Genomic DNA, 70,338 nt, shown 5'->3' with positions numbered 1-70,338 from the left:
TCGAGCACCGCGAGAGGAAACTCTCCAGGTCGTCGCCGTAGCAGTGTGTTCCTGCAGCAACTTATGGGACTCAGCAGTATTTGGGGTTTCACCATAAAAACACTCCAGCCTAAGGCTGGAATTTGGTAAATAAGATGAATTGGGTTATTTCGTTGCTGCTGATGATGCGGGATCGTGATGATACGTGTGTTTTAAAACACGGAGCAGCCTCAGCTGCCCAGATGAATGGGGGATAGTGCTGCTTTGTAGGCTGAGCTGTAGCATACACAACTGGTTAAATAATCGCTGGTCTTTTAGCAGAATATTCATGAATCGCAGTTATTTATAGATTTCAAGAGTTTTTGCAGATGCTTGCTCTGCAGCATGCATGCATTTCTGTTGGAAACAAAACCCAAGCTAGCAAATTCTGAGCAAAAGGTCAGCGAGGACCCGCGGCTGGGAGCCCGCAGTGCTGTGAATGGGACAGCCTCCCCTGATGCAGTTTAGTAGATGATTTAGTGGAGGAGAAAAGGAAAAAAAAAAAGAAGTTTCACAATGTTTTACTATTGCATTTCTTTTTTTGTGTGTTTAATGTGCGGGGAAGCCAGAGAGGCAATGGGGAAATGGGGAGGGGGAACATGTGAAAAGATGACAGCAGAAACCTCAACTTTTTCTGGTCATTATTTTTGAGATCCCTGCCCAGCTCCTGCACTCGCCTCTGCTTTCTGGTTTCCCTGCTGCCACCCAGTAAGGACGTTAAAGTTGTCGTGCTGGAGGGAGATGCCAGTAACGCAGGAATAACTAAATGGTTTTGGCTGGAACCAAGAGGGAAAGGTAACAAAACCCTGTTCCCTGCTTTAAACTACGCAGGAATTGAACCTCATAATCAGTGTTTCATTAGTCCTGATAGTTAAAAATCACAGGCAGACAGATGTGGCAACGCTTCGTGGCTTGGCAAGAAGTTCCTGACCTTGCAGGTTTAAATCTGAGTGGCTCTTCGTGTCCCTTCATCTACTTTCCCTTCCAGGATGTTTTTTGGGCTGTTTGATACAGAACCTCTGGGAGACCTGTGAGTTATGGGATAATAATTCCTTGTCAGGTACCGTGAGAATGGAGCTTATTTTACAAGAATTCCCTTTGATGGAAGTAGGGCCCCTAATTCAAACTTGAGTGTGTTTTAAGAGACATAGGCATGCGTACAATAAAATCCAGGGAGAACAATTTGCATAGAAAAGCCAGGAAACAGCTGGGCTTACAGACAGCTGAGATTTTAGGGTTGGTTTTCTGGGGGAGCAGGGGTAGAGGTGAGCAGCAGAATTTTGAAGCCAGACCGCTTTGGAGGATTTTGTTTAATATTATGTGGGAATAATTTTAAAAAATACAGCTGTGTGGCTGTTCCTGAGACCAGGTAAATGTTAATATCGAGGTGGTTGTTCCCTGTAATTAGCAGCTGGCTGTAATGCTGGGAGCCATTTACTTTCCTGGTCATACACGGACGTATTCGTTCTTACTTTCAATTCTTTCCCATAGATGAAATTCAGCACAATCAATGCCAACAAGATTATTTTGAAAGCAGATTGGATTAAAAATCTGATCCCTTATTGAGCTTCCCATTGGCAGATGAGGCTATCCTTACAGAATTAAGATTCGTGTCAGCAACAGATACGCTCGCGTGAGCCTGCTCAGCCTCTCACTGGCCTTTTCGTCCTTAAATACCCAACAGAAGTGCCTGGGCAGGCTGCACTTCATGCACTAACCTTGTTGGTGTTGGTAACTAACACCAGGGCAGGAGAAAAATGTATCTGAGAAGCCAGTGATGTGGTCCAAGAGGATGTGGTCCTGGGTCTCAGCCACAAGACTTGTGCCCTGTGCTGCTCCCCAAAAACAGAGGCAAAAACAGCCTCATCCCCTCATTCCACCCCCATCACGTGGACACGTGGAAGTATCAAACCCCATTTTTAGAGGAACAACTGCGTGTGTGCCTGCAGGCAGGTTTGGTTCCCTGCGTGTGGCAATGAGTCCTTCCTTCCCCCAGTTTTGGCTACGCTCACGTGGATGCTGCACGTAGGACTGTGGCTTGCAGAGCACACAGCTCACCCCAAAGACCTAAAACCGCTCAGCGCCTGGGACACTGCAGTTCCAGAAGCTTTGGGGTGATAATGTCGAAAAGGTGTATTAGGCTCGTTTGGCATCCTTGCCATTTCACATATCTGTTTCATCAAATAATTCAACGGGAAGTATCTGGAGAAAATAAGGGAGGACAAGACTCTGGAAATAAGTTGCTGTGCCTCCCATTTTGCCCCTTTTGTTGTTTTTATTTAACAGAGGAATCGCTCTTTTTATAGATTTATTGCCCCAGCCTAGCTTAAAAAGGAAGGGGACAGGACAATCAGCAGTGATTTATTTCTTTAATGCATTTTAAATAAGTAGACCCCCAAGAATGAAGCAGTGGTGCATAATTACATTGCACTGGTCACAAAACTCAGGCTGTGCCTGCTGCCAGCTCTTTATTTAACACCTGGTGAGCATAAGTGAACACGCTGCTGGGGCTGGGAGCTGCAGCTTGCTCCGAGTTGTACGAAATCTGTTCTCTGACGACAGCTTCTCTCCCAGCAAGGACAGTCAGCTCTTCTCTGTGCCTTCATGTCTGCCTTGGCACTGCGGTTTTGTAGCCTTTTCCACCTGAGCATCGCTGTAAGCAGCTCCTAGAGCTCGGCTCCAGCATCCATCCTGCCCCTGCCCTGCCCTGTGTCCTCCCTCACTGGTACCTGGTGTGCTCAGCCTGCAGAGGAGCCGCTGCCTGGAGGGGCCCGGAGCTCCTTCCCGGACTGAGGTCTCCTCAATTACAGCAAGCAAAATGGATTTGAATATTCCATTTCCCCTACAAGGACCCCCCACTAATTTCTGTGTTTTTCACAATTGCGTTTTCCTGTTTTTGTTTAGTTTCTTCATCTTTCTCACCTCCCTGCTGCTGACTAAAGGAGCTGCACAACGGGGGAAAGTGTGACTAACTCGCTGCCTGCACGGGGGAAAGAGTGAGACTGGCTCTGCACATGCTGGTGATAAATGCACAGAGTAAACAGAATGGAAAAGTGGAGAAAAACAGCTTTTTTTCCAACAATCTCTTTTTTTTTAGAGCGATGTTAGTCATTTCTTCCAGCAAACATAGGTTAAAACAACTTCCATCATAATAAGATATACTGCAGAAGCAGCAGTACCAGCTTCAGATTTGGGCTTCCATCTGGGATGGTTTTTACCGTTTCTCGTTGTAAGCTATGAGAAGGGGTGAAAAAGGTTTTCCCTCTTTCTATTCAGTCTCTGCTTTTGTTTGGCAGCGAGTGCTGTAGATGCCATTGTGCTGCTCATCCCCGGTGCCCAGGTCGCGGGACCACGTTTTCCCTTCACGAAGTGCTTCAGCGGAGCTGCTTTCATATTTTTTCCTCCGAGTATCCCAGCGTGGCTTTGGAGAGCAAAGGGAAATCTGTTTTGTGTGTAAACACAGTCCTGCGATGTTTATTCAATGTCTTTGTTTACTTTGAAAGTTAGTCCCATGCTAATGAATTTATAAAACCTACATTATCCATAAAGCTGTCATTGCAACAAAATTTAGTAATAACTCAGGTAATGTATTTAAGCCACTAGTGAGTTTGCTCTATCCTGGAGTTGATAAATTCTACGGCTTCATTTGGTAGGAATCAGCAATTTTATGTGGCAATTAATTTTAACAGCAATAGGGAGCCAAAGGACTACATTTTTTTACCCTTTCTTTTCTGCGCTTTTATGGGAATATTCTCGTGTTTAACATTCAGGTGGCGGAACTGGGAAGCAATCTGTGCGCGGGTGAAGCGCCGCTCTCCAGGCTGCCCAAACGAGCTGTGCAGTCTGCTGGCTAAACCACGCTGCGGGTTTCGGGTCTACAAGACATGTCAGAACAAGGTGGGGTGGCCCAGAACGTCTGTCCCGAGGATGCGCCTGCATGAACTTGCTGGTTCTTGTTTTCAGCTGGGTGCATCACCACCATCAGGGGTGCCAAAAGCATGAGCTCAGAGCAGGGGTTGGGAGGTGAGAGTTGCTGAAGCATTTCGGTGCTTGTTTTCCCCTTCTGGTCTCTGATACAAAGACTGGAAAGGTCTCAGTTGTACGATGGGCTGCAAGCCTCTAGTTGTGTAGGATCCAATCTGGGCACCAAAAATGCCTCCTTCTATGTTAGCTCCTGCTACCAGATTTGCGTGGTGTTAGCAGGTCACCGTAGCTCATCGTTCACGCGTGTAACCCCGACGGCGTTCCCAGCAGTGTGCAGAAACCAGCGTAGTTCCTCTAAAGCTGAAATTCATCTTGTAGCAATAAAAAATATCAAGGGAGGTAATTTTAAGGAGATTTATTTATGATGTGGTTAAGTAACATCCACTTTCTGGTTTTTGCCCTTCATGAAAAGCGAGCTCAGCCATGGGGAGGATTTTGGCATAAGTGACCTTAGAGACACCGTGGCCCGTGGCCGTTGGTGTGCTTTGGCAATCATCTGTGTTACGACTTTGTCAGTCCCCAAATGAGAGCGATGGCCCCGAAATGAGGTTCGTGGAAGTTATGAGCAAGGTCGTGAGCCTGACGGAAATTTCATTTTGTCCGATATTTATTCTGCTGTTTGGGGTTGCGCAGAGTTACCGGTCTGTAAAATGAGGTCGCAGCCAGGAAAGAAAGTTTGGGAGCTGCTGCTTCAGAGCCGGGGTTGAAATTAATTATTTGTATACCTTGGAGGGTTGCACTGGTTTTTAAACAAGACAGCTGGGTTAGAAAAACAGTCTGAATTCATTGTGAAATACGTTGTGTGATGGCCAGCTTTTGAACCTTGCACTCCCTTGGTGCGCTACCAACCAGAAATTTCAAATTGGCTGCTTAAAATTGGCCGTGTAGCCACCCAGATATTTCATCATGTTATTTCAGAAATCCCAGCGGCTCGATGCCGCAGGGCTGGGGAGAAGCTCATTGTAGTAGCAACATTTGGAAAAGTTGGTCTGGTTTAGCTGTGTAGCTCGCGTTATGGCCACAGATACTCAGGCAGCAGAAACGCTGATGCAGAAAGGAAGGCTGGCCTGGCGAAAATGAGCTCGAGTGCATTTACAAGAAGAAAAAGCCCAGCTGGTGTGGATTTGGATGTGAAAAAAGCAATATCAAAGTGTCAGCTTTGTGGCATCAAAAGAAAATATTCTCTTAATTTTTCTAAGAACAGAATGCCTACAAAATAACACCATTGAAAACTAAAAAGCAGTATACTCCTCAAACACCAACTTGAAATGCCAACGATTCTTAATTTAAAGAAAAAAATCTACAGCAAAATTACTATGTTTTTGTGCACAAAACCTACGGGTTGTCTGGAAAACAAACCCCGATAAAAGACTGGTGCCAGGCATTTGCCTGTGCTTTTCACAGGGATTTCTCCATAGGGCCTCCTTCCCTGATAGCTCTCTCACCACCCGTTGCCTCTTCTCTCTGCTGATAAACTCTCTGATCTCCTCGCCATCCTCTTGGCTGCTCTGGTTTGGTATGTATGGAGGGTTGTTTTTGAAGTGCATGTTTATGTGCAAGCCATGTTCATAACACTGGGTATGTATTCTTTCGAGTTGTGAAGTGCTGACTCTGGACATTTATTTGTTTTTCTACTTGTTGCTTCCTTTTGAGAAAGCCCCGGACAAATATTTAAAGGTGTTCTGCTTAGGCTTGAGTTGCTAATTAATTTCCAAGTCTCTGCATTTCGGGAATATTGAATCGGGAGAGCAGGCGGGGAGCTGCATGGTGGCCCTGTGGGAGGGCGCAGCAGGAGCATCCCTCCCGATGCCTACGCCTGAAGGGTGCCGCGTGGGCAGCCTCCAGTGGCTAATGCTGCTCGAGCTGCAAACTCAGCGTTTGGTGGAGAAAGCTCCCTTCACCTCATTCTTAATGTTTGACTTGTGACTTTGTTGTTGTGTGTTCTGGTTCCGAGGAGAAAAAGAAAAACCAAGAGAGGAAAGTGGGGTTTGGGTCCACTTCCTGCGCCGTGAGCAACCGTGTTCTGTGTTAGCTGCTGATAAGGAGGTCTTTAAACCCACAGGTTTTTAAACCCAGCACATGGTTGAACACCAGGGAAGATAGATGCTTTTTTCTGTCCCAGAAACAGCCGTTCCCTGACAAAGCCTGTGCCGTTTTGGAGCAGTCCCTGCCAATGCTGTTTGGCTGCAGGGAGAGATGCCCTCCGCTTAGGTGTGTGCGAATGTCGGGACGTTCATAGATAACCTGCTACGTTTTGTGTCCCCCATGGAGCAGAACGGGTTCTGGTGGTAGTTTGCATGCTGCTTCAACCACAGTTGTGCCTGCATCTTTTAAAAACACATTCTGCTGTAAATGTACCCAGAGCCCTGTGATACTGCCTTGCCAGAAGCAAATCTCTTCAGCGGTCGCCAAAGCTGGCTGTGGTGCTGACGGCTGGCAGCTCCAGAGACAGCTTACTCCATGGCACGCTCAGCCTGCCACACATGATGGCACTCGTGGTTGCCATCTCTGCACTTGGTTTGAAATGCTGAAGCTTCCTTACTGCCCCCTCCTTCCCTCTCTCCCCTTAATTCCCCAGTTTTGCATAAAAGCTTCGCATTTTTAGGGAACCGAAGCAACGGTTCCTTGGGTGGCACTGTGCGAAGACGCGGGGTGCATGTGTTTATATTCACAAGTCACAGAGCTGCTGCATTCCTGCCGTAGGTCCATGTTCACAGCAATATTTTAAAGCCCACAGCCCGTGAGACCGTTCCTCCCTGCTAGCACTTAAGATGGTGTCTATGAGTGTTGGCAGACACGGCACCGGCCCTACTGCAGGCTGCCCCAGAGCAGTGATTGTATTTGCATGCTTCCTAGCAACTTTGTGTGTTGGTTCAATTACAAAGGCCTCAAAAAACGCACTCCATCTGGTTTTCCAACCCCAGATGCGACCACCCCAAAGAGTGATCTAATTCTTCTCTATTTAGACTTGAAAACTTCTCACCAGTTGGTGGTGCGGGAAATCAAATAAGAGTCCTTAGGAGCAATAAGATCCACATGCTGGCCTAATTGCACATGGAGCTAGACTGCTGCTCTTGCTCTAGCGTATCTGCAGTGCCGCTGTCAAAGGCGTATTGTTAGGCGAGGGGAAAACCCACAAATCTTAATCTGAGTAATAATGTAATGTGGCCCGATAATTAGCCGCTCATGATAGGGGCCCCTTGGTGTCTGGTGTGGTGCGTTGTGTGGCGTGGTGCCTTCTGCAGGAGCAGGCGGCTAGGTCGGCCTGGTCTGGAGACCACGCTTTGTGGAGGGGGACGGTTTCTCCATTTGCTTTTCAATATCATCATTTTTTGTCTGCATTAGCTGATTTGAGAGTGTAGTTTTACAGCGTTTTTTAAATTCGGGGGGGAAAAAAGCTACAACTTCCCACCTCTGCATGGTGGGGCCTGGGTGTCCGCGAGGGGCAGAGCAGAAATGAGTGGGGTTATCGTGCGGTAGGACAACGCCACTCAACCTGTGCATATCACCTCCCTCACGTGCCCCACGGTCACTTGGCTGTGACAGTTTGTCCAAGCAGGGCCAGGGCTCAAAGCCGCATTATTTTGAGCTTCCCATTAGCCGCCAGTAATCCATCCTGCCTGGCTTTCTTCACCACGGGGAGCCTGATAGAGAGCGGCAAGGGAGGGTTTGAAACCACCTCCCTCCACCCTCAAAACTTCAGACCGAGCTTTGAGCACAAGCGAGAGGCGACCAGCCTTAAATATCCCCTCTGTTGACTAGCGCACGCCCTGAATCACACCAGGGCTTGTTTCGGAGCAGGGTTTCCTGTGGGATCCCCCGCGTGCCTCTCAGGAAGCGCGGCCGGGCCGGCAGCCATGGACCTTCTCCTGCAGCCCCTCCATCGAGGCGGTGCCTCACGGCCATGCCCGCGTGCCGCCACATGGCTGCCACGGGGAGGCCGCCCGGCCCCCGGCCAGAGCACAGGAGACGAGGCAGGGCCCCGGGAGACCCGAGCTGTGTCAACAAATTAAGCCGGCGCTATTTTAAGCCGCTCTGTACCTAACGCTTCCTGTTTTTCGGGAGAAACTTCTTGTTTTCTTTGCTTTTATGTTGACGGATTTATTTTAACGGCTTGTTCCTGAAGAAAGGAGTTGCAGGGTTGTTTTTTTTTGTGTTGTTGTTGTTGTTTTGTTTTGTTTTGTTTTGTTGTGTTTTTTTCCTGGTTCTCTTGAAGCATGCAGGTTGGTGGCCCATGAGAAAGGAAGAGGGTGGCAGGAGGACGTCGGGGCTTGGCAACATGGCCAGGTCGCCAGGGTTATTTTGGGGGTTTTTGGGTGCAGCGAGGGGTCCCACTGGAGGTAGGCAGCCAGTCAGAAGACCACGGCGATGTTTTCGTACTTTCATTAACACTAAGTTAAGCCATGTGTGGTTCTCTTTCGAGGAGCGTTGGCCTAACCAGTAAGGACAAAGTAAATAGCGTTCATTTCCTGCTGACCTTTTAACACGAACAGATGTTTTCTCTTACAAGTACCATAGGCCACTTCAGTCACTGACCTCATCAAGTGGGCTCCTGCCATTTTCATACTCTGCAGTCTCTAAAACTGCCTCTTTAACCCATTTTGCTGAGCCCTGCCTGCAGAAATGGGTCTCCCTCCTTGGTCACAACCTATGTGCCTTTAACATTTTTAACTTTCTTCTCTCTGGATGAACCAATGACTTCCTCCTCGTTTTTGTCCTCCACGGAGGATGGCAGATGTTTCCTCTGATGGGCCCTATCAGGCTGCCCGGGGGAAATGAGTTTCCCTTTAAACTGTTTTCCCTAGCCGTCCTCTCGTGGGTTGGACTTGCAGCCCCACAGCTGGAGCAGTAAGTCCGTCACCCTTATCCTTGTTTATGTTTTTGATGAGAACGAAAAGGTCTTGGAGTCACCTCAAGGATCAAAAAATGATCAGGTCGCAGTGCCAAAGCTGAGGCTTTCATCGGTGGGATATCCCTTCAGCACTTATTGCACCGTTGTGACCTCCCTGGCATCTGCTGGAGCCTTCTCTGCAACCTCCTCTGCAGCCCCATGGGTCTTGGTCCTGCCCAAGGAGTCAAAAAGTTCTTCGTCCTGTCATCCTGGCTTGGAGATCTCCTGGCCTTGCTTTTTTGCCATGCGGTCTTCCCTACTGCATCCCTAGATCTGCTGCTGCAGATGGTGCTGGGTGGAAATCTGTGCAGGACTTGAAGCTGTTTGTGAAGCAGACATGGTAGGAATGAGCGGTGAAGCTTGCTCATTCCTGCCACCTTTTAATTTGCTTTTGGCCAAGGAATGTTCAAGTCTGAGCATGACTTCTCTGTTTCAGAATACTAGAGATAGCAAGTTCATCCAGGAGACACCTAAAGGAAGTTTCTCTGCTGGCTGTCCTGGCAAGAGCCTGCTTTCATCAGCCAGTCCTTCATGGAGGGTGTGGGGACAATCTCTGGAGTGAGGTAATGCAGGAGAGAGATATGGTGGCAGGCTGATGGACCTGGAATGCATTTGGTTCAGATGTTCATGTGTTGGTGAAGAGCCGCTTTCCAGAGTTGATGTTGCAGTAGTGTCTTGTCTGGTGGCATGAAGCAGGGTGAGGTATCTGGGATGAAAAAAAGCCCAACTTCAGTACCTGGAGACCCATTTATTATGCATGGCGCACTGCTTGTGTTCCTGAGTAAGTGGCATTCAGTTCGGAGAGCAAAGCCTTCAGTCTTCTTTTGGCTTCAGGTGGGGAGCACTGGAGATAGGAAAAAATATTAGTGTGATTTTCAGTTATTGAGTTATTCCATCTGGAAAGGGGTGTGTATAAATTTAAAGGTCATGAAATTAGCTTTATAGACTGTTTTTTTTTTTTAAAAAAAAAAAAAACATGTTGAATGTAGGTTGATAGAGATTCCCAGAGATAGAGATTTGTTTTTTGTTATGTATTTAATCTTTATTTTAGTAGTTTCCGTATGTATTTATTTCAGAAGTTTTACTCCATGAGTTGTCATTTCTATCCAGAGCAGTGGGTCTATGCGGGACAAATAAGAAGAAAAGAAAAACTTTTCTGTGGCTCAGGTTCCACTGCTTTTCCTGTTCAATTAAAAAGAGAAGTATTCAGAGCCTTAAAAATTCCCTAGCATTACCCAAACATGACCATCTTTATAGTTTCAAGTTTAGAGAAAATGACTCACAGGCATTTTTAGTAAAGGATTGCTCAAAATAGAGTCAAGTATGATTCATATTAGCAAATCAAGACACAACAGAAGCAAGAAAAAAAGCCTTCAACTTGACACTTGCCCTTCCGGATGGGTGCATTGTTAAGGAGATGGCTGAGATTTCCCCTCTGCCTCTGACGTCTGGCAGCGAGGGGAGCAGCGTGCGGGGCATGTGGCAGCTGTGGATGCTCCTGAGCTGTCACCTGGCTGTTTTTGGGGCAGCTGGGGCATGAGCTGTGCATGGTGAGACCTCCTCCTGCGATGGAGCACATCCTCTGTCAGTCCCAGTTCGGTCTGTCTTGCAGGTTATCTGCTGAAGGTTTCCTGGGTAGATTGGACAAAACGATCCTGTGATTACATCCCTGCCTTAATGGTAGGAATCCTGCCACCTTTATGTATTGATTTTTATCAGTCAGTGTAATTAGGCAATGCCTAATTATTGTAGACACTTATGAAGATCAACCCTTTGAGTCTGAAGTTGAAGATTGTGAAGTCTGTAGTTGGGTGCCTCTCACAAAGACGCCAGGCTTTCACCCACCGATGTTCACACCTTGTGACCAGCACCATGCTGGGCTGCTCTAAATTTTGATGTCAGCATGGCAAGAGAGATGTCCCATCTACAGCAGTGTGCTGCTTGTAGGGGCTTCAAAAGAGGAGCCAGCCTTTTTGTCTCTACCTGAACACAAGGGGCATTCACAAAGCACGCTTGTAATACAACCCCTGTGAGAAGAATTGTTTAACAAATAGCCAGATAATCTAGTTTGCCTTTTCTGCGGTGTTTTACTTTGCCCTGCGCTGGCAGTCGGCCTTTCCCAGGTTTAACCTTGCACAGAAGATTTTATCTCGCAATCCTGCGGAGACGGCTGCCGATGGTGGAAAACATCACGAACCTAGCGAGTGGATTACTGAGCAAAATCGATTTTATTTGGTACATTCAGAGGCTGAAAGGCAACATAATAGTGTCTGCCTTGCTTCCACACCAGTGAGGGGGAAGCGCCCCAACACGTGCTGGAGACCCTGTGCGAGTCCGAGAGGCACCAGCATATTTTGGAGCACGTTCATCACCGACTTAATTCTGATGGCATCATTTTGGCCGACTGAGCAGGACCTGCCGAAATGCCTTAGGTGCACGTGCTGGTGTGCATGTTGTGGCTGTTTTTACCTACGTGTTGAACATTCCCCGTGAGCGATGAGAGCCGAGACCTTGCCCGTGCTCCTTGCAGCTCCTTTGGTTGATGTATGGTGTTTTCCCTCCTTTTTGTCAAAGTGTCCTCTGCTCCAGAGATAATGCAATTGCTATGCAGTGCCGTGCAAATACTCTTCTGTATTTGTATCTCTTTTCTATTTAATTATACTGTATAAATGTCCTCGGTAAATTTGATAAGTTGGGTGAAGGATATTGATTTTCGAGTCTCTCCCGTGCAGGGCTCCTTGCAGCAGCCGTTCGCCAGGCCTGTTTCCCGAGGAAGTTTTGAAGGTTCAGCAGTTAAGGAGTTGCAGGATAACAAAGGAATTTCTCTCCTCTCCTGGCTGAGCTGCTGATTGCAGGGAAGAGAAAACATTCGTGTTGGGTGGTGGTTTTTTAAGCCTTCAACTCTTGTCATCTGCAAAAGCAGGTGGGAAGGGAGATGGAGGTGCGGAACACGCCTATTGCCTGCATCAATTTGCCTTTTGCAAATAATTCCTGCTGCCAGCTCTGGGAAGGAACGAGAGGGATGCTCTGGTGCGGGACGAGGTGTGGGGGCAGCATTGGGGGTCCCTGGGGTCCCCCCTTTCCCCCGTATCGCCCCTGATGGCAGCAGGAGCAGGCGGCAGAGCCGGCGGGCGTGCAGGGAGGCGGGAGGAGGGAATTTGGAGGGTTAAAGCAGGAGGACCAACAGCCTATTTTTAACAGCAGTTTTGAATGTGAAGTGTCACTGGTGTTAAAAAAAGCTCCTGGTAAATAGTGGGGAAGATGCACACGATAGTGGAAAGCCAGCTGCAGCTTTTTGAGCCGGTCGCTGCTGTTTGGGAAGAGGCTGTGAGCACTTGGTTAAGTGTTAATGTTTTAATTTTTCTTTTCTTGGCCTGAGGTCTCCCTACACAAGGGAATTCCTTTAAACCATGCTTAGCTTTCAGCCTTTTAAGATTATTTTTGCTCTTCAAGAGGAAAAGAAGGGAGAAATGTAGATATTTGTGCACGTTCCCATTGCGCTCGCTCTCTTTTCATTCTCTTGGAACATAAAATGTTTTCCTTTCCTTTTTTTATTTTTTTTAATTTTTTTCTTGAAAATTAGACCCTGATCTTTTCTGGCTAATTCCCATGTATTTCTCACACAGGTTTTTAGCCTTGATCTGTAATGCAGGCCCGTGGCTGTTCTTGATAAAACTTTGCTCCCGCCGGGGCTTGCATTTCCAAACCCCGATTTTCGGTAGCAAATCGCTTTCTGCAAACGGAGCTGCTGTGGTCTCTCTTGGTGGTGATCCGTGGAGCCGTGCATCCCCTGGCAGTGGCCGCTGCTGTCTGTCCTGTCACCGATCCGCCCATGAAAGGGGCCCCGAGTAGGTGTTGCGACAATAAACCCTAACAGCTCTATAGGAGCTGTCACAGTTCATTGCATCAATAATCTGTGTATTAAGGAGTCCCGAGCAGGCCTTGGCACACAATGGACCGTTACGGCTCCAGATGAGCCTGTGTAAATTTAGGTCAATAACCTGAGTGTTGTTAAATCCCAAAATAGCTTGGGTACAGCAAACTGGCGAGGCTTACAAGAAAGATGTGCAGGTTATGCAAACCTGTGGTGGCCGCAGAGGATGCTCTGACTTACGGCTAAAGGTTAGTGGTGGGAGAATTATTTCATTTTATTTATGGCTGTTATCTAAACCTCTCTCTGCTCACTTTGTTCCCTCCTTCCCTCTTCCTTCATCCCTCTGGAAATTAAACTCCCTGAGCGATGCTGCAAGAGCAGCGAAGGTGAGGTGCAGAGGGATGGCTGGGGAGCCCAAACCCCCCCAAAAATGCTTTTTGCCTTCCCCAAAAGCCACCCTCTGGCCTCATCCCTGAGCTGTTCCCAATCCAAACACAGGTCCCCAATGCCCCAGCACCCAGCTGGGCTCTCCTCCTCTGTGCCATCCTGCTCCTTCCTCCGTCCATCCCTTCCCTTAGACATTTTTGTACGTGGGTGGTGGGGAGAGGAATGCCTCCAGCACAGGAAGGAGACGGCTTTGCCTCACAGGAGCATGCCTGAATGGGGACGTGGCCTTGAACTCTTGAACTCTTTTTTTTTTTTTGTGTCTGTGGAGTAAAACTACTACGTACCTGAAAACAGGACTTAGTCCGATGGAAAGAGGTAGTAAAGAGGGAGCAGATCTCGGACTGCAAGGAGCAGGGTTTTCCACGTTTCCATCCTGAGATTTTCCATTTGAGATTTCACCAGCAGTTGGGCAGCCAAAGATGAATTAGCCGAGCTGTTAGAGGTATTACATCTGCTCCCCCCTCCAGAGACTTGCTAGGACATATTTTCTTCGGTGGTAGTAGTAAGTGTTACAAACAAAACACAGTTTTCCCCTTTGAATATTTCTTTACACAGAGCATCATCTACATAAAAAAAAAAAAAAAAAAGTATGTTAAGCAACACGAATAGCTTCAGGCTATTTTATTTCATGTTGCTAACTAAGTCAATGCAGATGAGGGCTTTTTATGTAAGAGTGCCTTGTAAATATAAGTGCTCAGATAAGAGCAAATTACAGCTCCGAAGATCTGGAGACAGGAGGGTGTTACTGCTCCTTCCTGCTGCTCCCAGCCCAGGGCAAGCTCTGATGGAAAAGAGCTCGAGATAACCTGTGAGACACTGAGGAACATGGGGAGTTTGTGCAGTGCGGGGCAGTCTGACACCAACCCACAGCAGCTTTCACCCAGCAGTTCAAAACCTAAAAACCCAGGGCAGGAGGTGGGAGCTGCGGTGGGACAGGCTGAGAAGCAGGGGTTATTATTTTATCATTTCTTTCATTTAGGAGCGATGCGGAACCAAGGTCTTGAAGGAGTTGCAAAGACAGATGATCCGGGTTTCAGGATCTTCAAGGATGTAAATTAGACAGGTGGGACATCACGGGCACCCAGAGTGCTAGAAGTCTTAATATCCCATCTCCTTTGGGTTGTTTTGCCATTGATGCACTCGCTATTACAAACTTGAGAGTATATTGGAAGAATATACTACAAACAGATATTTAACCAAGTTCTCCACCCCAGGGCTCAGCAAACCATGCAGGACAGGAGTGATGGTGCCATGGGGAGCCCCAAAATACCCGGCCAGCACCCGGCCAGCCCTGGCCGTGCCTCCAGCTGGAGGGCAGCGATGTCGTGGGCTTGGAGCACGCTGGTGGGAGAGACTGGCAGCTTGACGGGGGTGGGAGGATGTGGCTCCCGGCCACGTGGAGGTTTTGGTATGCAGCTCGCACTCAGGAAGTTTGGCCACCCTGATTACAAACATGCGTGTGTTTGGAGATGGATGGCGAGATATTTGCCTCTTTCCTAATTTGATTTGTATTTAGATGGAAGGAGGAAAAACACCCGGGCAGGGAAGTGGGCGGCTTTGTGTGGTTTCCTAGCCAGCAGAAGCTGAAAACGGATTACAGCTCACATTCAGGGGCAGGGTAGTAACTCGAAGGAGCCATCAGAAGGTAAGTGGCCGTGCCCGACCTCCTGGCAGGGAGGAAGTTGAATTTGCCTTTGTTCCGCTCTGCAGACAGATGGGCTCTCCCCTCTAGCTCCAGAGATGGATAGCTGCGTTGAGACACAACTTGATATTTTTTTTCTCAGTTAATCGTTTGCAAACTTAAAACATACACTGCTGCTTGAGAGGGCAAAAAGGATGAAATCTGCTGTGCCGGAGTTAGGGAGGGGGAAGAAGTGAACTGAACAAAACCAAACCTTGGAAGCAACAATAGCTGCGCGCCCAAGTGTTTATATAACCAGGACTTTTTATCATAGCTATTTCATCTTATTTTCCTCTTGTCCTTGCTCGTGCTTGCTCATCTATATACAGCATATGGAAAGGTTGAAAAGTGGCAATTACTAAATGAGAGCAGACAGAAACGGTTCTCCAGCAGCTCCAGATGGGGGTTAGCGATGCTGTTCTCAAGCTGTTTGCCTGCTCTTCACTCCGCAGTATGAAATGCCCTCTAACGGCCAAATAACCACATAACTCACCCAACAGACCCACAAACACTCATTTTTTTTCTAGGGGCTTCTAATCTGGCTGTGCAGATTTTGGCGTGGTGCTGGATTTCTGCTTGAGGAGGAGAGAGCTTTTGGTTATCCGGATGTAAAACCAGCGAAGGTTTGCCTCGGTCCAGCGTTAGCCTTTGTGATTAGTGGAAATAAATACAAATAATTGAGGAATGCTGGTAGAATGTGGAATGAGGTTTTATTTTTCAGTGTGGCAGAGGCCTTAGGAGACTGTAAGATTATTCCTGTATCGTTTCCTCTTGTTTATTTGAAAAGTTAAAGGTAGTTTCCCAGCCAGTTAACGTGCTGTAGGGCGCGTTATCAGTGTCAGATACTTAGAAAAACAAGATAAGAGAGGTTAAAGGAGGCTCGTGATTAATTAGCAGATGGATTAGGTGCTCTTGAAGCTAAGTGGGTGATTTGGGTCCAGCTCCTGGTTATTTTTTTGCCCACCATCAGGTTCTTGCAAACCATCGGTGCAGGATGAGCAGAGCATCGACCTACCTCACTCCCGATGGCAGAAAGAGAGATAACATTTATTTTCTTTAAAGCAATTTTCTCGTTGCCTGTTCGGGCTGCCTGTTTGTGTTTCGCCGTAGGAGTGAAAGGAGTGCCACTTCTGGTATTTCCTAGCTGAACTTGAGAAGCCACCAAGGAGCTCCAGAGGGCTGCCACTGCCTGCCAGGGGAGCAAACCTGGATCTCCCGGGGAGACTTCTTTTCTCAAAGCCAGTCACTAATGCTGGAAATAAAATAGGAGCTAAAATCCAGGGATCTCAATCCCTTTTCACACTGTGGCTGCTGTGGCAACTCGAATATTGCCATTTCAGCAGGTCTTCCTAGCATCTGCCTTGCCAGCGAGAACCCAACCTGGAACACAGTTCATAACCTGCAACACAGTCCTTAAAGAAACTTAAAAAAAAAGTCCAGATCCAACCAAAAACCTCTCCCATGCTTTATGCGTTGTCAGGATGGAAAGGAGAGAGGCTGTTACAACCCATGCGTGCATTTTTTCCCTTGAAGGACATGGAGAACCGTGATACATCTAGTGAGTCAAGTAGCTGTGATGGAGTAGAACTGACAAGGGGTACTCGCCGTGACTTCAGGGCTGAAAGGAATGCAGGATCAGCCCCTCTGTGTTGCCTTTGAAGCCTCATTATTTTAGCACAGTCTGTATCTTGTTGCATAATGTTTTAAGATGTGGTCTAAATCGTTATGTAGCGTGTTTAATTTAGCAACAGATGTGCAGGCTCATATGCCGTTATGGTACATTTTGTTCACTCATATAATAGCGAGTTGCTCAAAATTGTTACCAGTTCTTCAGCACAAGACTCCTACAGCCTGTTATTCTCCTTCCCTGCATGGCGAAGAGCAGAAGAGCTCTTTATTTTTCCATCAGCAGGTGCTAACGTGGGAGTGTCTTCGTGCAGCATGCCCAACCTGCCGCACTACCGCTCTCTGCGCCGGGCTGCAGGATCCCCACGAGCGTGTTTTTTACCCAGAGGTTTTTGGGGAAAGGCTCCAGGCAGGCAGCAGAGGACAAGACTTCATCTTTTAGTTTTTTTGGGCAGAAAAACAAGCGAGTCACCTAGACGGAAAGCTCTTACTGCCACCCACGGAGCCATCCAGTCATTCCCACGGAGGGGCCTTAATGCAAAACATCACCGAACGCTCCGCGGCAGCAAAATCATCCTAATAACTAATAAAGGCATCCTAATAACTAATAAAGGCACTGAAGCCAATTAGCAGTCATTTCGTAGCAAGGGACCTGCCGTGGCTATTCTGAGGGTGTTGAGGGTCCACCGGGGGGTGCAGGCTGCTGGGATCCTGGCCGAGATTTGCAGTTCCCGGCCGAGGCTGCTTTCCCATGAGCCAGGAAAACCCTTTTTCCTGGTGTCCTGTTTCCCACGCGGTGTCTGCGGGCGGTTAATGGAGCGGGAGAAGTCTGAACCCTGGCCACACAGAAACTGTGTGATCCCTCCTCCCAAGCGCGAGGGGTTTACATCCCTTGGGCACTAAAATAAAAATGAAAAATGAAAAATTTTTTCGTCTCCCACCTAAGGAAAATCTGTGCTTGTTCTCCTCGCCCGTATAAATCTTCAATCCCTTTTTGCTTCCCGCTGAGCTATTGTGCACATGTTGTTTTGTTGTTGTTTGCTAAAGGAAAGCATCCCAACGGGGGAATTTTGGCACGGGGCGAGTGGCCAGCCCCTGCCCTCCCGTTCGGCTCCCTCCTCCCCGCAGCCCTGGGCTTCGGAGAGAGCCAGCGACGGGGCTGAGCTGGGCAGCATCCCGCTGAAGGCTGTGCAGGGAAGGAAGGATGACTCAAAGTGTTCCTCCTGCATTGTACCGTCTCCTTTGTCCGCCTCCCTCCCCTGCCATTATCTCTGCATGTCTCCTGCTCGCTTTGCTCCGCGCTTCCTTTCCTGCACCAAACTCGGCTGCTCAGCCCCCGCTGCCCTCCCCGCACTGGCTGCCGACATCCAACACGAGGACACCCGACCCCGTAGGGCTCATGACAGCACAAATAAATAGGATTGAGCTTCCGAAAACTGGACCTTAACATGAGGGAGGTGGGGAGAGCTAGCGGTGGCACCGGCAGATGCTAACTTCACTGCTACGGACTGTTGGCAACCCTGGTGTGCTTCCAGCTGCGGCTCCGGGGTCCTCTCCTTCCCCAAGAGCACAGGAAACGTGCTGTGGTGCCATCAGAGCGTTTGGACTGGATTTTCCATGCCCCTCGTTTTAAGTAAGGCTTCAGAAACCCCGCGTGGATGTGTGGAAGGACGATGGGACTCGGCGGGTCGTGGGGCCAAGTGTGTGCCAGGGCAGGGAATCCCCATCTTGTTGGTGCCGTGTGTCATAGAGGGTGAAAAAAAACACCAAAAAAACACAGATGGAAATTGTGCGTGACAGGTTTCTGACTCCAGCAAGGGCCTGGGAGCAGTGGGAGCTTGGGGGGTGCTCATCATGAAGGGTGGTGGGGCTGGGGGAGCTTCGGTCACCTGCTGGATGCCAGGATGGTTGGATGGCGATGCTGGTGGTGGGCATGTAGAAATAGATGTTGCTCGTGTTTGTGCTGTGGGAAGATGACAACACAGCGCTCCATGAGCTTAGAAGAGAGTCCATAATGTGTAAAGTCACCTTTCTGGTGCTTTTGTCCAACAGTGCCTTTCATTTTGGAAAATCACCTCTTCTTTCTTTTCGTTTTCCATTGAAATCCGGAAAAATAAGCCCTGCACAGCTCTCTCTTCTCCCACTTTCTGGCTCACGGGCTGTGCTGTTGAACAGGCGGTGTTAAGAAGCTATTTAAATTGTTACTTTGGGATGTTATTTTTTTTTTTTTTTGCCTAAAACATCGCGTTTCAGCACATTCCTTCTTTAAATAAATAAATAACTGACGGGCTATCATCATGTCCAAGGGTTTTCAGGAAAAATTTACATTTTGAAAGACACTGTTGGAGGCTAACACGGACATGCAATTACTGTATGTAAATCGCTTCACTTGTTTCCTAATCTTGCTGAAGATGAAGTGCAGTTTTTGTGCGTGCGCCTCTCTCTCTCAAATTCCCTTATACAATGAGGTTTTCTTGTATTTTAATTGCTGGCCACGATTTTTGTTCTGCCTCGCCTGATTGTGTTTGCTTTATTTTGGGGGACATTTAGCCTCGCGATTGTTTCCAGGCTGGGCTGGATGGAGAAATCACCGAGGGAAGATTGGAGTTGGGTGTGCCGCTAATTGCGTCCTCCCTGCCACGAATGGAGGAGCCGTTCTCTTAATTACAGCTTCGTACCGAGGCTGGGGAGCACCCTCTCGTTTCTGTGCCCTGTGCAGCTGCTTTTCTCCATGTCATCCCTCCCTGCCAAGTCCTGCTCACGAGCTCCTGCCACGTTTTTAGTTAAGTCTTCAGAGTTGTGCTTTTCTTGCTGGTTGGCACTGTCAAAGGCACCTGTCACACCAGGATGGAGCGGGTAAAATCACGAGGAAGGAGCTGTTTCGTGGGCATTATGTTAAGCCGTGCGGGATGCTGCTAATACGAGCGGTAATTTCTGTGATTGTTATGAGTTTCGTTTGTAGAAAGTTTTCCTCCAGGGAGTAATACAGCGAATTGAGATGGCAGGAGGAAAGGACTTTAATGGAAGCATTTGTCCATCAGAAAATGCACTCTGTCAAAATTAAATACACTTTGCATATTGATTTTGTTGGGGGAAAAAGGAGTTGCAGTCACAGCATCATGAACCATGTGAGCATTTTCAGAACAAAGTGCTAACTTTTTTCTCCTGAAGTGACTTTTCATAACCCGGTATTTCTCCCTGAATGTGGGCTGGGATTTAATAGAGCTGAAAAGTCATGTGTCTGCTGTTGAATGCTGCCCATGGAAATGCTGTTAGCTGCTCCTGGGTTAGCTCCACTAACAGCATAATTTTTGTTGCAAGAAATATTTTGACTGCAGCCAGCTTCTGTCTCTGGAATGGAGGTTTTCTGCTTCTTTTAAAATGTTGCATTAATTATTAATGGGAGTGGGAATCATGCTCTTTAGCATCCCTGTGTTTAAAAAAAAAAAAAAAAATCAATTAATTATTGCTATAAATCTCGGAGATTATGCTGCAGTTGTGCTGCTGGGAAATTGGCCATTAACTACCAGGAAATCGCCCATCTTCCCTGAGTCAGAATTCAGTTGTATCAACACAGCCCTCTCCCTTTTATAAATTAACTATCAATGCGATGCATAATTGATAACCATTTGTAATAATAACAATAATCTCCATGAAATTGTCATCTTGGTGCGCGGCGGCTTTGTTACAGCCTTTACCCCTCGCGTGCTCAGCCCGGCCCCTCGCATTTGTTAAGTGAGAGGCTGGAGCTTGCTGGGAAGCTGCTTTTAGGAGCTGTAAGCTGCTGGGGAGGAATAAAATCCTCGGGCAGGACTATGTGAAATGAAGACCCCGATGTATGGTGAGGATGAGCTGTGCGGTGCCGGTGCTGCCCGACCCCAGGGGGAGCAGCAGCCGAGGTCACCGACGTCGCCCAGCGTCAGCTTGTGGACATCAGCCCGGATTTTTCCCATTCCTGGTGGCTTGTTCTTCTGTTTCCTACGTTATGTTACATCAACCTGGCTTTTTTTTATATTGAAGTGAAAAATTTTGGGGCAATGCAGTGTGAAAATTCACCTGCTGTGGATGCTTTTGTGGTTTGGGCATGATAGGAGTGGTTTGAGCGAGTGATGCTGGGTTTGTGGCAGCTCCTGGCTCTTCAGAATTATTTTTTTTCACCTCTTTGAGGACTTCTACTTAACTGTAGGCAGAGGGGCCGAGACTTTTCCACTTGGTGCAGATGGCCACCTTGGAGAGGACACCTTGCTCGTGCCTATTGTCCTTCCCTACTGTCCCATGGAGAGCCTGCAGGGCATTTCTCACAAACGCCACGCACGCCACTGTATGGATTGCTTTATTTTATCAGCATTTAAAAGATGTGCACATTAGAAAGTATCAAGGGACAGGCTCTGGTGGCAGCTGGGATGTGTATCGAGGTCTTGCTGCAAATTCAAGTCCAGTGATGACTTTTACAGGGCAAGGTTTAACTAAGACATGGAAGTGGTTTTGTGTGCGTGCGTGCGTGTGAAAGCACTGGAGGAGCAAAAGCTGCTTTCCCGTTTTTATATACTCATAATGTTTCAGTATCTGCGAGCCTACAAAATCGCTTAATGGATTTTGTCTGCTAGGAATAGATTTTTAAGGCAGAAATAAAACTCGGAAGGCCAGACAGCGCTTCGGCAGTTCTCTTGTAGGATGCTGGTGGTTGGTTTTTTTTTCTGATCGCAGGGAAGATGAAGGGGCTGTGTGCTTGGTTTGCGGTGTGAGAGCTGGTGGGATGCTGAGGCTGGAAGTGCTAAAGTCCCAGCCGTGGATTCAGCAAGGGTGCTGGGCTTTTTGGGGTGGGCGGGTGTCACCTCCCGTGGTGGAAGTCCCACTCACCAGCTCCTCTCATCTCAACAGGACCGACAGTGGCGTTATGCATGCCGACTCCCGTGAGTTTTCCTGAGTTCCTGGGGGACTGCCTTGCTTTTTGAATCAGAAAGTTGCAAAATACCATCAAGAATGGCACTTGTGGATAAACACAAAGTCAAGCGACAGCGACTGGACAGAATTTGTGAAGGTAAGAGGATGCTCCGCTGTTCTGTGAAAGCTGACGGACTATTAAGGTAGAATACCTCATTTTTCCTTGTTTTGTACAGCACTTGGAGATAATGAGATCCAGACCCATGACCAGGTTCTCCATCTTCTGTGTTGACATGAAATACGGTCATATCGGTGTTGAAATGTTAGCAAGGGATACACTGGTTCCTCCTCGCAGTCCTACGGGCAGGACTGCTTCATTACCAGCTCTCCTTTCATCCTGGTTTCTAATGAAATGCTGCAGTCACTCCCAGTTTGAGGCACAGCTTAAATCTGTGCTGCCTTGAGAAAAAGGTCGTGCTCTGTTCAATGTGCTGCTTCCTGGAGATCTCCTCGGGCCAGGACGCGGATGGCCGAGGCTGCTGCCACTCTCCCTCGCAGTGCTCCAGCATCCCAGGCTGTGGGCAGGAGCCCCTGCTGCTGCTTCAGGCTGCTTGTGGGGCTGGGGAGAATGATGCAGGACATTTGGGTAAAGCTCAGCATCCTCCACCTCAATGCAGCCACCCAGGGCTGTGGCCAGGGAAGGGCAGAGATTCGGCTGTCTGAGAGCTGCTGCTTCACTCAGTGGACACAAAATTTGACCATTTCCATTAATATTGACTATCACAGTAGAAAAAATGAAAATTTAAAAGTAGCTCTTGAAGTATTTCACAAGTTTTGGGGCAAACTGTTTGGGGCAGATTTGCTGTAAATCGTTCTTTACTAATTTCACGTTACAGCAGCACAGCACAGGGGACTCTTACTTTCTATTTATGCCATTTTCCAGCAGCAGAAGTCTGTAGGTAACCTTTGCCTATTGCAGCTCACGTAGTTTAAGCTGCTTATGATGGAAGTTAAGTGATGGCAAAAAAACTCAGACTTCTTGGTGTCCTTCTCTTATGCAAACTGACACTCAGGGAAGTTTTCCCATCAGTAGCAAAAGCGGAGCAGATTGTTATTTTAGGAAGGATGTCTTCAGTCGTGTCTTTTAAGGAGCTCGGGTTTTTATCTGCTCTTAAGGAGATGAATAGTGGCCTGCAGGGTAACAATTCACTGTGTTACCTGAATGCCAACCAAGTGAAATAGGTTTTTCTCTTGGATGAAATTGCAGAGTTCTCGTGGGAGTTGTACTGCGTCCGCTCTAGCAAAATATGTGGGGTTTGTGGGGTTTCCAGGGAAATGCTGAACAGTAGGACAGGGCGAGTTTTGCACAAATACTTGTTATACATTTCTTACTCTAGCATGCCAAAGCAGAACTCCTTTGCTATTGCTTTACACTTCTCATGAGTTACCCAGCTTCAGAGCCATCGGGGTGATCCTCGTGCTCTCCTGCGCATTCAGAGCCCCTGCGAAAGCTCCGAATATTCCTCAGAAAGTGGCAGCGGTTCTGGGGGACTGGGTGCCAGGCTCAAAGAAAAGCCAACAGGACCAGAGAAACCAGCTCTTCGCTTGATCACGTAACACAAAAAGATGTGGAAGCAGCTCTACCTCTCTGTTTATTAACCCACACTGGACTGACGTTAGTGGTGCGGTGTCCCTGGGGTAGGGGGTGCAGCCCCACTGATTTTTTGGGGGGAGCTGATTTTTTTTGGGCAAAGCAAAGGCGAGGAGCTAGGAAGGGGCATCCAGAGTGTGCTGCGGCATGGGGCTGCATATTTCTCCTTTTGAATGTCATAAACACTCAGGTGTAGTACACTATCTCATCTTCAAAATTTACTTTGAACTCAACTTAAAAGAGTTGTGTCAGCTGAGCCTGGATGTTCAAAAGCTGCCTTCCTGGTTTGATGTTTACTATCAGATCTACTTGCTTAGTGTACAAGAAATTCAAAAGGATCGTACGACAAACCTGCTGACAGAGCTTTAGATGTGATTGAAGTTTAGATTACTTTCCTCTGATATATGGGCTTTTTTTCTTCTTCCTTGGTTGAAAGATATTCTTTCCTAATCTGTAAATGTGCAGAAGACATAACTTTTTAAAGTATACTTTGTCATTCGCCACCTGTTTTGTGATTTGATTGAGGGGATGGGATTCACGGTTGTAAGACACTTGGGCTGTTTTTATAAGCAACAGATTATGACTGGCTGTAAGCAACAGTGCTAAACCTACCTTAAAAATGCAAAGAACATAGGATTTTGCAAAATAGTAGGCTTAAAAGACTGCAGTATACGGCACTGGCATCTCTGATGGCTATTTTTTATTAGAGGCTCCTATTCTTGGATTATAGCGCAGTAAAGCACTGAAGAGGGGTGTTCCAGCTGCTGGGAAAACACACATTGAAAAAACAAGCTTTTCCCTTGGCGTTGTCTGGAAAGGTCCATGGAGAAATTGGTGAAATACGGTGAGAAATTAGGGAGCTATTTCTGTAGACTGATGGGAGAAGCCTTCTAGCAGCGTGCTGTTTGCTGAGAATTGCTTCTGCTCTTCTCTTTAAACAAGTGGACAGGATGCGAGCCTACATTTAACTGATGGAAAGCTTGATGTTTTGCAGTACGTAGGTGGGTTTCTGTGCTCTTAATGAAGTCGGTGTGCTGTCCCATCCCTTTTCCTCTACACAACCCCTGGCAGGGCTCTCTAGGAACGGACGCCACTCATCGCAGCAGGGTGGTGGCAGACGAGATACCCTCAGGCTTCCCGCTACGTGTTGCAACCACTGACTTGCTGGGTCTTCATCGTGCTTTACAAGCTGCCACAAACTACCACAGTACTAAAAGAGCGTTTTAGGAAGCTGTAGCGTTCGTGTTGCTCTGTTAAATGTGCATCTGGCACAGGAAAAGAATCCGAGCCACACACGGGGGTAGTACTTCTAAAAACACCTGTCTGTAGCCTTTATGTACGGGTTTATGAGTCTTCCAGGAGGAGAGGGAGGTCAGTCTCATTGCATTACTGTGTTTTTTTTATACATAGGTATTATATCTTTGTATGACAGAGCTACCTTTCCTGCTGAGGAGGCTGTTTTGAAGGGGCGAGCTCTTTGCATCAACTCACAGACTTCACTACAAGTGAGACAATGGTGCACACTTAAGGGATAAATAAATATTAGGGCAACAGCCTGCAATAAAGCCATTTAGAGTCATCTGTTAAGAATTAAATGAGTTTGTGAGGCCCATCAGAACGAAGTCTTGGCTTGCCCTTTTCTTTCTCTTCTGGTTGTCCCAGAGAGTTTGGGTGCCGATTCTGTAATTGGATCCCTGCGGGTGGAAAGACGTATCCAGTGAATGGCTGGGGCTTTTGGAAACAGCATGTGTGGAGTGGTTTACATAATTCCTGTGTGTGGAATCGCGGCTAATTACGTAGCGAGTCAAAATATGCTTTGGAGGTGGAGCTGCTGGTGCTGTGTTTAGTTAGAGTTGTCCAGCACCCCCTAGTTCAAGTCTGTTCCCATTTGCTTGTAATTTTGCTACATTTTAAATCTGTTTGAGCTGAAATTTTCCATTTCATGATGGGTTTTTACCTCGGGGTGAATTTAAAAAAAAAAAAAAAAAAAAAAAAAAAAAAAAAGTTCCAGCAAAAACTGTTGAGCCATGTCTAAGCGGGAGATGCTGAAGAATGTTGTTTTTGCTGTGCCTGAAACAAAGCAGAGCCCCGAGCCTGCAGCCTGGCAGCCGCAGTACCCTCCTGCTCTGCTTTGGAAAAAAAAAAAAAAAAAAGGGGGTCTAAATAATTTTGCATCTGAGTTGCTGCGGTGTCAGGAGTGTGCCTGTTATTGTTCCCGAATTTGGGGCAATTTCTTAGCTTTTGAAGGAATGAAGTTGGCGCGTGACCCCGTTGGCCACTCGTGCTGAGGGCTGCGCTTGCTGTGCAACACCTCCCTGTGCTGCAGGCTGGTGGGCACGAGGTGGGGAGCTCTTCTGGAGGCTCAGGGTGAGTACAGCTGGGAGCAGGGTAAATCAGAGCATGGGGCAGGACAGAGCCTTTGCCAGGAGGCCAGAGCAGAGCTCACACGCCTGGCCCTCAAACAGGCACAGCCAGAAATGAGCTGGCCCCGCTGTTCTCTTTCATGACCACCTTGATTTTGATTTTAATTTATGGTGGTCTCAAGGTGCATGATGCTACAGGTGTGTGTTATTCCTGCCTGTCTGTAAGCCTGGCAGTTTCCTCCTGCTCTTCCTGGGCTCTCCGGGGTCAGCCTTTGCTCTGCATCATCACCGCAGTGAATGCAAACCATCAGCAGCAATAACCCTCAGGGCAGAAGCTCACCTGCCTCACATTTTCATTTAGGAATCAACTGCAGGGTGATATTGAGTGTCATTTTTTCTCTGTGACCTGTGGTAGAAGAAGGTGCCCAGCAGTGCCCAGCTCCGATGACACACGGTGGCACCCCTGGTGCGTGGCATCCATCGCTCCTGCAGGGTACTCAAAGCATCACTTCTGCTGCCCAGCCTGCTGCCTGCTCGGCTGTCCTTTATCCTGTGCTTCTGAAAATATGGTTAAAAAAATATTAAGTAATACCAGGAGCTAGACAGGGGGTGAGGAGCAGCCCTCAAACGTTGCTGGTGGTGCTTTTGGGAACAGCCTGGCTGGGAAGCCAGAGGAGGAGCTGCAGTGGCAGCGTGCAAGGTTGTGCTGTCTTTTCCTCATCAGATGTAGACACTTAACAGGGACGAGGCAGTGGTGGTGGCACATCCAGGATGTGTAATGGCATGTCTTGTGTCTGTGTAAATCACAGGTTTCCCAGCCCTGCTGAATTCCTTCCTGATGATCCCAAGCACTGCCCCTGCTCAGCACCTTCGCAACTGCGCTACCCTGCTGTCTGCAGCTCCAGTGCCATGAAATTTTAATGCCTGGCTTTATAGGTTAAAGTTTGCACTGACATTTATGAGTCAGTTAAGCTTTCAACACACGCCCAGAAAGTGGCAGCCCTGAGATGAACAAGAAGCGAAGAGAAAAAATAATTGCAAGGCCAAGTGAGCTCAGACGTTTCCTGATGGAGTTCTCGCTTTGGGATTTGTCATTTTCCAGTGGGAAATAGTGTCCTTACCCATCAGTTTGTGCCACCAGAGCTGTCTGTACCTTGCAAAATAGCAGAGCCGTTCAAAGTGCCACACAAGCCCTTTGTTTTCTTTCAGGTCCTTTGGTCCTTTGGTGTGTCTGGTGGCTGATAAATGCCAGCACGGTCACGTAAGACTTTTCAGAGCTCAATGCACGAGTCCCTTGGCTTTTTGAGTCACTGATTTATATTCTGAGCGGCACCTTAATGTCCTGTTTGGCTGAGGAGTCTCTGATTCTACCCGTAATCCATATTTGCTGTAGGAATTCCTCAAGTGTTTGCCTTCCAGTCACTATGGTTGCTGCAAGTGGCCTTGACCCTCCCCAGCCACTCATTTATCAGTGGGAGCGAGGCACCAGCCTGCGTACGGGTGGCTCTGAGCTGGCCCCGAGCCCTCGGCTGCAACAATTTGTCCCAAAATGTTGATGATGGTTTTATCATCACCGGAGTTACCTTGGTCCTGGTTAATTCATTTCAAAGCTGGACAAGAATTCTGCATTCCACGTCTCTGCCAGCAGTGGAAGTCAGTGCAGACCATATAGAGTAACGCCTGAATAAATATACCACGTAAAGGCAGGTCCTGTGGAAAATGCAAACTTGCATCTATGTCAGGGGTACATTTTGCTTGCTCCTTATTTCAGTTTCTCATGTGTAAAAGTGGGCTTAATATTCACGCAGTCAATTATTGCGTGTGGTGCACTTTCTTATCATAAAAAAAAAAAAAACAACCCTCCATAAAAGTGCCCCTGAAGAATTGTAATGGTTCTGGCTTTTCAGCACTATTTGAACAGTGTGTGCTTGAGGTTTGGGCTCGCACACCAATAACAACAGAAAACAGAATAGGCTCCCATTCAGCTCGCACAGTCCATTCAGGCTGAAAAATAGAGGAACCTTGCCCGTGGAAGCAGTTTGGGAAAAGCATTTTAAAGCTACCAGGCAGTCAAAATGCAAGTTGTACAAGCAAACTGAATCCTGGCAGCCTGGTTTTCCAGGCCCTAGTGTTCTGTCAGCATGGTAGTGTGTAGGAAATAGCTGGTTATGAGGCACTGCCGTGCACGTAATGCCATGACACGAATTGTTCCAGTGCTCAGCATCCCTGTGTCCGGAGCCCTGCCTGCGTGAGGGGCTCGGCACTGACTGGGCAACTCTGCAAAGCTGCTGCCTCCGCTGCTGGCTCCTTCCTGTAATGCAATGCTGGCCAAAATTAGTATGTTTGATATTTGGGTGGAGGAATTTTCTTCTATTCTTGCAAATTTGAATGCCAAGTAGCATCTGATAATACTTATTTTTGCTGCTTAGAAATAGAATCCTATTATCTCAGGAAATTCTTATCACCACTAGTCATTTGATGAGAAACAATGAGTTAAAGATGATATCAAGTGTGGAAGAAACTGCTTGTCCTGGGTAAAACTGACTTATTTAGAACAAATATAGAGCTTTTTTCTTTTTCTTTTTTTTTTTTTTTTTTTCCTAGTGGATTTGAGCTTCTTTGTTCCGTGATTATGAAACACAGTACAAGGATTTCCCCCACACAATAAAGCTTTTCATATATTTTTTAAGTTTCCACCTCAAAGCACATAAACCATCAGGCTTTTAAGGAAGGGTTGCTTACCACACTTGGCCTAGACAAAAGGAAAAGTTAGTCTGTCAGATGCTCTGCCATTACTCCCTGTGCTGATTTAATTTCTCTGAAGATCTGTCTGGCTGCTCCCAAGATTCATCTTATTTCACTTACAGAGGCTTCAGAAACCATTTCAAATTCACACGAAAGCTGGATTACACCTCGTTTTACCAATCTGGGCAGTGGCAAGTGTGCCACACAGCACTGTTTTTAATTACCTCTTAGTCATTCACAGGTTTTGTTAAAATTTTAAGATGTTTTTAATATTGGACACGATCCTATGGATGAAGAGAGTTCCAGCAACCTCAGTGGGTTCACAGGCATTATTCAAGCTTACTGACCTTATTCCCTGATTTATTTTCAACCCTTTTGCTGTGCTGAATCAAGAATTCGCTCTGTTTGGAAGCAGAAATTTTCTGCTTTGAGACAGAGGTGTGGTGTATCTCCTATCTACAGGTATGCTGTTGTCCTTGCAGCAGGGAGGCAGAGGTGCTCGAGTAGTTTTCCAGTTCTGTTTAGATTTATTTTTTTTTATATACATTCACTTACGTGCAGTGTATCTCCTGTGACATGCCACAGGGGGATATGCATGACAAGATGTAGGACTTGAGCCAGATATGAAGCCAGCCTGACAAAATCCCCCAGGCATCCGGTAAAGAGTAAGACACATTTAGATAAGGTTACAGAAAGGAAAATAAAAAAAAAATCATGAATTTGGTATGCAATCGCGTTGTAATAGATATGTGACTCGAGCTATTGCAAGAAGTAGAGCTCCTGTTTCCTGAGACGTGGGTGCTACATGCACAGAGGTAGGAAAAAATACTTCTGTTGTGTTCTCCTTGCATTTAAGCCCACATTTATGGTAACTTAATACGCATCTAACTCTTAATTCCACCTTGTATTTTTCCATTTTCTCCAGCCTTAAGACAAGGTTCCATATAACAAGCTTTCTAACTTCAAGTCATTAATTAAGAAACAATTACAGCTGATGACTTCTATACCATCAACTTAATTTTTCATCCTCACCACATTTCCCATTTAAATTAACTGGTTTATGGATTAACATGTTGTCATGTCTGGTGTCTTGTTATTATTTTTTTTTCTCCTTACTCTAAATCCTCCTCCGCATTTAAAGATTACTCAGAAAAATGACAATACCCCCAGAATACGCAAGGAGACAGGGAGCTGAGCATTGTCTGAGCAGCAGCCTCGGGGCAGCCCTGTCGACATATTCCCGAGCTCTGGTTTTTGGGAACGCGGCCGAAGGCAGGGGGTGGAAGTTGGAAGTTGGCTGCTTCGCCTCTTCCAGATACGTGATGGGAAATGCTCAGTCCTCAAGGACGGATGAGAACGGGATGGATTTTCCTCCCAAACACGAGCAAAAACTCCTATCTGCCTCCTAAGTTAGAATCCCTCCTGGACTGACAACGTCTGGATCCGGACCAGGTTTTTAGGTTTGATTCCGACTCTGCTGAATATTTACTAGTAAATATTTTGACAGGAGCAGGACATCTGGCTATACTAAAATAAAGCTGCAGAGAAATGCATTACACAACTTTTCTTTTATATTTTTCTGTATCCACGAACAGATGTAAGGGATCTCGGTGCCAAAACAGTGAAGGTTTTCATTATGTGTGTTATATCCGAGAGCTTTCTTCAAAGAGCGAGTTTTCTAGAGTTGGTCGTGCATTTTTGTTGCCTTAAACTTCAATGGTGTTGCTAATTTCTTACTGACACTTTTATATAGCCCATTAGCTTAACTCTATTAACTTGTTTTGTCTTTTATTTTAGATAGTCTTCGTAGTGTGTTTTTTTTTTAAAACACTCTCTACTGCCATCTAGCACTTCAAAACTTATTGATAAACAGCTTCAGTTCACAAAAAAAAAGCCTAGAGTTAGAGCTTGGCACCCACTTTTGAGAGAAAATAGTGTCACTGCCTGCTGGTAATAGCAGTTTGGGGATATGAATCAGCCAGTGGACCTAAACAAGGATTGTGGGGTTGGCACCTTTGGCCTTGGGGTCACCCTACCAGGGAGGAGCCGTCCCCAAGGATGGTTGGGGACCATGATAAAATGTACCAGCAAATAGGATCCCTCCCCACCAGATACTTTGGCTATTGCCATACAATAATAAAATATATCAATCTTCTAGAAAAGCAAATAACAAATGGCTTTTAGCCAAAATAACATTCCTTCCTGGTTTTTGTGTGTGTTTTCTTTTGGTTTGTTTTTTTCTTAAATCTGTGTTGAGTCTGCAAGGGACGTGCATGTTTCAAGCTCTTGGCATCATCAGGGAAAGTAAAGCAGCAAGACACCCTGAACTCCAGCCTGTTTATCTCCTCGAGACCATGTTACAACCTAGTAATTAATTATTTTTTATGCAAAGCCCAGACATGCATGGCAGAGTTCAGAATTACAATATATATTCATTTAACAATGGATTTCTCTACTGCTTTCTGGGACAGATATAATTCCCATGCTTTTCATTACACATGCTATTTAAATCTTGATCCTGAATTCTTATTAAAAATGATGAATTTTGACCTCAAGGTCTAATACCCAGTTTTGGAGACAAGGTGCTTGATGTGATTTCCAGAGGATTATTTTTAAGAGCATTCGTAGATTAGATCTTTGCCAATAGTTGAGGGATGTGCCCAATGAACCTTGTCTGCTGGCTTTTCGACTGCCGTTCAGCATCCAGATTGATTTTTATTCTGTAGCCCTTGACAGTGTGTAGTTTCATGGCACAGGGAGACATCTGATATTTTTATTATCCCTTTGTTGAACCAGGAATGTCACAATACCTTTTTCTGCTGACTTTTACTGGACTCTCCCAATACTTGAAGGCAAAATTGTTTCTCACTGAAGTTTCAAGAGCCTGTAGGGCTCATTCCAAAGGCCGAAAGGATGTTTTTCAGCTGGGCTTCTTGTTTTTAAACATGATTTTTTTTAGATGACTGCTAGCCTCCTGCATTTGTTAGCCACAACTTGATTTTGATCCCTGGCCGCAAATCACCAGGGCTTTGCCAGGGGAACCAGACAGCATGAGGTGATGAATCCTGCGTGCTCCTTGGGGTGCTTCTGCTCAGACCCTCATTCTGCAGTAAATACGAAGTAAATCCAGGTAGTGCACCCCTCAACGAAAGACGGGTGAAGGGCCTGTGCTTGGAGACTTGTCGGCACATGGCGATGTGAGATGCGGTGCTGGCTGGCAGTGGAAAGGAAGAGGTGGCCTCATCGCTCAAAATTCCCGCATGTTTGTTGCCTGCACATCACTGGCTGCTCTGAGCAGCCCCGTTTGAGGGTAGTCAGTGGGGTTTGCAGCCAAACCCATTTCCAAACCCCATTTTGCCCGCAGCACGGCGAGGCACGCGGCGGTGCGTTCCTGGGGCGCATTGTGCATGCGAGCCAGCGGTTACGCTGCGCTTGCATCCAGCCCCAGGGCGAGCTGCACGCGGACGTCAGCTTTTGTTTTGCGCTTCAAAGTCATCAAAATACGGAGTTCCATAGGGCAGTGATTGTTTAATAATCGGCTGATCTTAAGAGTGTTTTGTTGTACCGCACCAAGTTGGTATTTGAGAGGGTTTTGTTGAAGTTACAAAGCATCCACGCTTTTGGTTTGGAAATTGGTAAAAGCATGTGGCAGGGCTTCAAGCGCTGAGTGCTTTCAGATGCTGTTCTGTTCCTTTGATTATTGAAAATGATTCCTGCACAATCCTGCTAATTTTCTCTTTTGTACGCCTCCAATTTCAGGAGACTGTTAGAAAGTCCATCTATGCAGAGTGCTTATTGCCGCGGCAAGAGAGATTTTTTGCAGGGCCAAATTTGAGCAAATGCAGTAATTTCCAAGGATTTGGAACATTGTCTTCCTGCATTTCTTCCCCTGATTTTTTTTTCTTTAACGTTTGCGTGCACGTGTGAGCAACATTTACAGCACACTCATGCTATTCCTTCTCTGCTCCGTAGCAGCCATCGCATCCCACCGTGTAGTTGAGCACCAGCTCCGTCCTGCCTCCCAGCACCCTGCAAGGAGCAGACACCCAGAAAAGGCTCCCCAGCCACCAGGGGTCATTAGGTACAATCACACACGGTCCTGGAAAGCCCAGACACCGAGGCATTTATCCCACCGTTGGCTTTCCGGTGCTCTGTACCTTGTCACCTGAAATCACAGTACAAACACGGGTTAATCTTAACGCCGTCTGACTGTGATAGGTGTATGTTATCTTATCCCTCTTGATGGAAGGGGAATCTGTGACTAAGAAATTAATCAATTTGCTTGCTGGCAGTGGTAGAACGAAGTATAAAGCCTGGGTATCCTGATACCTGCTCTCTCCATTAACACGAGATGTACTTACCCTCTGGAGGATTCGTCACTACAACAGGTAGGAATCCTTTGCCTTGGAGAGGGAAAGAGCCTTTTTTCAATACTGATTCACCTTACAGTTTTTGCCCAAAATGAGATTTGGCATATTCACTCTGTTGTTTTAAGTTCTGCTTTCTCCCAGAAGAAAACAATATGGGAGAAAACGTCTACAGTTTGCTGCATGCAAGAAAAAAAAAAAAATCACGTTTCTTGTAAAAAAACAATATTTAAACTTGTACTTGGAAAGTATTTTAAAATAGTAAAAAGCAAAACTAAGAAAAAGTGTACTGTTTTGTTGCACGGGGTAATCTCTCCAGCAACTTGCTTGCAGAATTTGAAATGAAATGTTTTACATCGATGTGAATTACATTTCACATCCAACCTCCCCCGAGTCAGTGCTGCAGACACCAAAAAATGTTGTTTACAAATTTGTGTTGCAGATTTAGCATCCTGATTTCTTATCACGGTTTTTACATACATAACAGGTTTGCTCCTCACTGAAAGAAAACTGAGCTTCCTGGCACTGGGGGAGATGAGTGTTTCGGATCCACTGGGAACGGTTTCCCGAGCCAGATCTCATTCCCTGCATTTTGACTGTGGTGTCGAAATGCTGGGCCCACCTTTCTGCTCCTCTGTCATTACTTGTTTTCAGAGCACATCTCTGTAGCTGCTGTATCATAGCAAAATTTACCATACATTATACCAACACTAGATTGAAACCCAGCGTATTAAGTCACAACTGTGCATTTTTCACGTGATCTGAAATACCAGAGCACTTAATCTCTTGATCAGCTTTTTTTTTTTGCTTTTTTTTTTTTTTTTTTCTTTCATATGTCTTTTTTTTTTTCTCCCTAAATACCTCGAGAATTAAAAAGGAAAATAAATCTTCTGCCTGTCCCTTGGTCCTTCATCTCCCCCTCACGTTGGGAATGCTGGTGCCAGCGCCTTTTCTCCTCTCCCCAGAAGTGCAGATGAGCTCAGTTGGGTTGGGTTGTGCTCCTGCACCTCCGCGTCCTCTCCTGGCGATCGCTGCCTGGCTCTGAATTCAGAAATAGCTGCGGAGTTACTGGCATTTGCACAGGTGCTGCTGCTAAGAATGCGAAAGGAAGAAAAAGAAAAAATCCTGGCTGCCCATCCATAAATATTTCATTCCGGTCATTTTGTACGCGTTTCTTGATTCAGGGGGAGTGCAGCATCCTCCCACGAGGACCCGTACCACATAGCCTGGGGAAAAGCCCAAGTCCCAGTGGGTGTGTGAGCTGCTCCGTGCCCAGGCTGAAGGGAGACCAGGATGGGTCTTCTGGCCCTGCTCAGCCTTATGTGAGCTGAGCCAGGCAGGGCACGGCCACTGGTCACCACTTTGTTGGGTTGGACTAAGTCTCTTCTGCATGTCCATTGAGAGACCCAAGAGTTTATCAAAGCCTTTGTCTTTTTAAGAGGCAGTAAATACTCAGAGATCCCTTCTGACTTCCCATACAGTTGTTCAGGACCAGCACTTACAGTGTTTAATTGCTCTCTGACATGTTTTTTTCCCATTGTCTACCAGGGCTGAACATGGACTGATTTCTGTGAAAACAATGATGGAAGATGCCCCTGATCTATAGACGAGCGTTTTATTATTTTTGAGTATACATTTTTGGTAGCTTTCTTCTGCTGCTTCAGAACAAACAAATGGCACAGATCTCTCTGTATCCATTTGGGAATACATTTCAGCCTTTACCAAAATGTTGTGGTAATAAAATGTTTTTGTTTGCTAAAATGTTCTCTGCTTTATTTGTAAGCCACAAATGTGTCTTCCCATTTTGACTCTCACAAAAGAAGAAATTTTCCAATGCGCCTTAAGTTCGTTAGTTAATTCAATATGATGCCAATCAGATATTCTCCGAGAATTGCATAAATAATCTTTGGGGGGCCCGTGTTTTGCATGTCTGCGTAATATCCAACATAATTTTAAAGACTGTGGTGCTTGGGGATGGAATTGGAGGAGAAAATGTTTGAAGAGGATTTATAATATTTACTGCAATAAAGAAATTTAGGGATTACTCAAAGATCCTGTCAGTATTTGGGTCAGAAATATAGCCCCGAGGTATTAGTATGATAGGCAAGTAGAAGCATTAGGCTGTATTAGTGATTTAGCTATCATAATAGCACAATAGTCTATCATGTGATGGCTAGCGCACTAAACATTTATTGTGGATTAGCAGTGAAAAACGCACAAGCTATCTTGCAAACAGACCAGAGGTGGCTGTTATCCCTTTTACTGGGTCTGTCCTGGAAGGTGCACGTCTGAGGTGCAGAAATCTATTATCACAGCGGGGAAAGGCAAAATCATTTCCCTCTAAATTCTTTTAATTGGGAAAGGAAAATGTTGCTTCGCTCGCCGTGATTAACAAAATAAGTAATGATTGACCTATTCTTCTAGGAAAAGGAATCTTTGAGCGTAAGCAGCTCGTGATAATTTAGATAGGTGTTTTGGGGAGCCATTTTAATCGCTCCTCTGCAAATGGTAACTATATATGGAAATTTTTATTATGTTTCCAAATAATGATTTTCTGTGTTGTGATTCCATCTAAATCCTTTTGCCTACTCTAACTGTAAAAAAAAAAAAAACTTAATCCATATGAATATTGAAAGACTGCTAGAAACAAATTGAGTTTTGTCTGATGTCTCTGAGTGTTTTTCCATCTCATAAACATGTTTTTTTTTTTTTTTTTTTTGAAGGAAACCAGAGATAATAGGCAAAAGTCTGCTACTCCTTTTTCCTTTGTAGGACTAGAGTTTAGATCCTTTGATCCTCCCCTCCTTTTCCGTGACCTCTGGTAGGGTCTTAAAATTATACATTCCAGATTACACCTCCACAATTTTCTGTCCTGGGATGATGAAAGGATTTGCGTATTATGATAATAATGTAAAGGATCCTTTTGGAGCCCAGTTAGTGTAGCTAATTTCAAACTACAACAAAAAAATGTAATTTCCAAAGCAAATTACAATATTCATAAAGTGTTAAACAGATACCTATCTAATTTCTAATCGCTCTTGTATTCCTCAGTATCTAGCACTGGCCTTTTTTTTTCTTTTCGTCCTGCCTGCTTGCTCCCATTTAATTTGTCCTTAGCTGTGTGCAGTGGATTAGCATTTCATCAGGGTGGATTAAGATTGAGCTGACACTGGAGCTTGCTTTTTTATTTTTGTATGTGTGCGTGGGGCCGTGCGGGTGCGTGCACGTTTCGTTATCTCACTGCTGATTCCTGCCGGCTGCTGGTGCGGATGGGAGCAGTGACCTCAGGAGGAAGGCGACAACCAAAACTGATGAAAAACGTGTAAAAAAACAACATGTAAAAAAATATATATATAAATATATATATATATATAATGATTCCCTGGGGAGAAATTGCTTTGAGGTTGCTGGCTGGGTTGGTGCAGGAGATTTCATCGGGCTGAAATGATGTCACATGGAGCAGGGGCTTTAGCAGTTTTATTTAGCTCCTAATCCCCGGCACTGCTCGGCCAGTTGTCCATGTGAGCGCGCCGTCCCGGGCAGCAGAGGATAAAGCATCTGGGCTGAGCGCGGCGGCCCCCTTCTGCACGGAGAGCCCTTCCTCCCACCAGCCCAGAGCGAGGCCGGGTTACAGCGCTGCTGTATGCTTTGCCTGCTAAAGTTTCGAAGAATTAATAATTCAGGCGGCGCTCGGAAAGATAAAACCACGAAGGGAGGGCTCACGCCACCGGGCACGGTCTGGTTTTGATGCTGGCCGGGGAAGCGGTGAGAAGGAAGGCGCCTCCTCTTCTCCATCCATCCCAGCAGGACCAAGCGGTGCGGTGGTGATGCCCATCCCCAGCAAGCACCCCAACATCGGCCGCTCGCAGAGCTGGGACGCTGCCGGCTGGTACGAGGGCGCCTGGGAGGGCGAGAACGCCTTCGAGTACCAGAGGCCGCCGGGCCGCAGGAGCTCCCTGACCTACGTGGGCAGCGAGGGCAGCTGGTACGAGCCCCTGGGCCTCCGCGCCAACGATATCATCTTGCAGGGCGGCGCAGAGCTGAAGCAAGAGGCGTACCCCTACCAGGATGCCGCCTTCGCCCCGGGGCCCCTCAGGAAGGGCTCGGTCCCCGACTTCGCCTACTGCGACCGGCAGGCAGCCATGGCGGGCCGGGGTGCCCAGGATTACTACAGCGACCCCTCCTTGGCGGCTAGATCGCCCAAAGACCCCCGCTGCTACCAGCCGCTGAGCCGGCCACCGGCGGGCTACGGGGTGCCGGGCAGCCGGCTGTCCTGGGACCCGGCCTCGGGTCGCCCACCCGTGCCCCCAGAAGCCGCCCGCCTCTACAGGGACCCCAAAGCACTGGATGGGCAGCGGCTGCGTGGCAGGGACGTCTCCCCAGCGCGGTATGGCGTGGAGACCCCCGGCATGCGGTATGCAGCAGAGCCCCCAGCCTTCCCCAGCCGGCCGGCATACGGTGACGGGGCAGAGCGGCCGCCTGAGACATCGGGGGGCAGGCAGGCAGCCCCCACCTGCCTGGTGGTGGACCCCAGCAGTGGTTATGGACCAGGACGGGAGGGCACGGGCACCAAGGGACCCTACGACAGCTACGAGGCGGTGGCGGCGGCTCCGTCCCACCCGGCAGTGCCGCCCGCGTTCCCCGGGCAGGAGGGGAAGAGGAGCTTCGACCCCGAGTTCGTGGCGCTGCTGCGTGCGGAGGGCGTCTCGGAGAGCACCTTCGCCGCCCTGCTGCAGCAGGGCTTCGACTCGCCCAACCTGCTCGCCATGATGGAGGAGAACGACATCAAGTCGGTGGCCCCCAACCTGGGGCAGGCCCGCGTGCTGTCCCGCATCGCCCACAACTACAAGGCGGAGATGCAGCTGCAGCAGCAGGAGCGCAGGAGCGGGGCGCTGCGCCCCAGGACCCGCTCCAACAGCTTCAGCCACCGCGGAGAGCTGGCGGGTGACTATGGGGTGCCCCTTGCCTCGGGGCCAGCCGCTGACGGCCCTACAGCCCCACAGCCTCCTCTTCAACCACCCTCCCCGAGGGCAGGGGAGATGCACCGGAGGCCGTCCAGCGCCCCAACCCAGCACCTGCTGGAGACCACCACCTACCCGGCCTCCACCGGTGCTCCTCAAGGGCCACAATTCCTCCCCGGTTCTGGATACAACACCCCCCTGCCTTGCAACGTGCACCCGCGGCCGGCCTCCACCTACAGCGCTCCCGCCGGCACGCCGATGACCACGGCCAACCCGCACGCCAGCCCCAAAACGGCGTACCCGACCACGTACACCGTGCCCATGGAGCTGATGAAGAGGGAGAGGACGGTGGCCTCGCCGGCCCCCAGCCCCCACGGCAGCCCGCAGCTCCTCCGCCGGCCGGGAGCACCCGGGGACGGGCTGGCCCCCACCGGCCCCACGTTCCCCGCTCAGCTCTCCCCGTACCCGAAGCTCAGCCGGCGCACGGGGCCGCCCGTCATCGTCTCCACGATGGCATCGCCCGAACCAAGTAATTTCCTAAGGGTCTTTGTCCCTACGGTAGTTTAGAACCACCCCATTGTTGCTTAAACCCCTAAAAAAAAAGAAACGCAGGCAAATATATTCGGGTTTTGTGCCAAAATAGTAGGCGCTCTCCCGTTTAGACAAGGAGAGGGGAGCCCTCCTTGTGTAGGGCTACACAGAGCTAAAGATGCTGGTTCTCCCTCTGCAGTTAAATTCTGAGTATTTTATTTGCTTAGCTAACTTCGGTTAAAAGTGAGCGGTATGTCAGATAATGCTTCCACCGTTAATCTTGGCGTTCCTGTTGTTTGTGGAGAACGGGAGATTAGATACTGCGCTCGCTGAGCAATTAGGACTACAGGGTTTGCTGCAGATTGACTTTTTACCACTGTTATCAGGCACAAATGTGTTCCTCGGAGGAAATGGTTAGCATTGTTTTGACTAAATTCATCAGATAGCTAATGGTGTTATTCGAGAATCGACTTACCTTTGGCCATTACCTAAGTCTTTTTCTTCTTATTATTAATTTGCTGTTTTATCAGGCATATAAAATAAAACCCCTGATTTCCTCCTAGAGATGCCTATAAGGGAAGCGATATAGCTGTTAAAGTAATAGGACCGTGCTTAAAACTAAAAGCCTGTCATTAAGCCCTGGAACAATAAAAATGAGTGGTGGCTCCTCTCCTCCCCTTCCCTTTCCCGAAGCGTTTGCCGCCGAGCTGCGGGGCCGGATGGCCTGGGCAGGCGTAGCTCATCCTCGTGGGTGATGTGCCCTGCTGATAACACCCCAAACCTGGCAGAAACCACCACAAACACGCTGCTCCGTAAGAGGAAATTCGGAAAATCCGATGGTTTGTGGCTCGCCTTGCTGGAGCAATGCTCAGAGAAGCCCTCAAAATGTTTTTTCCCGGGAGCGAGCCCGCGAGCAAACAAGCCTCGAACAATGTAACCTACGAGCGCAGGCACAAAGCCTCAATAAAAGTATACCATTTATAGGCATAGCAGTGGTGCCAAGCCGGTGATGACATTCCACAGGAATCTAAATAAAGAACGATTTTGTGAGTGGAAATGATAAAGTTGTCAAAATGCAGACGTTTGGCGCACCCCTTTCCCTGGCTCGCCATAATTACGCAGCTAGAAGGTGGGTGCCGTTCCTTTCATGCTTATGCATCCTTTATGCAGCTGGCGCAGCGCGCTGATTTATAAAAAAAAAAAATTAAAAAAAAAATATTAGGCAGCACGCTTTGTGTTGACGTGGATCACAGGCAGAAGCGATCCACAGCCAGGCAGTATTTTTAAACAAACAATTTCCCAAAGCCTGGAAATAAATAAAAAAAGACGGCGTGGCGTAACGTGGGGAGCACGGAGCTGGTTATGTTTGCGGTCGGTGCCGCCCTGGCACATGGCACGGCTGGGGAGCAGCCTCCTCAGGTCGGGCAACCAGACCCCTCTGCCGTTTGCCTCGTAGGGAAACGCAAACCTTATTGTCTTAAAAACCTCGATATTGGGCATTTTTCTGGGAAAGAATTGCCGGTGCGCAACAAGAGGAAGCCGGCAGCGTTTCTGTGCTGCCGAGCTCTTTCTCACTACTCCAGCCTCTTTTTTTTTTTTTCCCCCTACAACCAACTCATTTGCATGAGGATGACATTTGTTGCTCCAGTAATTTCATCTGATAATGGCCAGCTTGCAAAGCGGATCTGAAAACATATTCCTTAATTATGTGTTGCTAAGCAACGAGAGGGTTTGGCCATAATCACAGAAAGATTATCTTCTCATTGAAGTCCCTGAAAGGTTTAGCTGAAGTAGGACCTGTAAAATTGTCTTCATTTTTATTTATTTCCCCTTTTTATTTTCCAAATAAGCCCGAGAGGTTTTCTTCCCATTAAAGTGTATTTTAGAAGTAGAAGCCAAGGTAAGACCCGCTGCAGACGAAGGGCTGTGCTCAGGAGCGGAAGGCGTGGCGGTTTCCAGGTGTTGGAGCTGTGTTGAGGAATTACTCTTTAAGGAACACCACTGCTAAGGAGTGTTCACACTCACACGCGAGGTGATAAACCAGCACTCCAAATACGCCAGCGTGTTTGTAAAACATTGAGCGGATGGCAGGAACTTGACTCAATCCAGGAAAATCGCGTTTACCAGCGGGAGGAGAAAAGATGCATTTTTAGGAGCCAGGCTGTGCCCTTTGCAGTGGATACGTGAGTCACGAGGTGAAAGCAAGCTCAGTGTTAAACTCTGTCTCTAAATGGCTGCAGATATTTTCTGTCGGTGTAGGTTGATGTCTGCTCGGTCAGCAGAGGCTTGTAAAATGTCTGTTGTAGTCCACCGATGCTTTGAAGCTTGGTATATGAACAGGAGATTAAAATAGACCATTTTGTGGGGTTTTGTTTTTTTGTTTTTAAAGTCTTGTTGGGCTATGTATCGTAGTTTTTTAAAATGAGTGTTTCTAGACACCCAATTTGTGATTTTTTTGTGCCGAGGCGCTCGGTGTGGATTCTGCACAGATGCTGCTTACTTTGGGGCTGGGCAGAGGACGCGGCTCCTGCTGCCCCGAGCATCCAAGGGCAGGGACCGAGGCCTGGGCACAGGCCCCTCGTGCTGGTTTTGGGGAGGTAAGGAGAAAATCAGCCACGGGGACCTAGTGCTGAAATACCTGCTGCTCCTCGTGTTGTCCAGATTTTGTGTGTGGAGCCGTGGGGAATGGCTCCTGGGGGGAGAAACGCCCTCGCAGCCCGCTGCTCCTGCAGCCGTGCCATGCAGGGAGCGATCGCACCAAGTCAGCTCGGGGGCGAGCAGGAAAAGACCCTGCTGCCAAGCCGGAGTGACAAAACCGTGTCAGCCGGCGGGCTGCTGCCAGGGCGGGCTCGTGGCCAGTCTCCTGCTGGAGTAGGTGGTAATGCAGGGCCATAAATCCTGCAGGCCAGCAGAGATGGTGAGTGCAAACTGTTAAATGGTCACTGCTCAGACTGCTTGAGCCACATCTCCAAAATGTTGCATTTTCCACGTAGTATGTTTGCTAGTGTTCTGACTGTATTGCTCAATTTATATTTTTGTGCCCAATTTTTCAGTCTTAAAGCAGTTAGCTGTTAGAAGTCCTGTACTTTTGTAGCTAGCCTGCACTTCTCCCTCAGGAGGAGCCTGTCCGATTTGTGTTTCTGATTTTGGAGCTAGGGAGCTCCAGCAAGGAACCATCATTTATTGCAAACGTGCGTCTTGGATGGCTGTTCAGCCTCTGGTTTACATAAGTCACAAAGGCAAATGATCATGGAGCAGGGATGCTGCCTGTGTCTGCACAGGGGTGAGGAGCGGGGATGCCCCATCAAGTCAGGGAGTAGCCAAGCGAGGCTGCTTGGCTGCCAAGCCAGGTGAGATTTGGTTAAAATCCTGCCCTTTTCCTGCACAGGGAAAGTCAGGCTGAGGGTGGCCGCCTTCCCTGCAGAAGTAATTCTCCCCGGTGTGAAGGGGACTCATCTCCTGTTTTATCAGCTTAGAGCCCAGCGAGAAATGCCTTTTGCCGTGATTAGCTTAGCTCTGCTTCTACTGTTTAACACTTGACGGTGATTCTTTTATTGGCATTTTCCACCCTGTGACAGACAAAAATTGGGTTAACCACGCATCAGTTGCAGGCTGAAGCTTTCTTTTGGGCAACCCCCAAAGCAGAGAGGGCACAGGCAGGGGCAGGAGTCCTGACAGTTGTTCAAGGGAGGTTAAAAGAGCTAAATTTGCCCATTCTTTCGAGTAACATGTTGAAATTGTAATAGCTTTTTATGGGCAGAGTATAGCAGCGATATTTCATACACAATGTAAATTCCATGAGCATTTGTTGATGTTGGTTTATTCCCTGCCCAATGTACCGTACAGCGGACAGTTCAGAAATCAGCTGCAGGTTTTCTTCTCTACGTCTTTCATACAGACTGTAGTATGTAATCACAATGTATACATGTAAAGCAGCTCAATTAACAATGCAGGCTGAAACAGCACCAAAGCGAGCTCCATGTACTGAATAAATCTGATTTAATTTGCACATTGACCTGACAGACCATAGCAAGTCCTTGGAGCCATTCCCAGCTAGCGCCTTACTCCAGGTGAAGTGTGTCTGGATGGCGTGCACTGGCAAAACCCCGGGCTAATTGTTTTAACTGGGGTTGTAACTTCCATGTGAAAATATTGAATTGAAGTAAGCAGACGTGTCTTGCTAGTGTCTGCTGTCCTGACAGTCACCGCGTCGTTCGAGAGACATTGATCTGCAGCGTGATACGGGCACTAGGTGGAAATAACTCGCACTGAGTTCGGGACAGCCTTAGAAAGGCTCACACAGACCTGGCTCGGTGTAATGTGCACGCACAGACCCTCACCAGCCTCCTTTTGGCAGAGGAGCCTGCAGAGGTGTGTCGCGTGTGGGTCTTCGCATCCAAATTACCAGAGCTGCTCTCATTAGAAGAGCGAAGAGCTGAAGAACAGTGTGTGAGAGAGGTGCTGGAAACCACCTTGATAAAACATTGGCTGTCTTGGCCAACCTGCACACACGATTCACTGATTGCAGAAAACGCACTTTTAAAATATTTTTTCCAAAGGCTGAAATGTGCTTTTTGTAATGGTTTTATCAAAAGCGATATAAAAGCGTCAAACTCGTTCCAGGTACGATTCGTTGACTTTGGCTCCGTGGCAATAACAATGAATTTGGCCTGACAGAGGAGAACATGTTGTCAGACACACAAGTGTTGTCATCTTCAATTTACACTTCCCTTTCACCCTGTGCCTGGAGTTCTCTGTCACCGTTAGGACTTTCATACATCCAATCATTCTTGGACTATATTTGCTGGCTTTTTTTTTTTTAGCTTTCTCATAAGTAGTTTCCATAGCTACAAACTTAGTGTTCACAGAGGGAAAAAAAAAATTTAAAGGTTTCTGATCATTATTGTATTAAACATTTTTTTTATATTCCTTCTGCTTGTCCTCCTCACAGCATTACGCTGCGGACCAGCTTAAGGAAAATGCTGCAGAGCTGAGCTCTCTGATATTTTTAAAAGCGAAAGTGGGTGCGGAGCTGGATCCTTAAAAAGCAGAAGACCAAAATCATTAAGTCACTGATTTAGAATAAATGTTGCAGACGTAGGCCATAGATTAGTGAGCTTTATATATAGCATCTGGCAGACGAGCCTTTGACTCCTGCACCTAAATAAAACCTGACGTTAGCAGCGTTCCAGTGGCTTTTGGTAAAGAAAGCTAGTTTATAATCTCTTGCCTGCTGTTCCCAGTGCTTTGTGGAGGTGAAATGCTGCTTGCTGCCCCTTCCCCGTGTTGTTTTCCTGACGCAGCATTAGTTTCACCTCTCGGGTGAAACTGGGCAGTCAAACCTCACGACAGCCGCGTGCATCCCCGGGAAGGGCTTGGAAAAAGGGGTGCCCTGGAAGTGAGGCAGGACCCTCACCCCTTGCATTGGAGCAGCTTTGTCCAGCCAAACAGGAGGTTTGTGAGTGGCTCTGCATGGCCAGCACGACCGCCAGGGCTGTGTCCGGGGGCCTTGCCTTCTGCACTCGCAATCCAATTAGCTGCTGCAGAGCAGATGGAGCGGATTAGGGCCCGGCTTGCCTCCCTCCGCCCTCTCCCCCAACACGAGGGGTGTCGAGGCCAACAATCGGCTTAAACGCGGCTCTCATGGCACGTCCAAAGCCCTGCCTGCGTGGGGCTGCTGCACCCCAATTCCCCAGGGCATTGGGTCCAGGCTGGAAGACCTCAACCCAACCCCAAACGTGGGGTGGCCGAGGGAAAATAGGAGGGCAGAGGCAGCCAAGGAGCGGCTGGGAGAAATATGTGACTAAAAGGTCTTCTCACAGCTCCCAAAAGTGCCGTAGTCCCCCCAAAGGAGGGTGGTTTAGGCTCTATAACCTGAGAGATAAGCAGGTTGTTGTCGCTGTTAGAAGGAAACCAGTAGGGCTTACCTGAATGCTTGGAGCTGGTGAAGATCCTCGGTAAATACTGACAGAAACAGCCAAGAACTCATTCTATGCTTTATTTATGTATGCAGATACATACACAAATGAAGATGGGAGGAAAAACTGTCAAAAACATAATCAATATATTAGTCACTACCCATTTGGGTCAGCACTTGTGTGCAGACAGAAGCGTGCGCCAGGCGTGCTTTGGTTTGGTTATCAAGCAGTTTGTTATTTCCGAGGTTGACGTGCTGGCTCGGCGAGTAAATAAACAGAAGGGACTCTGCTCAGACAGCACACGCTATCATCAGTAATAATTCAGGATATGCTTTCAAAGGAAAAAAAGTCAGAGAGAAGAAAATAAAAAGAGGTCCCACTGAAATATTTGGGATGGCGTGGAGGTGGTGCCCAGGGGCTGCAGGACTGTGGGCTGCAGACGCCTGCTGGTGCACCCTTGACATCCTTGCTGGTCTTCTTAAGCCCAGCACCTTTTGCTGACGCTCGTTCTAAGGCTGCAAATCCCTGGGCAGTTTCGAGCTGCCTCCTACACACTCCTCTTGCTGACGGTATGGATTATCAGCCTGTTCTTGTGACAGTCTGAGCTCTTTTTGGGGTTCCTGGCTATCAGCAACAGAGTGAGAAAAAAAAAGCAGGAATGAAAATGTCACTCAGAGAGCAGCAATGGAGCTTGTTCTAACATTTCCCTATTTTTTTTTGAGAATTTCTTTCCAGAAAAGCATTTTCCAAAACAGGGCAGGGAGTGAAGTTGTACTTCCATCGGAACAAATGGCAGTTTTGCCATTGATTGCCACAGAAGAAAGATTTTGCCCTCTCCTACAAAAGCAATCAGCTCCACATAAGTTACTTTTATTGCATTTCTTAAAATTAGGTCTACAAAACCAATGGTTTCTTTAAGCAAGAGAAGCTGTAAATTTTGTGCATTGAATGCCCGTGCATTATTAAAAATAATAGGTTATATTTGTCAAATGGATAATGAGTAGGTTTCTTTCTCTGTTTTTCAGTATTTTAATGAGTACAGGAAATGTTTGCTATTTATTTGCTTTCAGATTTTACCGAGGAGCTCTGGAGATAATTGTCAAATTTCCAAGTGCGTATCAATATTTCATGAAGTGCTGCTTTCCCTCTGTACATTAAGGAGTTGGGTTATTAGCACGGGCACTGTTACGGGCTGAAGCAGCACATGATAAGGAGTTCCACCTAACCCTGGGAAGTTTGCGACTGAAAATTTCTGCAGCAGGGCCGACGTGTGAAATAAACACCAGCAATATCGAGGGCTGACCGTGGTCCTGGCCGGAGGATTCCTGTCTCCATCTCGATTTCTAACGATTGAGTGTTGAGTTTGGTGCCAGCGGGTTTGCCCAGCACGATGCCCGTGGTTTGGTGGGGTGACACGCAGCCTCCCCCAGGGTTGTGTGGTTCCACAAGCTTAAAACAACTCCTGCAGCGTGGCAGCACGTCCCCAGCTTCCCTCTACCACCCCACCACCTCCTGCAGACACGCACGGCCAGCTCCTGGCCCCGCTTGCCCTGGTGCTCCCACCACCCGCTGGCCCATCCCTTACAGAGATGCTCGCTCCGTGCAGGCCGTGCTTTGGAAAAAAAAAACCCTCCACCCTTCTTACCACTAGAAAATTAAATGCATTTGAATTATTGAAGCCCAGGGACTGTTCTGCTCACCTTTCATCTCCCTTTGCATGGTCAGCCTGGCTGGGCCGGGTGGTGCTGGCGGTGTGCCGAGAGCTATTGTTCAGGTTGGGCTGCTTGCCACTGGGAGGTACGCTCATGGTGCATGTGATAGGATGTTTCCCCCTCCTTGGCTTCTGATATTTCAGTTTTGCATGAAATCCTGCTGTTCCTGTTCTCGTTACGGTCAGGCCGCTTGCCCTGCTTACCACGTTTTGGTTTTTACTCGACCTCAAACCCAGGTGTGCCAGACTGGCCTCCGCTCCTGTGAGTGAAGTGCCAAGCCAGCCTGCCCAGTTCACTGCGCTGCTCTCAAGGAAAAAAAAATAATAAATTAACTTACAAGGTGAAAATGATTCTTAGATGTGTGCCCACCATGCTCTGCTCTAGACTGTGCTGTACAAAAATAATGGGTAATCTAATGGGGCTTCTTAACCATTAAGAGTGACTGGGTTGCTGTGCATGCTTCCCCAGAAGTGGCAGAAGACATCAGAAGAGGCTTATCTGCCTGGCTATGTTTTGGGTTGATTTTAAGACGAATGACAACGTGAGCTACGATAAACCAAAGCAGGTCGCTCGCGGAAAGCTAACGGCAGCATGAATCATGGTAGCAGCTGAGGAGGAGAAAGAGAAATGGCATTCATACAATATTGGCATGGCAAGAGTGTGTGGAGATGATGAATTTCCCGTGGCTCAATATTACAAAATTCCAGGCTGTAAACAGAGGTATTTGTCAGAGGGAAGGTGGTGCTCAGGGTCACAGATGGGTGGTGCCTCGTGGAGCAAAAAGCTTCTTCGGAAGGATTTGCAGCTGTGGGAGGTGCAGGAGATGAATCCGGAGCAGATCCGTTTGACCGCCTTGTTGTCCTGAGGCAGTACAAGGAAAAGAGGGAATTTGGGAAGTCTGGGATAAATACGACTTGAGCTTGTGCTTGTTCTGAAGAAGGGCTTTTCTCTCTTGGCAGTCATTTCGTGTTAGTAGATGGGCTCTGTCCTGGGAACTGCAAAGGGAAAGTCCCACCACGTGCCACCGGTGCAGAGGTGGAGCTGCTCTCCTGTCCTTGGTGTCAGCCCGTGATGCCAGCAGGCAGGAGAGAGAGGTAGGATCAGCAGCGAGGAGACTGGTCTTTCGCAGGCGGGGAGGCAGGCGAGGCGGCGGGGCCATATGGGAAGCAGATCTCACAGAAGGACTGGGAGAGACAACATTGGCTCCGGCGAGGCTCGGTGCTCGGGAGGTTGCTGCTCAGAGCAGCTTGGTGTTACGCAGCCGGTTACGGCACGGGAAGCTGCAGAGCCAGAGGAGATGCTCCCCCGTCCTCCCCGGGGAACGAGCTGCTTTTGCTGCAGGAAGGAAGAGGCGTCGGGTGCCAGCAAGGAAGAGTGCAGCTGGGACTCCTTCCGAAAAGCCTCCCGTGCTCCTCCCAGAGACCTCGGGCTCCGGAGCAGCAGCTGGACTCGGGAAGATAAGCAGCAGTGCGATTGCTGTCTTGCTCTCCGTAGGTTGTGGTTCGATCCTGGGCTGCCTGCATCCGATGCCAGGAGTGTGTAATTCCCCGCCGCGATGCCCCTGTAACGGGGAGAGCGCTCTGCATGGCGGGGCAGCTTCCTGGGGAATCTCTGATTTCATTTAATCCCACTCCGGGAAATTATTGGGCACACGACGCTAACGTGCCTCTTACCTATTTATTTGTCTAATCTGTTTACAAGGCACCAAGCCAAAGCACCGCGGCGCTGCACACGAAGTCCGTGCTAAGAAATGCTGGACGGCTCCGCCGGGCTGCGAGCACCGCTGAGCACAGGCCAGGCTGGAAACTGCCCTGCAGCAGCACAGGGAGCAGCTCTCCTCCACTGCAAGCACATCTGGAGAAGTGGGAGAGGAAGGAGGGAGGGAGGAGAGCAGAAGAAAAGGGCAAATACCAGAATTAGCAACAACAAGCCAACCAAAATACTGCAGCTGGACAGATGGTGCCCTAAAGGTAGAGGGTTTCTAAGAAAGTATTCCATGCTTGCGAGCACCACTGCGGGTAACATTCACAAAATGTTTGTGTTTGGAGTTTTTGGTAAGCTCCTCCTCGCAAGTTCATGTATTTACATGCTTTGTTTGTTGGCATCTAGCTCCTAGCCTGAACAGTTTCAGGAAATCTCCGACTCCAGTCCACCCAAAGCCCTCTGTAGCAGGGCTGCCAGACACAACAGGCAGCAGCGCGGTGCTTGGTGAGTGAGTCCCGAGGCTTTGGGGTCTGAGCAAGGAGTTTTTCTGTTCGAATTTGGAAAAACAGTCATTTAAAAGCGTTTCTTAAGAAAATTGATTCCTAGATCTGAGATTTAACTCCACATCACGAAGTGTGCTCGGTCGCACAAGGTAGCAGCCCATCCCACCCCTGGAAACCATCCATGGCCCGTGCTTCTCCTTGGCCGGAGCCTTGTGCTGAGGGGAGGGATCGATGTGTTGGTTTTCCTCTACAGCCAAGTGTTTTCTCCTCCTGCTTTCCCTGGGTCGTGTCTCTGCGGACACAGCACAGCCGCCTCCTCCCCGGGAGCGCTGGTTTGGCACCAGCCCTCTGAATTTCCACCACTCCTGGAGTTTCCCGTCTCGTGTCGGGATGTTCCCTGCGCCGGCTGAAGAGATGGGCACGGTCTGAAGCATCTCCTGTCAGAGCTCATTCTGCTTTCAAGACGGGATCTCACTGTTTGTTCTGCTGATTAAATAAATGAATCCTTCCGGGTTAGCCCTCCTCTGTTGGCTTCATGGTTTGCAAGCCACCAGAGCAGGGCAGAAGGGTATGAGAGCCCCAGTGCCACCGTGCCAGCAGGGCATGGAGTTGGCCAAGAGCATGGAGCAGCCCGTGATGGGAAGCACTCGGGTTCACGGGGGATTTCTTGGGATGGAGTGACAGCTTGTCAGGGCTTGGCAGCAGTTCCTTACCTGACACGCCGAGGTCAAAAAACGGCAGCTCCTTCAATTTTTTTTACAGCGTCTTAAACCACCAGGGGAATGTTTGGAGCCTGTCAGGATGTATTAATGAAGGCCAAGGCCGATTCACGAGCTTGTGCTGCTCTACTTCAGCAGCAGGATCGTGCCGATGCTCAGCCCGGTAATTACAGGTGGTTTCAGAGCCGATACAGCCGGTTCTGTTTCCCCCGTAGCTTCATGCACTATGGTTTTCACTTGCTCTTTGCCTTGACTGTGTAGCATTGTTTTCCTCCTCCTTACGAGCACGGCCAACTTCCTAATTAACTAAACCTCTGTGCAGCCACTGTGGCTGTTGCGTGGAGCCCTCTGTCCATACCGGTGCCTCCAGCTCCCCAGAAGATTTTGTTCGAGTCCCCTCGTACTGAAGGGAGGTAGGAGCCTGGGCGTGGGGAGGGCTCTCCTTTAGCTCCACCACGCAGCACACCCACTGCCCACCAGCCTCAAATCCACCTCCGGCCACGGCAAATACTGCTGAGGTTATTCTTTTATTGGATTCTTACAAAAAAAAAAAAAAAAAAAAAAAAAAAAGCAGTTACAAGAAATAAATAGCACTTTGTGCCGGGCTTTACTGCTCACTGGGCTTCGAGCCTGGAAGGATTTAAAAGTCATCACGCTCTGAGGGAAAGCTGCAGCGAGGAGGAGGAGGTGGAGGTTGCTCCGGCCAGCTGCTGGGGTTTGGGAATCGCTCGCCCTGCCCAGAGAAGAGGCTGGAGACGGAGGAGCAGCCAGCGCTGGCGTGGCTACACCCAGAGAGATTAGGCAAAATGGGAAGCTCATTTTGCAGGGGTTTGTCACTTCCTTTACATCGTGACATGAACGTGCCAGTCTTTTTTTTTTAATCCTTGTTGTTATCTGGCCTTGCTGGGCCTTGTCCTTTGTTCGTGGCACGCTGATAGCCGCGTGGATGGGATGGGGATGTGGTGTCAGGCGTTGCTGTGCCACCCCAGGGTGTGCGAGGAGGAACCCGTGCGCCTCTTCCCGTGCCTGCCAGCAGCTCTGCTCAGACTGGAGTTTGCTGCAAGTCCTGAAGACAAAGCCATGGCAATGCGTCACAGTTCAGCGCCTTCAATACCTCCCCGCGAAGCACATAGGCTTCTTTTCCCGTTTTCATTCCCGAAGTACACCAAATTCAGAACACATGCGCTGCGTCAGGAGTACGCCGTGCCCGCCAGCACAGAGGATGAGGCCTGGGCGCTCACCCCATGGGAGCTCATCACGTCTGCTGCTCCACCAGCACCTTCTGCTATTTGTGTTCCTGGCAGGCTACAAATCACCCGCAGACACCCAGCCCTTCCCAACGGGGCGCTTCAGCAGCTCTCGGCCCCGTTAGAAAAGCGCCACTTGCTGCAACACCCCCGGAGCATCCTTGCCATGAACCCAGAAGCAGCGATGGGAACGTGCAACAAAAATTGCCCAGAGCAGCTCAGGCGGGAGGGCAAAGCCAGCAGCTAACACACGGACATCGTGCAGGGGCTGTGCACCGTGTCCGGGTGCAGGAGGACACCCACAGCCCTGCAGGGTGCGGGGCAGAGAGGCGAGGAGCTGCCCCGTGGTGGATCTGCTTCCCGTCCCAGATCGGCCCCACGTGGAAAGGAGCTCTCTGCTAGCCAAAATAAAGGCGCTGAGCCGTCTGCCAGAGCCGCTTACAGGATCTTGCCTGCTACAGACAGAAAGAAATACGATTTGGGATAGAGGATACAAGATACATTTGCGAGGCATCTGAGCCTGATGCTACGGCATTCCTTCTTCCAACGTTGTTGTTGCCAATAGCTTCTCTTGCACTCAGACCAAAACTATTTTGGGTGGAACATTTGCTCCCTACTTTCTAGCAAGCCTGGTCGCAGGAATGAGGAACGGATTCTTTTCACTAGCCACAGCTGGTTTGAATGATCCCCACACTGAACCCATTGACTCCAGGCGCTCCCCATGTGGATGGCAGGGAAGTAGCGACTGGTTTTATGTTGAATTGCCCAACGGGGACAGAGGCAGCGCAGCAGTCTCGAGTCAGCTGAAGACTTGTATCTGAGCACATGCCGGGGAGGAGTCCTTCGTGTGCTCTGCACCTAATGCTGGAGCCCCGAAACCCACCGGGGTCAGCTGGCTAGACCTCGAACACGGCCTGAAGAGGGATCTGCTTCAATGCTCCTCTTTCAGGGTCTGCATTTTGGAAGGAGCAACAAAACACCTCGCTTCAGAGACCTCAGGAACTGATTTCCAGACACTGGCTGAGCTCCACGTGCTCTTCTGGTAGGTGCTCTCTCCATTGTGAAGGACTTGGAACAAGTGTCTGCGGAAGAACCACCTTCCTTTTTCCATCTGAAGGAAGAAGCCATCAGGGACACAAACTGGCACAGATTTTTTCTGCTCGCAGAGAGAGGACAGCAGTTTAAGGAAGATGACCCATTTGGGTTTATAACCAGAGAGGGATTCAAGAAAACTGGCTGAAAGTAGTGCCACTGCTTGAAAAGGGGCTTGTATTCTTACATATTTCTTAAAAGGATCAGCTGGCCACGTGTTACAGATTTTTTTTTGCAATATCGAGTTTTTCCTCGTACTGGCAAAGGTATTAATTAGAGGAATGGCTTACAGCGAGTGCTGTACAGCTTCCTCTTGAGTATTCGTGGAATGAACCATGAAAACACAGACATATTTATTTGTGTGCAGAACTGCTGAATGCTGGTTTAGCCGGGGTTGCTTCACCTCTTTGCCATGCAGTATGCACGCCTCGACTGCAGCCAGGGAGGTGGTTTCACATCAGGGGCAGTGACTGTGTGAGGGGCTTTGGGACCCCGTAGGATGCAAGCACCACGTTGTCGCTGTAGGGTCTTCTTTTTCAGGGTCCTGGGAAGGTTTTCCAACCCTCTCATAATGTGTATGATGTAAGGAAGTGTATAACCACGTAGGAAAAGATGTAATGCATCAGCATCTGCCTTGCCAACTGCTTCCTACTGCCAGAAGAGGAACTTTAGCAACTTTCTGAGACTTTAGTGCAGGACTTTCCCTTTCTTCCCCCTTCCCTGCCATGATCCTAAGGAAGAAATGAGATCTGGTTAGTTTTGCTATATGCCTTGGTCTTCTGGTGGGTTTGTGTCACAATTTTAAAATTAAAAAAATCAACATTTTTTTTTTTTTAATTGAGAATAGCCATAGGCTATACAACTACAGCTCTTAGGTTGATAGGTGATGGGTTTTACTGAAGCAGTAAAATACAGAAAACTTAAAAAAAAATGGCTTACTACCGTGATGTTCAGTGTGATTTACAGGTTTATAACTGCAGGCAAATCTGAAATATTTTCACTATCTTCCATATACATTATTAGATAAATCCATAGCCCACGCTTACCTACATCAGCGTTGACTTCTTTTCCGCGATATTGAAGAGACATAAAAATGAAGACATTTTCAGCCCATTATAGCTTAACGGTGTTTCAAGAGCAGTCAGTTTCTGTACAGCTTCGGGTTTTATTCCTTGCTCAATGCACTGAGGATGCCCATAAGAAATGCCTCCTGGCAGCCACGGGAGATGCAGTGCATCCTGTGCATGCACAACAGCACAAAAAACCTTGAACTTTAAGAGTATTTACCAGAACTTCATCTCATTAAAAAAAAAGAAAGAAAATACGGATACGGGAGCTTTATCCCATCATCTCACTCCCCTCCTCTAACAAATATTTTTTTGCTGAGGTCCCCCCGTGTGTCAGAGCCCAGCTGGTGTGTGCAGGGCGCAGCAGCATCCATCCGAGCCGATGGTGCTTCAGTCGCTGCCCTTCTCACTGCAGGTCCTGTGCAGTGCCAGCACCTGACATCTGCAGCAGGACTGGGGAGGAAAGGGCCGGCAATGGGCACACGTGCCACCAGCCACCAAAAGCAAGGGGAGCCCCGGTCGAGGGGAGCAGTGGGTTCTGACCCGCGAGAGCAGGGGAGCAGCTCGTCGCTCTTGGACTCGAAAAATAAGGCTGTGCCAGTGTGTTATCTGGATTAATGAAGATGAAATGTGCTGTATAAACACATCAGAAGCATGATCATGCAGTTATCCCTTGGGCGACTCCGGCTCACAAGGAGAAAAGGTTGATTTGTATTTGTAGATGGTTTTGCTTGCTCTGCCAGTGCTCATTTTTGTTTCACTCTGAAAGCCAGGAAGCGTGCAATTCTTCTGCTCGGAGAGGTAGCAGATTAGCAAAGATTCTTCCAGATTACCACAGTTTAAATAGCTTTCCTTTAAAATATATTTTTCATCTATCGTTACTTGTGATACTATTCTAAACACTGTTGATAAATTAGGGCGGCTGCAAGCTGTGTTACTCGAGGAACTGCACAATATTTGGACGGTGAATGCGGTTTCCATAAACCAGAAGGTGCTGGCATGCGCTGACCGGGCTGAGTATGGGCGAGGTGGGAGATGGCACGAGTACAAGGGGGGATTTACAAAACACTGTGGGTCTAATCCAGCCTTGGCTGAACGGCCTCGAGTGCACCCTGCGAGCGCTGGAGGTGTTTTTCCATGCAGAAGCCCTCGATGGGGACAGGGATCACTTCTGCTGACGAAGCCGTCTCAAAGCATCAGGTGTCTCAAGGTGAAGAGCTGCTTTTGGTACCAAATAGTGGCGGTGTTTAATAGGCATCTCTTGGTCCATGGCCTTAGTTTGAAATGTTAAATAAACAGCCTTAGATAATCGCTAATCAGAGAACTTTTGGGGAGCCAGGGATGAGAAAAAACATCAGGTGACATTTCTCACCTAGAGCGTGTTGCTCGTCCAGGGCTCCAGAACAGCCCGGCTGGAAAGCTGCTTCGGCCTGGGAGACTGACAGGGTTTGCAGAGAGAGATAATTTCTTTTATTAGGCCAACTCGAACACTTAGACACACATACGTGCTTTTGGGACCACAGACTTTTCTTCAGATCTCCACGGTTGCACGTTACATTACAAATAAAATGTGTTGAAGTTTCAAAAGGTTTAATGGATGTTTGAAAGAACCAAGTTCAAAAGCAGCTCACAAGAAATATCTCATTTGGTTTGAATTGATATGAACGTTTTAAGAAAGATTTAATACCCCTGAATTACAAAACAGTTTTCTGGCTTGAGGCTTCCCAATAAAATCCTGACATCTGTATAGACAAAGACAAATTTTCTACGTGCTGCCGCAAAAGTCTGTTCCTTTGTGCACCTGGGAAGTCTCTGTAAATGTATGAGCATGTTCTCACTTCTTTCTGAACTACTTACAGTGCCCTTCTGCACCTTCAGGATGCTCTCAACATCCAGGAATTGCTGGTGAGCAGCAGGTAGCAAGGCTCTGCAGAGGTAGAGTCAGGGGATTAAAAAAGGATGGCTCCAAAATAAGGAGAGGAGTTCCCTGCCCCAGCCACCACTTTTTTCCCTCAGTATAAAAACTATTGATTAACTGAGTTGGGATCCTAATAGTCTAAGATCTGGCAGCTTGTTATTAATCAGTGTATTTTTATTAATCAGTGTACTCTCTGTAACGAGAGACGGGATGCTATTATTAGCAGCATTTCAAGTGAGAGATTTCGTACGTTCACCCTGACCACGTGAAATTTTCAGCTCGCAGTCTGGTTTTGTGTGGACTTTTTCATTTTTTTTTTTCTTTTTGGAGTGATTTTTCCTTTTTTTGATAGCCTTCCATGTCAGCCAGTGCCCCGATTTCAAATTCCCTCAATCCAGCTTAGCCTCAGCTGTATTAATGCACGGCTTGAGGGCAGAACCAGCTAAAAAGGGCTGTATTGTGTGGCATCTCTGAAATCTTTTTTTCAGAGTGGTTGGATAAAGAGATTGAGGTTTCTCGGGGGGAGTTTTATGCTGTTGTTTCTCCCAGCTGGGCGAGCAGCCTCACAGGTGACTGGGAGATAAGATGTCGGGCCCTGGTAGCCCCAATCCCACTGGAAGCTCCTTTAGAGGATGCTTTTTGGGGAGTGCAGCTGCAAGCATGGCATGGGAAGGCAGCAAATCCTCCCTGTGACCCTTCTTTATTTTACTGATGTATCTATGGAGATTGCTTTACGACAATATTAAAAATATTGTCGTAATACAGAGAAGGGCCAGGAGCTTGGGCTTTCAGGGCAGGACAGCCTGGCACCCGGGATTTGAGGTTTCCTGCACTAAGCCATGGGGAGCAGGTACGTTTTGGGGCTTGGTGCCATGCCCAAACTTCTGCTTGCTGTGTTTCTGTGGTTCTAGTCTGTTGAAAATGTCAACAGGAATTTGACACGTCTTTTTTTTTTTTTTCAGAGTAACTATGATAAAATCCTAAGATACACTTGTAAAGCATTAGCTGTGAAAGTAAATCAACTTTAATAGCATGTAGGTTGTAGTTAAGTCCTTTTGAATGCTGGTATTTAGGTTTTTCCCTCATTTAGTCATGATCCAGCGTTGCGAGGAAGTGAGTGTGTTTATCTTGGGGAAATTAGTGGGATTTGCAGGCATTCAGCACCTCCCAGGACCTTCCAGAGTTACTCCCTGGTCCATGCATTTGCATTTTGCCATCCCGCTTTGCGCTGAGCCGAATCCTTCTCAAATTCTTCACGGAGAGACGGGAGAGCACCAGGGCTGCAGGGCAGGGAGGGAGCACAAACCAGGATGGGAAAGGAATTAAGAAAAAACAGCAAAGCAAGAAAATAGGAAGGCAAAACCAGGCGTGGAAATGTGCTGCAGGACGGGTGGGAGCACGGCGGTGCTTCACATTCGGCTCCACCGCGAGGTTTGGTCTGATCTTCACTGCAGAGGAGAGGTGGGGATGGGAGAGCGGAGACCAGGAATGGTGGTGGAAGGGGAGAAAGCACAATTGGCAGAAGCATTTCTCTTGCACAGGCCACACGGTGATGGTTTTCGGGCTCCAGAAGGGATGACCTTGCAGCAGGGTCGCCGAACAGACGGCTCGGGCTTGGCTCGCGCGCCTGGCAAAGGCCCAGGAGCTATTTTAATAAGGCCTCGCGGAGGACGAGGCCTTGGCAAGACCCCTGGGTGTTGAAGTCTCTCCTTTGGGAGCCAGCCAGCCTCACTCGGCAGCAGGAGGGTCTCCCAGCGGGGTGTCCCGAGCATCCTGCATGGCCTCCTTGGGCACGGAGGCCTCCCGCAGCTCCTATGCAGAAGGCCGTCGGGGCCAGGCTGCTAACGAAGGGGCCGAGCCCCTTTCCTCACGAGGACTCCTCCTCTCTTGGCTGAGACGTTTTGATGGAGTTAGGGATTGAAACCAGCCCTCAGCCCCAGGCCAGGGCTCTGGGTGCTCCCCGGGTGGTCCCAGCCCTGCCTCAGACCTCGGCCCATTTGCGGCGTTAGCACGGGGAGCCGAGGCTGCTGCCAGCCCCTTGAGGCACTTGAAAATGGGCCGAAGGATGCTCAGGGGAGGCTCTCGACATCAAGCTGGGGCCTCACTGAAGGGCCCCATGTTGCTCTCCCAAAAAAAAAGCCTGGGCTAGATCCTAGCTGGGTTGTTTTCCTTTTCTTTTTGCTGCAAACAACCTGAGTCAAGGCATCAGTTTCTTGCTGATGCGCTGTCCTGCGGGGTAGATGAACACCCCGGTTTGTTTTTGTCTCTCTCTTCGTGATGGTATAACTTGAACGAATTTTGGGGAATTTTTCCCCAAAACGGGCAGGCTGGGCTATTTTCTGTGCCGCGGTGCTTGCTGAAGGCATGGTCCTTTTTTTAAACTGCAGACACCGAATCGTGCTGCAGGCAGCAGATGGGCTGCCCCAGCGTTTGGGGGGATTGGGCGTGGAGGTGTTTCACGTCCCCCTCTCTTTCTGTGCACACGGAGAAGAAATAAGGCCTGGCGTGATCCATCCAACAGGCAGCATCTCCAGTTTTTGGAGTTTTGCAGTGTCAGGGGCCGTTGCCGCCCTTTGCCAGGCTGATCTTCCCCTCGATTTCCACATCTGCTTTTCAAGAGCGTCTCCAAAGCCTCCAAATCCCTCGGGGTGCTCTGAAGCCCAGCAGCCTCCTGTCCTCCTCCCTTGCACCCTGCATTTTGGGGACAGCAGCGGAGCCCTGCCGTGTGCTGGCTGTTGTGGTGGGGACACCTACCTGCAATTCCTACCTGCTTGCACAAAGAAACCCACATTTTATTGGGACAAGTTTGGACCTGGGGAGAAACCTAGAGGAAAGCATCAGCATCATTCTCCTCTGTTTTATTTTTTTTAAAAAGCTGTCCGTTTCCTGGAACAAGCTGTTTATTTTTTAATGAGGTAGTTTGTTTCCATTTGGATAAAAGGGGAAAGACAAAAGGAGACAGAGGGTAGGGAAGGACCCAGCGGGGACCCAAAAGGGACGAGGTGGTCCCTGCGGGGACCCTGCCCCTCACATTTCTCTGAAGCGTGCCTAAACCCCAGCCCAGCGTGGTTTATGGAAGAGCAATTTGATGTCACTTTCTGTACCAGCTGCGTGTTTGTGTGGCTGTGCCTGCAGAGCACCAAGTGCCTCCAGAGTACTTGCCACTGGGAGCAGCAGTAAATATCTCTTTTCCCCTGCCTGCGAGATAAAGGCTGTGTCTTGCTTCGTTTTCACACGTGTTTGTGATGAGAAGCATTTATTGACTCACTGGGAAGTTCAGTGAAGGAATGAGCATCCTTTCTTTGGGAAGCTCTGCCCTTGCTGCCCACCCAGCCTCCTGTTTCAGGACTGAGCTCGTGGAGGCCGACGCATGGACCTGGGGCTGTGCTGGTGGGATCTTCGGGAGGGTTTCCATGGATTAGGGTGGAAAAAATACATCTGGGTGCAGGTGGAGCTCCTTGCTGGTGGATTTCCCCAAGTACTGTGTGTGTCCCAGGTGAAACGTGTCAGCCAGTGCCACCAGTGTGCCAGCAGCTGTCTAGTTTGGGTTTGGGGATCTGTGCCTGAAAATTGGGTTGCAGGATCCAAGGTAGCTCACAGAAGGGCCGCCTGGATCCCTCCGTCAATGCCCTTCCACCCCTCGTTACCCCGTGGATGGCACACGCAGGACAAAAGGATTTGGCCCTTCGCTCATGGGCGCTGGGTGAGATCCCCATGGGCTCGCCTCCCCCCGCGCTTTGTGCTCCTTTTTTTGCTGCTGCTGAAGGCTACCAGCCTGTTCCCGGAGCCTCGTTCAATGCGCTCAGTGTGGAAAATCATGTTTCATTTTTAAGTTTCAAAAAAAAAAAAAATAAAACCCAAACAAACATAAAACGCAGCATGGCACAGATTAAATCCATTCGAGACAACTAGGGGGAAAAAAAAAAAAAAGACGTATGTGCAAGTCAATAGGAGGAGGGGAGTGGAAGGGGGAAAAGAAACTGTGACATATACAAACCCTTTAGTGTGCATAGCATAAGATTTTTTGGCTGGCACTCACATGATTTTATTCAAGGGCTGGGAAAGAACGATGATTAGTTAAAAGCTTCGGCAAAGTCTGGAGGGAGTGCTCTGAAGAGTTGGGAGCCGCACGGAGGTGACTGTAACTCCTCTAGCAATTTCAGACCATTCTTCTGTGGCTCAGGACAAAAGCCTTTTCTTTTCCCTCCGCGTTCAAAGAGACATTTGTCTTGAGATGTTGCAGCTGTGGGCCGTGGGACCGCCTGTTTGAAGATACCCCCTCGTAGACGCAAGGAGAGTCGACGCACTGCAAAGTGGTAGTATTTTCTCGTGTGTGGGTCCCCCCCCTCCTCCTCCCTCCCTCCTCCTCCACTGCCATGTGTGGTTTTTAATAAGAAGAAGAATGTGGAGGCAACATTTTCCAGGCAAGGGGAAATTTCCTGTTTCTTTTCTGCTTGTTTAATAAAGTGTGTAGCTGCCTGTAAAACTGTAGCTGCTTGGTGGTGAATGAGCGGTTCGGCCGATGGCCGGCATCGCTTCTCGATGCACTTTTATATACTGCAAGGGAACGTGTTTAACGCTCGCTTTTCCTTTTTTTTTTTTATTTATTTCCTTTTTCCTTAATGCTGCGTGGCGTAGGCAACTGAGATTAATAAGAATTAGGCAAATGGCTTCTGCTTTTGTTTCGGTGAGATAGTACCAGCCGGCTCGCGGCCACACAAAGGCTGCCATTTAGCAGGGAGCACTCCCTAATTCTGCTGGCAGGGGTGCCATTGGAATCGGATACAAGTGGGTGGCAAAGGGGAGGAGCGGCAGGAGAGGACAAGCAGGCTTTGTGTATTAAAAATGAAACAAAAGCACTTTATGCGCCGGGCTGCGTGCAACAAGCGGCGCTGCCTGCGAGCCGGGGTGGAGTTTGAGTTCCCAGTGTGACTGCAAAAGCTTTCTTCTCCTTCTCCTTCTCTCTTTTTTTTTTTTTTGTTTTGTTGTTTTTTTTCCATGAACCCTTCCTCTTCTCCCTCTCCCTTAAAAAGCTCTCCGCCAAAAATGCTGGCGAGAGTCCACGGGGAGCCAAAAACGCTGGGAAGAGGCGGATCGAGCAACCCTGGCGGCAACTTCGCGGTGACCTCGGGCTTCACGGGCAGCCAAGGGTGGCAGGGAAGCAGCCGAATTTGGGGCCATATGGCCAGAGGAGCGTGTCCCAGCCCCAGGAGGGGCTGAGCAGCCCCATGGATGGGCTCCCAAGGGGTTAACAGCCCCGTTGCCTTATCGCGAGGGAGCGCCCGGCTGCTTAATTACTTTCTGGTCCAGGCATACCTCGTTGTTAATGAAGCGGGCGCAGAGCAGGAGGAGAAGCAGGCAAGTTTCGCCTGGTTTTGTGGGGAGCACACATGGGAGAAGGCTGTGGGTAGGGCCGGGAGCCCCACATTGGGGGATCCAGGCTGCAAACCTGTCGGTGGTCTTAATTAAAACGTGGTTTTGCCATGCGTGGTGCGCTCCTTCTCACAGCCATTCCCTTCCCAAACTTTCCCCGCCGAGCTGGAGCGAGCGGCCCCGGTGAGGAAGAGGAGCAAGGGCAGCCAAGGCACAGATGCTGCTTCAAAAAAGAAAAGCTGTGTGTGTCGGTCCACTTCCAGAGGAGCTCATGCAATGGCAGCAAAAAAAAAAAACTTGTTTTGGGGGCTGGCACCACCACAGCACCTTGCCAGAGCACCACCTTGTCCCTTTTTTTTTTTTGGAATAATCTCAGCGTGAGGCGGATAGGTGATGCTCCACGTCCTGGAGACCGTTGCCTTTAGCAGGTGTTGAAGCCAGGGTTATAATTCACCTCCTTGTTAGACAGAGAAAACAATCCGCCGGGGCGCAGCGCTTCGCTTCGGGTTGTGTAAGCCCTCTGCGTGTTTTTTATTCTGGCTGATCTGCTTACGGCGAGCTCCTCGCGGTTACCCAAACCATCTCGGCGCTGCACCCTGCCCGCTGACACGGCTGCAGTCCCATCTGGCTGAAAGGCGTGCAAACACGACGCACCGCTCCCAGTGCGTGCTGATGGGGAGCTCGCTGGGGAGGGCGGAGAGAGGGACCCGCTCCAAAAACGCTCATGCATGACGCTGGAAATCTTCCCCCCTGGCTCTGCCGGGTGGGTCTGCTCTTTATTCTTACACTGGTTCGGTACAAGAGGAACGCGGGGCTGTGAAGCTCACCCCTCTGAACCCCTCTGTTCCTACAGGGTTGTTTTTTCCCCTTGTGGCTCCTTCCCACCCCGTGTGGCCCCGGGGCGATGCTCTTGGTGCTGGCACGCTCCGGAGGCTTCTCTTCACCAGCAGCATCCTGGACAAAAAGGCACACTTAACTTTCCCTTAAAAATAAAGATAAATAATAATAAAGCAGCAGCTCCATGCTGCTCTCATCAGTTCCCTTCCCTCTCTGTCATGCCCGGGGCACGTGGGGCTGTGCCGGGGCTCGGCAGGAGGCTGCGGTGCTCCGCGGGGAGCCGAGCACCCCCAGCCCCTGGCAGCGTCCCCAGAGGAGCCTCCCGCTCCCGACCTCGTCCTGCCTCAGTCCAACAGCCCCACGTAGCGCCGCAGACAATAGCATTTGTTCTGCAGTGCTCCCTGTGAGACGTCTGACCCGCCCCAGAAACCCCAGCCCCGGACCAGAAACCCTCTTTGGCTGATGACGGGTCTCCGGTTTTGGAAGGAGCAGCGAGGTTGTCTATAGGGGAAACAACTCCGTGGGTTCCCTGGCCAAACAACATCATGAACAATTTTACTGCAACGGGGGGTAAATCGGGACTTTGGTGGTGTGGCATGGAGGGAGAGCTACCTCGCCCCGATGTGCTCAAGTCATTTATTGCTTCTGCTGTGAAGGATGGCACGCCGAGCTACAACACGGGATTTTCACCTTTATGCTTAAAAAAAGAGAGTTTTTTTCCAGTAGTCTGCAAAGTTCTTGTGTGTTTTGCTAAGGAGGGTGGTGCTGTGTGCGAGGGGTTTCCAATCTCAAGCTCTTGAGGCCAGGTCTGCTCAAGCTGTGGCTGCAGAAGTAAAACCCGTTGTGCCCAAAACTACTGCTTTTCCCCAAAACTATGACCACCAAACAGTTGAGCTGTTCCTACAATCCTAACGTAACGAACGACCTTCCTGAGTGGTAAAAGGAGGCCCAAAAATGTCAAAGTGACTTGTCCAAAAATGAACTTGTTAATCCCCGGCTGAGCGGTTAATAGGATACAAAGATGGGGCTTCCTGCAGCCCTCGGTGATTCTCATTCGGTTCCCAGCCTCAACGTGGAGCTGTAAAATGAGGAAAAAAAGCAGCACAGCTGAGCAGACACCTGAATATACATTTGCTCGAGGCAGCAGCCCACGGGGAGGCTTGGTAAGCATTGAGTGGGGTCTGCGCTGGGTTTGTCCCCGTGTGTGGGGCTCCAGCTGCACGTCCCAGAGCATCCCATGGGATACAGGGATGGATGGGGTCGTTGGCGCCCTGCTCTTTTTGTGCTTTTCCACAGAAAATAAATAAATAAATAAATGGTGTTTTGCTTAGTGGGAGTCTGTTCAGGCTTGTCTTTCTGAGCTGGTCAAAATGGTAAAAAAAAATAAAAAATAATAAAAAAAAAAACAGATCAGGTGTAAAATCTGTGCTCCTTCTGCCTGCAGGTATCCGCCCTCAGATCATGAACGGCCCCATGCACCCCCGGCCCCTGGTGGCACTGCTGGATGGCAGGGACTGCACGGTGGAGATGCCCATCCTGAAGGACCTGGCCACCGTCGCGTTCTGTGATGCACAATCAACTCAGGAGATCCACGAGAAGGTACCGGGGGGCTGCTTGGGGTGGGCGGCGGGGGCCGGGCACGCTCCTCGTCCTGCCCCGTGTGCCTCTCGAGGACAAAACACGCAAGGCTGCGCCTCGAGAGGGTCAGCAGCCGGCATCGACGCAGGGTGCTGCAGATAAAAACTCAGCCGGGGGTTATTTTAGGAGCATAAAGTCACCGAATCTCTTAGCGTGGGATTTCTGACCTCAGTACCATTAATATTTGTCGTAGTTTTTGAAGCCTGCTCGCTCGGTGCCGCAGCAGCGCACGGCGCCCTGCACCTCCCCTGCTGCTGGGGAGCTCAGCTCCTGGAAGTGCTCGTGTCCAAGTTATCTCTGTGCACGTTGAGGTAGCTCCAGGGAGGTCTGAGGTGATCAGAAATCAATTCCAGGAGCTGGGAGAGAAAACGAAAACCAACCTCATTTATTCAGATATTACATTTTGGGGGAAGGAAGGTGCCTCTTTATGAGGCACCCAACGATCGATGAGCAACTCTTGGAGAATTTGGGTCTTGGGTTTCCAGAGGTTTCTGATAGGTAGGAGCCTGGAAAAACATCTGGGTGAGCAACATGCATCTTTTCCTCTGCCTACCTGTCCGGATGGATCATCATTATGTCCAGATGCCCATCCAGTTCGTTCCCAAATCCCTAGGGATTTACTGTCTAATAGTCCTGATCCCGGAGGTCCCTGGCTTCCAGGAGCCGCACGTGTCCCCTGCGAGCGTCCTGGTGGCTCCTGACATCTCCCTGCTTTGTTCCAGGTATTAAACGAAGCCGTGGGGGCCATGATGTACCACACCATCACGCTGACCCGAGAGGACCTGGAGAAGTTCAAGGCCCTGCGGGTCATCGTTCGAATAGGCAGCGGCTACGACAACATCGACATCAAAGCGGCGGGGGAGCTCGGTAGGTCTCGGTCCTGCACCCCGGCTCCCTCCCACATCCCCACATCCCTCCCAGTGTTTCAGAGCAGCACCGGTGGCCCCCGGTCCCCCTGGGGGAGCGGTAACCAAAGGGAGGTTCAGGCAGGACCTCCCAAACGGGGTGGATTCGGCCCTGAAATGAAAGGTGCAGCTTAAATATTTTGCGTGTGGAGTGTGTTGTGACAAGAAAACATGACCATGAATTAAACAAGATGCTGCAGTTTTAGAAGGAATCGTTTAGAGTCGTATCGTGCTGAAACTGCCCCCACGTGAGGCCTCTGTTCCTGCGCTGCCTGTAGCTCCACTTGCCCCTCAGACTCACCGGTATTGACATAGGGGAATTGATTTAGCTCTAGAAAAGGTGAAAGAAAGGTTTTTTATTAAATTTTGCCTAGCAAGCTTAGTCTCTTGATCCGATCGGGTTCCTTGAGTCATGCCCCTACTGCTGGGAAGGCCTCGTGTGGGACAGGGGCTGCGTGTTAGGTCTTGGCTGCTTCCCGTGCCACCTTGTTAAGGATGCCCCAGGAACGGGTAAAATGCAGGGTGCATTGCTGGGGCCACCGACTTACAGACACCTAGTGATAAATACCTGTGATCCTAGCAGCTGTAGCAACCTTTTTTTTGCTCATCCGATCCAAAGGCTCCATCTATCCAGAAGTCCCACGGTAGTGTTTAGGGTATCTTGTATTAAGGGTGATCTCTGGGGAAGTTCGGAATAACAGGCACTGCACGTGAGCCACTCTACAAGGATAATGGCGATAAGAGTCTCAAATAGGCATTCCTAAAAAAGCAGTTCTCAGCGTAGTGAATTATTCTTCTCCGGGAGGAGAACGGTGTCTTCTCGGTGTAATGGTTTCTCCCTGTTTTTAACTCTTATTGTTATTATCCATTATAACGGCGTTCCGAGGCTCTGAACATCAAGAAACGAAAAATACAGCGAATAAAATAATGGGATGCTGCGGTACAATCCTTCTTGTTACACGTAGCAAATTGGGTGGCCAAATGATGCGGTTTAGAGCAGGAAATGTAATGACTGCCCACAAATGTAGCGGAAAGTTTAATTGGGATTGCTTTCCGTGAGGTGGCCCTCGAGCTGTGCAGGCGATGGATGACCCGTACCTACCTGCATGCGCTGGTGGCTGCTGCGGGGGAGACAGCCAGGAGAAATGCCCCCAGAACGAGTGTTCGGTGCCAGAATTGAACCATTTGCTCTCTTTATCTCTCTTTATCTCCTTTTTGGCTGAAAATGCCCCTTTTGTGGCGAGGGAACAAAAGCCCCCTTATGGAGCGCGGTGCCCGGGGGCAGCCGCGGTGCCAGGCTGGGAGAGCCGTGCCAGTGTGGCCGTCCCCTCGGAAGGACCTCCCAAAAAAAAACCCAGCACCACGAGGAGTGTGTGCTCCTGTGCTTCTTGCCGGGAGCCATCAGGTGCTGCCACAGAAGTGTTGGCATCAGGGTCGAGGCCGTGCTGGTGCCGTGGTGGTGAGGGTCACCCCAAACCTTTCCACAGCACCTCGCGCCTCCATGGCCACGTTTCACCAATTCATTTGTGAACCCTGGGGATGTCAGAGGCTTCGAACAGCCGTGGTTACTCAACTATTTTGGCTCTTTCTGGTTGAGCCAGAAAGCCTCGCCACGCCTGGAGCTGGCCCTGCAGTGCCGACAGGGCGCACCACCACGCCTGAGCGCTCCTCTCCCTCTGCCGTAGCTGGTCCCGAAATAACAGGATGGCTGAACAGCCCTTTTGTGGAACAGGGCTGACTCGTGCCAGCACGATTTAATTCGCTTTGAAGGTGGATAAAACTAACCGAGAATAAGGATTTAGTTTAAAATGTGATTAAAAAGAAAAAAAAAAAAACAAACAAGGTGCGGGGCTGCCCCTGAGCCACGGCTGTGCCCCGCGCTGTGTCCCCCTGCAGGCATCGCCGTCTGCAACATCCCCTCGGCCGCCGTGGAGGAGACGGCCGACTCCACCGTGTGCCACGTCCTCAACCTCTACCGGCGCAACACGTGGCTGTACCAGGCGCTGCGGGAGGGCACGCGGGTGCAGAGCGTGGAGCAGATCCGCGAGGTGGCCTCCGGCGCCGCCCGCATCCGGGGGGAGACGCTCGGCCTCATCGGCTTTGGTAGGTGGGCAGGGCGGCTCCGCGGTGCTCTAGTGCCATGGGATGGGCTGGAATTAAAGTTTTGGAGACCAGGAGCACCGGGGTGGGTTTGGGTAACGCAGGGGGAATGTTTTCTGGTCATATTTGGGGAAGGGCTGTGCCTTGTAAGCCGTGGCTGAGCCCCTGGAGGAGGGTTGGGTGAGGGACCGGTTGGAGTCCCTGTCCCCAGAGCATCTGGGGGGATGTCCCTGTCCCCAGAGCATCATTTTTGGGGTCTCCAGCAGCACTACAATGTGGTGATGTGCGGCTTGCCTGCCCCAGCACCGCAGTCGTACTGAACCTGTGCTCCCAGGCCGTGCCGGCTGTCTTGGCCACGTGTACATCCTTCAGCAAGAGGCTGGAAGATGAACCACCCCCAAACATTGCCCAAAAAAAAGAAAGAAAGAACTCTTCTCTTCTTTTTTTTTGGCTTGTTCTGGTGGACAGAGCACCTCAGCGGGCTGCATTTCTTCCTGCAGTGCCCAAAGCAGGGCAGTGGCAGCCGGGGCTGGCTCAGTGAGCTCTCTCCTTCCCTCGCACACAGGTCGCACTGCCCAGGCGGTTGCAGTCCGAGCCAAGGCGTTTGGCTTCAACGTGATCTTTTACGACCCGTACCTGCAGGATGGCATCGAGAGGTCCCTGGGGGTGCAGCGAGTCTACACGCTCCAGGACCTGCTCTACCAGAGCGACTGCGTCTCCTTGCACTGCAACCTGAACGAACACAACCACCACCTGATCAACGACTTCACGATTAAGCAGGTAACGAAGGCGGGCACAAAACACGCGCTGCTGCTGGGTTTCTGCGCCCCCCCAGCCCGTGGGCTACCCAAAAAACTGCTGGTGTCCCCGTGTCCCGTGGGGTTTATGGGGTGCAGCACGTTCCCTGGCTCCGTGGCTGCGGGGTCGGGTGGTGTTTGCTGCCACCAGCCCGCGCCGGCCTTGCCACCAAACCCCTGTGCCCCACAGTGGGGCCCTGCCTGCAGCCCCAGGGGTTTTGCAGGAGCAGGGGATGAGGGCACAGCCCCGGGGTGCCCCCCAGGGCAGGTCCAGGGCACAGAGATCTCACTGCTCTCTCTCCCGGCGCCGCCAGATGCGGCAGGGCGCGTTCCTGGTGAACACGGCGCGTGGGGGGCTGGTGGACGAGAAGGCCTTAACTCAAGCCCTGAAGGAGGGACGGATACGAGGGGCTGCGCTCGACGTGCACGAGTCAGAACCGTTTAGGTAAGGCCCTCGTGGTGCCCCTGCCTTCCTTCCTTCCCTTTTTTCCTTCCCTTCCTTCCCTGCACCAGCTCCTCGCAGCATCCACGGGCTGTGGGCTGGCACAGTGAGGGATATTTGGGGTTTCAGGGAGCTTGGAACAAGAAGCGAGCTGCTGAGAGCAGAATTACTGCTCCCGTGTCCTTGGGCGTTTTTGCTCGCAGGCTGCAGCTCCCTGCTCAGCGACAGCCAAGAAGGGGTTGGTTGTAAGGGGGTGCGGCTCCTCGGGATGGGGTAGTGCTGGTGGTGCCCTTGTGCCTCCTGAAACAATTTTTAATAAAAAGTGCTCCCCCAAAGAGATAACCCCAAAAAGTCCATCCCCCTCCGGTGGGTTCGCTCCAGCCCAGCAGCCACAGCACACGCCGGGGGCGGGCCTCAAACCTTTTTACCGCTCTTAACACCTTTCGTTCTCCTTTTTTATACACCGATTCATTTTTTCTTTCCTTCCCCTGCGCACAGTTTTGCCCAAGGCCCCTTGAAAGATGCTCCGAACCTCATCTGCACCCCGCACACCGCCTGGTACAGCGAGCAGGCGTCGCTAGAGATGAGGGAAGCTGCTGCCACCGAAATCCGGCGCGCGATCACAGGTACCCGGCCCCGGGAGGAGCCTGAGGGGCACAGCTGGGGCTTCGCCCTCCTGCAGACCGTGGGGTCCTGCCCCTGAGTTTCTTCCCAGTGCGAGACTGAGAAAGCAAACTTTACTTTTTTTGCCGCTTGGGCATGTTTCTGTTCCTTTTTTTGTGTGTGTTTCGGGTTTTTGATCAGTGGCGCACACGTGCAGCACGGCAAAGGCCGCCACCATGACTGGGAGGAGGAGGACAGCGGTGCAGGAGTTGCTGCCCCTTTCGGTGGCACTAACCCCAAAGCCCTGAGAAGCTGCTGTCGAAAGATGTGCAGGCCCTGTAAGGCTACATGCCAGCCATAAACCCCAAAGCAGTGAAACCATCTGCGTCCAAACCCTGCCAGAACAGAGCTTGCCCCAAGATGATGCTCGCCATACTCCAGCATTTCTCTTGCCCTAAAAATTGTCCCATCATTAATGTGGGTGGCGTAGCTCCACGCCTGGCTGGCCTGGCATTCTTTTCTCCTCCTTCACACCAACAAAGAGAGTGAAATGAAAGAATCGGAGCTTCTTGTAGGGCAACAAAACCAGGACGTTCCTGACCCTTGCTTCCCTTTCGTCCCACTGCAGGGCGCATCCCAGAAAGCCTACGGAACTGCGTCAACAAGGAATTCTTTGTCACGACGGCGCCGTGGTCAGTAATAGATCAGCAAGCAATCCATCCGGAGCTCAATGGTGCCACATACAGGTAAGATGGAGAAAAGGACGGCCCCAGCCTGCCCGGCACAGGGGTTCCCCTACTGGGGTACATTTTTTTGGGGGGGAAACCTTTCCTGATGCTGATCCTGATGGTGGTGGGACAGCAGCCCCATGCGTGGCACCTGCACGAGTGCCAGGGCTCCCAGACCAAGCAAGACTTAACCTAACACGCCAAAAAAAACAACTGCAGCTTTGATCAGCTCCTCTGTCCGGGTTTGTTTGGTTAAATTTAAGGAAATCTGTGCCCATCTACGGCCAGGACACCAGAGGTTGCCCCAGCTCAGGGGGAACAAGCACAGCTTCTCCGGAAAAGCGCTCTCAGCTCCGTGTGCTCTTAAAGCACATGGTTTGTGTTCAAACAGCCTTTAAATAACACTGAGACGAGGAAGTTCCCTTTCAGGGATTAGGATTTCAGTTCATTCAGCTCTTCTAGGAAGCGCTGGCTCTGGCCCAGGGGACGTGGGCTCAGCCACACTCGCTGTAGGATCAGGGCTGCATCTTTTAGGGCTTGCAGAACAGAAGAGCAGCAGCACCCTGCAAAATGATGCATGGCTGCCCACTGCAAGTGGTTGTTGTACCTGTTGGTTCCTTTCCCTTCAGCTGCCTGGCAGAAATATTTGCCTCCTGGTGCAGTTCACCACACCAAGCTATTGCCGTGCCCATGAGATCACAGCTCGGGTGTGTAATTTTAGGATTAAGCCTGTGGAGTTCAGGGAAACAATGCCACGTGGGCTGGGACAACCCGACGGCATTGAAGTACCTCGGGAATTAGTGGCAATATCCACTGTGCTGGCATCGTCCTCGTGTCCCCTCTGTCACTGGGGTATTTGGGGATTGTTACAGGGATCTACAGAAACAAAACCCATTCCCTCCCCTTTCAGAGCATGAAGTGCATCGGCTCAGCGAGTGATGCCTGCCCTCGAACACGCCAGGGATTTGGTTGCAGCTTGCTCAGGGGTTAAAACCAAACCAAAGCACACACAACCAGTGTTTGGTTGCAGCAAATCCCTACTTTGGGCTTCGGCACCACGCCTCCAGCCGTGCTGCTCGAGGGTAGCGCCGCGTAGGTGACAGTGCCAGCGTTTATTGCCACGATCGGTGATAGTTTTGCACAAAGGGAAGGATCAGGGAGCTGGGTCATGTGCATGAAATGAGAAATAGCAACGCTGCCCCTGCCAATGCTGGCAGAAAGGTGGCACCTCTCTGCTCCCCTGCCCTCCGTGGTCTCTGTCGGGCTCGCTGGGTCATCGGGGCCGTGACAAACCCTGCCTCTCTGTGTCCCCCCGCCAGGTACCCCCCCGGGATGGTGAGCGTCGCGCCGGGAGGCATCCCAGCGGCCATGGAGGGCATCATTCCCGGCGGCATCCCCGTCACCCACAACCTGCCCACCGTGGCGCACCCCTCGCAAGCTCCGTCGCCGAACCAGCCCACGAAACACGGGGACAACAGGGAACATCCCAACGAGCAATAGCAGCTAATTTAAAACAAAAAAAAACAAAAACAAAAACAAAAACAAAAACAAAAAACAAACCACTCAATAAACTTGGGACCAAGAGACATTGGAAAAGAAGTTATACACGGACTGAAAAACAAAACAAAACAAAACAAAACAAAAAAAGAATTTGATACGGAATTTGTAATGTTGATTTTGGACAGATGCATCATTGATGTTCCAGTGTTAAGGACCCAGCGACAGCAGTCAGGCCTGGGGAGAAGCCCTGGAGAAGTCACCCGCTTACTGCAGCGCTGAAACCTAGGACGTGAGACATTAATGATCGGCTTCTGTTATTGTGTGTTCAGTTTCCTTCATCTGTGCATCAATCACATGAAATAAAAATCGATTTTTTTCTCCCCTCGATTCCTTGGGAAGAGCAGGGCTTCTGCACCTGTCTCCAAACAATTGCAGCGAGCAATCCTTACCGAGTTAACATAGAAATTTAAGAGGAAACCATTATGTGGCTTCAGCCCTTTCCTTACTCTCGCACCCGGTCACCTCTCCTAACAGGAGGCAGCGATACCGGCTCAGGAGCAGAAGAAAAATCAGCTCGGATCCGTTTCGGGGTCCCCCGGGGCCGGCGACGTGTGCCCAAAATTCTCCAGAGAGAATTTGGCTGGGAGGGCCCCAAAATCCCGAAAAAAAAAAAAACCCAACGGCCAGGCTCTTCTCTGCCCCTACACTGAATAAAGTAGCTGTGCATCCGCCTACGCCCTGCAATGATGCAAGGAAAAAAAAAAAAAAACATAAAAAAAACATAAAAAAATATATTAAAAAAAAAGAAGAAAGTATTATTACGTTTCACACACTATTTGTACTCAAATATATTTTCTCAGTTTTAAATCTGCAGCTATTTTATCAAGTGGAAAAGTCTTGAGCTGGAAAGGGTTCAAGAATAATGTTGCATTTCCTTATGTCTCAGGAAACACTTTTTATGGTAACTTGTCAGACTGTCTATGAACAAAACCCACTTTTTTAGACATGGATAAAAGTCTTCTTTTCTTCACGTGCTATTTTATACAAGAACACTTCAAAACGTGTTATTAGCTGTGACTGATTTTAACAAATCCTATTAGATTTGTATCAACTAGTTACATGTTATATTCATAGTCTTTTGTGAATCATCGCCTTTTTGTTTTTGCGATGGCCTATTTTGAGCCTTTGTATGGGTACATTCCTGTTTCTGTGACAAGAAAACCTTAAGCTGTCCCAAACAGAAAAAGAAAAAAAAAAAAAAGAAGAAAAAAAGAAAAAAAAAAAAAGCAATGGCTATCAGATGTTTTGTTTTAGTGTGTTACCGTTCCTGTATTTGTTTATTGTAAAGGTGGACATTTAGCGTTCAGTGCAGTTTTCAATAAAAAGTGATAAAATTTCTATAATTTCTGGAAGGCAAGAGCTCTCGCTGCCGCAGGACGTGCCTGCTGCGTGCCCAAAGCGCTGCCCCGAATGCGGGCAGTGGAAAAGAGGAGGGTTTTAGTGGAAAAGAGG

General features: G+C 49.2%; 1 protein-coding gene across 2 annotated transcripts; it reads left to right on the top strand.

Annotated features, from left to right (window-relative positions):
• The first annotated feature begins 20,455 nt into the window (after window positions 1–20,455).
• On the top strand, window positions 20,456–69,595 carry CTBP2 (C-terminal binding protein 2). Of its 2 annotated transcripts, XM_032190730.1 has the most exons (10): window positions 20,456–20,479; window positions 21,403–21,562; window positions 61,558–61,712; window positions 62,474–62,618; window positions 64,553–64,759; window positions 65,322–65,536; window positions 65,868–65,998; window positions 66,494–66,621; window positions 67,227–67,344; window positions 68,646–69,595. In XM_032190730.1, exons 2-10 carry the CDS (start codon window positions 21,505–21,507, stop codon window positions 68,824–68,826), a joined length of 1,338 nt encoding a protein of 445 aa, XP_032046621.1. In that variant the 5' UTR covers window positions 20,456–20,479; window positions 21,403–21,504; the 3' UTR covers window positions 68,827–69,595. The 2 variants fall into 2 exon arrangements, with proteins under 2 accessions (XP_032046621.1, XP_032046622.1); XM_032190731.1 differs by lacking the exons at window positions 20,456–20,479; window positions 21,403–21,562 and adding an exon at window positions 57,891–58,219.
• The last annotated feature ends 743 nt before the right edge of the window (window positions 69,596–70,338 follow it).

Source organism: Aythya fuligula, chromosome 7 (genome assembly GCF_009819795.1).
Source record: "Aythya fuligula isolate bAytFul2 chromosome 7, bAytFul2.pri, whole genome shotgun sequence".
Lineage (NCBI taxonomy): Eukaryota > Metazoa > Chordata > Aves > Anseriformes > Anatidae > Aythya > Aythya fuligula.
Note: the sequence above shows the minus strand (reverse complement) of the source record. Positions and strands in the feature narration are given on the sequence as shown.

Bases quoted from the DNA above. Each gene is read 5' to 3' on its own strand.
- CTBP2 (XM_032190730.1), top strand. From the start codon at position 21,505: ATGGCACTTGTGGATAAACACAAAGTCAAGCGACAGCGACTGGACAGA. The intron at 21,563-61,557 runs GTAAGAGGATGC...TTCTGCCTGCAG, and splicing joins ACTGGACAGAATTTGTGAAG to GTATCCGCCCTCAGATCATG. The intron at 66,622-67,226 runs GTACCCGGCCCC...GTCCCACTGCAG, and splicing joins AATCCGGCGCGCGATCACAG to GGCGCATCCCAGAAAGCCTA.